The sequence below is a fragment of the Impatiens glandulifera genome, chromosome 3 (assembly GCF_907164915.1).
Source record: "Impatiens glandulifera chromosome 3, dImpGla2.1, whole genome shotgun sequence".
NCBI lineage: Eukaryota > Viridiplantae > Streptophyta > Magnoliopsida > Ericales > Balsaminaceae > Impatiens > Impatiens glandulifera.
In genome coordinates, this window is record NC_061864.1 from 62,604,878 (window position 1) to 62,676,966 (window position 72,089).

General features: G+C 29.0%; 6 protein-coding genes across 9 annotated transcripts in view; 2 read left to right on the forward strand and 4 right to left on the reverse strand.

Moving 5' to 3' along the window:
- Positions 1–1,204: 1,204 nt before the first annotated feature.
- On the forward strand, positions 1,205–3,702 carry LOC124930591. Its single transcript, XM_047470923.1, has 4 exons — positions 1,205–1,220; positions 2,137–2,652; positions 2,717–2,961; positions 3,052–3,702. The coding sequence occupies exons 1-4, from the start codon at positions 1,205–1,207 to the stop codon at positions 3,700–3,702; spliced, it is 1,428 nt and encodes a 475-aa protein (XP_047326879.1).
- An 8,408-nt stretch (positions 3,703–12,110) lies between these two features.
- LOC124928770 (protein BRASSINAZOLE-RESISTANT 1-like) lies at positions 12,111–14,358 on the forward strand. Its single transcript, XM_047469018.1, has 2 exons — positions 12,111–12,537; positions 13,436–14,358. The coding sequence occupies exons 1-2, from the start codon at positions 12,259–12,261 to the stop codon at positions 14,186–14,188; spliced, it is 1,032 nt and encodes a 343-aa protein (XP_047324974.1). The 5' UTR covers positions 12,111–12,258; the 3' UTR covers positions 14,189–14,358.
- A 3,723-nt stretch (positions 14,359–18,081) lies between these two features.
- LOC124930211 (deSI-like protein At4g17486) lies at positions 18,082–21,356 on the reverse strand. Of its 2 annotated transcripts, XM_047470570.1 has the most exons (5): positions 21,073–21,356; positions 20,042–20,047; positions 19,241–19,497; positions 18,559–18,846; positions 18,082–18,468 (listed from the first exon to the last, which is right to left on the reverse strand). In XM_047470570.1, exons 3-5 carry the CDS (start codon positions 19,449–19,451, stop codon positions 18,239–18,241), a joined length of 729 nt encoding a protein of 242 aa, XP_047326526.1. In that variant the 5' UTR covers positions 19,452–19,497; positions 20,042–20,047; positions 21,073–21,356; the 3' UTR covers positions 18,082–18,238. The 2 variants fall into 2 exon arrangements, with proteins under 2 accessions (XP_047326526.1, XP_047326525.1); XM_047470569.1 differs by lacking the exon at positions 20,042–20,047 and having other exon boundaries at positions 21,066–21,356.
- An 18,111-nt stretch (positions 21,357–39,467) lies between these two features.
- LOC124930643 (probable protein phosphatase 2C 55) lies at positions 39,468–45,251 on the reverse strand. Of its 2 annotated transcripts, none has more exons than XM_047470972.1 (6): positions 44,989–45,251; positions 43,713–44,572; positions 42,811–43,135; positions 41,190–41,339; positions 39,981–40,268; positions 39,468–39,745 (listed from the first exon to the last, which is right to left on the reverse strand). In XM_047470972.1, exons 2-6 carry the CDS (start codon positions 44,456–44,458, stop codon positions 39,713–39,715), a joined length of 1,542 nt encoding a protein of 513 aa, XP_047326928.1. In that variant the 5' UTR covers positions 44,459–44,572; positions 44,989–45,251; the 3' UTR covers positions 39,468–39,712. The 2 variants fall into 2 exon arrangements, with proteins under 2 accessions (XP_047326928.1, XP_047326926.1); XM_047470970.1 differs by having other exon boundaries at positions 44,938–45,251.
- Positions 45,252–59,231: 13,980 nt separating this feature from the next.
- LOC124931108 (probable GTP diphosphokinase CRSH, chloroplastic) lies at positions 59,232–63,433 on the reverse strand. Of its 2 annotated transcripts, XM_047471498.1 has the most exons (5): positions 63,272–63,433; positions 62,719–63,167; positions 60,970–61,899; positions 59,698–59,982; positions 59,232–59,463 (listed from the first exon to the last, which is right to left on the reverse strand). In XM_047471498.1, the coding sequence occupies exons 2-5, from the start codon at positions 63,127–63,129 to the stop codon at positions 59,338–59,340; spliced, it is 1,752 nt and encodes a 583-aa protein (XP_047327454.1). In that variant the 5' UTR covers positions 63,130–63,167; positions 63,272–63,433; the 3' UTR covers positions 59,232–59,337. The 2 variants fall into 2 exon arrangements, with proteins under 2 accessions (XP_047327454.1, XP_047327455.1); XM_047471499.1 differs by lacking the exon at positions 63,272–63,433 and having other exon boundaries at positions 62,719–63,235.
- Positions 63,434–71,040: 7,607 nt separating this feature from the next.
- Positions 71,041–72,089, reverse strand: part of LOC124930592 (probable serine/threonine protein kinase IRE4) — a 12,468-nt gene continuing 11,419 nt past the window's right edge. Inside the window, 4 exon segments of the mRNA XM_047470924.1 lie at positions 71,041–71,117; positions 71,120–71,177; positions 71,283–71,302; positions 71,305–71,356. Of these exon segments, the coding sequence (XP_047326880.1) occupies positions 71,041–71,117; positions 71,120–71,177; positions 71,283–71,302; positions 71,305–71,356 (207 nt within the window).

Sequence of the window (72,089 nt, forward strand, 5' to 3'; positions counted from 1 at the left end):
TAGAGTAGACGCCTCATCTCGGCCGTTCATCTAATTAGACGCAATCTGCATTAGACGCCCCCATCTAACATTAGACGTTTTTCATATAATCGGTCTAACTACGCGTATTAATTTTGCACCTGGTGAGATTCGAACCCAGGTCACCTGTATGACAGGTGGACATGCTTACCACTACACCACTTAAGATGTTAATATCTAAATATATATTTATATATTTGATATGACTAACAATTATTGAACTTAGTTTTATCAATTTATTATCAAAAACTATTTCATCAATCATCAAATCAAAATTGTTAATTTATTTTAAATCAATTAAAAATCTCAACCCAACATATACAAACATAAACTCTTCATTCAAACATCTCGACCTTCTTTCAATTTCCCATTTTTGCAAAAAATTACTAATTTCTCAAAAATCTATCTTAACCTAATTATAAATACTCATTTATACATTTTTTTGGAAAAACAACTTAGCATCATTTCATTAAAAAGTCCAAAAGTGGGTGAAGTGGTCAAAATTAAAGATAGACAGTCCCTAACTTTGATTAAAGGATGACAAACAACGATCCTAGTGTTATGATCAGTGTTAACTATTATAGAGAGTATATGGTTAACAGTTTTCAACTTTCAAATCGATGTTAATCCTATGAGGGATTAAGATCTGTTTCTATTATTCACAAATCTTTGCAAGCTCTTGAACGGATTCAAGTGCGAAACTGCTTGCTAGATTTGAAGCGTCAGGAAAACGAATGCAAGGAGTATAAAGGATATAACACACGGAGTTTTATTGATGTTCAGAGATAAAACTATTGGATTTTAGATTTAAATATATATATGTAGAACATATTATTAGATTAAAGTCATGGGCTTAATGATTATGAAATGAATAATTGTAGATACCCGTTTAGTATTTGTTTATTTGGTGACGTGACAAAACAAGTATTAATAATATGGTGGGCCTTCTTATATTGTGGGCTTTAACAATATATGGGCTTCAACTAGGGTTAGGTCCCTGAGACAAGTATTATTTAAGAAACAGGAGAGAGAGATTCAAAGAAGAACTCTCACGCCTTCTCTCTCTCAACTCTCCTCTGTTTTCTTGTCCTTTGATTTCCCCCGTCAATATCAGAGGAGAACGAATAATACTTAGTCTTGGAAGACCTAGCCGTTCCTTTCAAGAACAGATCAATCCGGATCTACAATGGGATCATCTTCAGGTATGTTTCCGCTGCGTTATAATTATAGTCTATATTCATGATTAGGATAATGATAAACATTCTATCAGTTGGTATCAAAGCTATCCTATTTATGAATCGATAATTTTTATAATGATCGTATTTGAATCTGGATAGGTTCATTTATTTATTTATTTATTTTTTTAATTAATAATAAATAAAATATATTATTTTATTTTTATTATCATTACTATTAAACTACAAGATAAATTAAGGAAATAATATTCTCTATTAAGAAAATAAAATAAATAAAGAAGTGATAATATAATATTTTTTATTATTATTGAATAAATAAGAAATTGATAATATAATATTTTTTTATTATCATTAAATAAATAAGGAATTGATAATATAGTATTTATTTTTATCATCATTAATAAAGAATTTATATTATAATAAATAATATTAACGGCTAAGAAATGAATTATTAGAATCTGTTTTATTAAATTAGATAATAATATTAATAATCTAATATTTATTCAATTTAAATAAAATAATTTCATCTTTAGATGTCACCAAAGTGACTTCTATTTCGTAATTGTTTTATTTAAATTCTTAAGGATGATTATATATTTTTTATTTCATGCGTTTATTGATTAACCCAAAGATTGATCAATACTTGGCAGAAATATAAACATACTCGTGGTAATAAATTTGTGACAGTTATAAAGTTTTCATATGGATTATACTTTTATCTAAAGATAAATTTATTAGTTTTACATAATTTATTGTCAAGATTTTATTATTGCAACAAGAGTACCGCTTTTACAATTAAAATTATTATCCAAAGATTTGGTTTTAATGTTGTGTTTGGTATCTTGCGATGGGGTTAACCATAATTTGTTTATTATTTAAATATTTGTAATAATGTGAGTGTTTATATTTTTTTTAACTTCAGGATTTGGTTCTATGATATCTGCTAACTATTCAGTCCCCATTTTATCGGGGGACAACTTTAAGAACTGGAAAGAATCCATTTTGATTCATTTGGGCTGTATGGATCTGGACTTAGCATTAAGGATAGACCAACATGCTCCTCTTACGGATGTAAGCACTACTGATCAAAGGCAGATGTTTGAGAAGTGGGAAAGGTCTAATCGTTTAAGTCTGATGATCATAAAGAAAAGCATTCCAGAAATATTTCGGGGTACGATATCTGATGATATCACTAAGGCTGAAGAATTTCTCATCGAGATAGAAAAACGCTTTACTAAAAGCGATAAGGCGAAAATGAGTACTTTTCTTAAGTCACTCATTACCATGAGGTATCTCGGGAAGGTGAACATAAATGAGTACATCCTTAATATGTCCAATGTCATTTCAAAAACTGAGAGTACTCAAGTTAGACCTTTCAGAGGACATGTTAGTCATATTGGTCCTGCTCTTACTTCCTGCTCAATACGATCAGTTCAAAGTTAGTTATAACTGTCAAAAGGAGAAATGGACTCTTAATGAACTCATTTCTCACTGTGTTGAAGAGGAAGAAAGAATGAAGCACAAAAGGACTGAGGAGATACATATGATTGAAACCTCGAAATATGTCGACGACAATAAAAGAAAGTTTAAGGCCGTGAAGATTGAGACTGCTAAGGCTCCAGTCCCAGCTCCTCAGGCTCGTCCTATGGAGAAATCTTGCTTCTTTTGCAAGAAAACTGGACATGAAAAGAAGGATTGTGCGAGCTATCACAATTGGTGTGTGAAGAAAGGTACTATTCTTACTTTGGTTTGTTCTGAAGTTAATCTAGCTTCAATGCCTCGAAACACTTGGTGGTTAGACTCTGGTTCAACTACTAACATCAGTGTTTCAATGTAGGGTTGCCTAAGCCACCGAAGCCCAATTGATGCTGAAAGACACATTTACTTTGGAAATGGGGAATCGGTCGAAGTGGAAGCAATTGGCAATTTTAAATTGTTGCTAAGTACTGAGCATTTTCTTGAATTAAAAGACACTTTTATTATACCGTCATTTAGACAGAATTTGGTTTCTATTTCTTATTTGGACAAATTCGGTTATTATTGTTCGTTTGGAAACAATGAAGTTACATTGTCTTTGAATTCAAATTTGGTTGGTTTTAGTACTTTTATGTTGAATGACAATTTATACATGCTTGACACTTTAACTTCATATCATGAAACCCTAAATGTGCAAACGAGAGGTACTAAGCGAAAATTAAATAATTCAAGTTTATTATGGCACAAACGTTTAGGTCATATTTCGAAAGATCGAGTTGAAAGACTCATTAAGGATGGAGTCCTTGATTCCATAGATTTTTCGGATATTGAGGTTTGTGTTAACTGCATTAAAGGTAAACAGACCAAAGTGAAGAGGACATGTGCTTATCGAGCTACAGAAGTCTTAGAGTTGATACATACAGACATTTGTGGGCCATTTTCCACACCTTCGTGGAATGGTCAACAATTATTCTTGATATGGCTATCTTTACCTCATAAGGGAAAAATCTGAGGTAATGGACATGTTCAAAGCATTTAAGGTTGAAGTTGTAAATCAACTCAACAAACGCATTAAGATCATCAGATCTGACCGTGGAGGTGAATATTACGGTAGAAATGATGGATCATAAATCAAGCATAAATCTCAATCACACTTTCATTGTTTCACAAGTTTCTTATACTTGTAACAAACAAGTAAATCAATCATCGACCTTTAATTGATCTCTTATCCCTCGGCAAACCAATCAATTTCAATCATCCCAATTCCAATGTTACCTCACGATTCTTTGTTACCTGACACAAATCTCAATCACACTCTTATCCTAATTAGCAAACAAATATTATTGGCCTCGCGATATCCCTCGTCAAATCAACCATCAATTTCAATCATCTCAATTCCAATGCTACCTCACGATCCTCTATTCGAACTTTTGAATCGAGAGTGAAAGATGATCACTTTAACTATTAGACCATTTATGATTGATGGGTTTTATTTATAATTTTGTGTAAGCATATTATTATATATATATATTATTATATATATATATATATATTATATATATATATATATTTTATAGAATTAAAAATAACATTATACTCTTTTTATTAATAAACTAAAACTATATTTTCAATGTAAGTATAAAAAATATTATTTATCCGTTAAATGCTTAGACAAATAATTAAAAAAAATAATTTATTTTTATTTAAAATATTGCAAATTAAGTTTTAAATAGATTGTTATATATATAATATATAATTTTTAAAAATAATCCATATATATAATATAATAATATAAAAATAATTAATATAAATAGAATTATTGATATATATATATATATATATATATATATATATATATATATATATATATATATATATATATATATATTAAAAAAATTATAGAGCAGTTATTATGTTAATATAATTAACTTAATTTTTTATTTTTAGAATTAATTAATTCTTGACTTGTTAATATTTCATTTATTAGTTAAAGATAGAAATAAAAAATAAATAAAATTTTTTATATAATTTTAAACAATGGTATAGAATTATTTATATATATATATATATATATATATATATATAAATAAATAAATAAAAAACTCATTTATATATATATATATATATATATAAATGAGCTTTTTATTTATTTATACTTTTACGACTCACTCACTTAGTCGGTATATACTAATAAAAATAATAAAAGTTACTATAAAAAATTAGTTCATTTAGCCTCTTTTGCCTCTTTTAGTTAACCATTATTAATTTTTATTTTATTTATATATTTATTAATTAAATATTAATATATTTTCTCTCTCACCTTTTTATTAATTAAATCAGTTAAATTTATTTTATTTCTAAATTTTTTATTATTTTTATATTAGTTTTTTTTTCATTTTATTCTTTTTTCTGATTAGTTTTTATTTTCATAATTCTTAAATTCACATTTTTGATAAAAATTTTAACAATTTATTTATGAGTTTTGTGTTTCACTGTAGTATTTTTTTTGAGGATTTTTTTCTTATTTATTTTAATATGAACAAAAATATAATTAATAGTTTTTTATTTAATTTTTGATTTATGACTTATAATAGTAATAAGAAACATTGTTTTCTGTCTTATTTGATTATTAATCTTTTATTATTTGATGAATGAGTTGTTATTATTATTCAATTTTTTATTATTAATTTATTTATTTTTGTGTTGAAGAATTTTTATTTTTAAAAGGATAAGTCATTATTATATTCAACCAACCATTGGGATCAAACAATTTTAAAATAATTAATAATCAATATTAATATAAGAAAAAATATTAAATAAAGAAGAAATATAAAATTAAAATAATTAATGATTAATGCTCTTATATATATTTATATATATATATAAAAGAATAAGAAATATAAAAATTAAAATAATTAATAATGAATACTTTATTTATATATATATATATATTAAAATAATCAATAATAAATAATTATATATAAATAATATTTTTTTTTTATAAAAAAAAGTAAAAGTAGAAGGTTCATTCATTAATAAAAAAGAATGAGAGAAAAAATATATTATTTAATTAATAAATATATAAATTAAAAAATAAAAATTAATTATAGTTTATTAAAAAATGCTAAATGAGACAATTTTTGATATTACATATATTTTAATAAACTTTTATAATAAACTAGTTGTACAAATATATATACGTATAAGTGAGTTTTATTCTAAATAAATTCTATTAATTAATTCTTATTATTCTAATATAATTAAGATTATGATGATACATTTTTATTTATTAATTAGAAAGAAAAAGGAAGGAAAGAATATAAAAAAAGTTATTCATTTTTTTTATTCAAAATGACGTACTATTACTCTCACGTTAAGATACAAATTAACCACGTGTTTCGAACTAATAACTAAAAATCCAATTTTAAGCATATATATATATATAAAAAAAAAAAGCACCCTAATGCCCTGAACTTAGCCTCCTGGACTCCCTCGGATAAATAAACTCACAACGGATCCCTTTTAACCTGTTGGGCTTTGTCTGATCTCAGGCTGGGGCTTTATCTAGGGTCTGGCCCACCTAAAAAATATAAATAAAATCAGTCCACATGAAATAAAACTGATTTTAATTCTTTTTGTAATTTAGAAATACATATTTTATATATATATATATATATATTTTTATATAACATAGATATTTTAGAACCCAAAGTATAAAAATATTTTTTTAAAATTATTAACTCAAAATTTGTAGAAACTGAAACAAATTAAGTAGGTTAAAATGGGTGTAAGTTGAATTGTCAGTTAGGAGATCACTATACATGAACTTTGTTTGATAATTTAAGTATGATTATTATATAATTGAATTTAGGAAGTTAGAACTATTATTGTAATTTGAGAGAACTATTATATTAAGAATGATATTTTTATACTCTTTTGTGAGAACGATTATTCTAATTTGAGACAGCTACTATATTAAGAATGATATTTTTATACTCTTTTGTGAGAATTTGTTTATGTGTATATCAAGTTTAAATTTTACATTATTCAAAAACAAAAATCTATCAACAAATTAAAAAAATATAAAATTAAGAGTCCAAAATTATATGAGAAATAACTGAGAGAGAATTAGGAAGGAATTACGTTGTTAACAAATTTTCTTTCTATTATCTCTTTCCTCCACCTTAATTCTTTTTTCATTACTCGATGTGATGACACGTCATTTCTTCACTATTTTCTCTTTCAAATTTCTTAACCAAATTTATTAACATAAATACAAGGATTTACATGCCTAAATATAAAAAATGCTAATACATGAAGAGTTAATTAATCAAGCCTAAACAAACCCCTTAAGAAAAAAAAGTAAACTCACGATTTTAAAAGTTTATACTGATTGTTTTATTTTTAACCCTATATAATGGCAAATTAAAACCTTACCAAATCTTGTCCCAACTCATGAATTAACTTCAACATGGTCATGTCTTACGGATGGTTTTCCAAAATAATCTTATTCAACTCCTAAATTAACTTAGTTTGTTCCTTCATTCTTAAATTAACCTAGTTTACTGTTCAATTCAGTTTTTTATTATATTTAAAATTCATTACATATATATAAATATATATATTTAAATTATTATTTTTATAAATTTGATATGTTTAAATTATTATTTGTATAAACTAAATTATTTATATTTTGATATATATTTTAAATTTTATTTTTATAAATTTGATTATTTATATTTTCATATATAATTTAAATTATTATTTTTTTTATAATTTTATTATTTATATTTTAATATATATATATATATATTTACATTTCAATTATTATTTATATAGTGTAATAAATATTTCTTTAAATATTAATAAATATTAATAAATTTAAAATATTTTAACCATAACAATATAATAATTAACTATTGATTAAAACGATTAAAATCATTATTTATATAAATTATTGACGATTTTGCTTAGAACAGCGTTGGCTACGTCTCGTATGACCTTTTTGGCCACACCTCCACAAATGAGGGTCCTTCGTGGATTATCCATTTCAGTTCAAATACGCTGACTTTGACTTCGTTAATAATCTATTTCTTGTTTAAAGGAATATTTATTACACTATATAAATAATAATTGAAATGTAAATATATATATATATATATATATATATAAAGATATAAATAATAAAATTTATAAAAAAAAAAATAAACAAATTTAAATTATATATGAAAATATAAATAATCAAATTTATAAAAATAAAATTTAAAATATATATCAAAATATAAATAATTTAGTTCATACAAATAATAATTTAAATATATTAAATTTATAAAAATAATAGTTTATATATATATATATATATATATATATATATATATAAAATGACTTTTAAATTTAATAAATAAAAAAACTGAATTTGAACAGTAAACTAGGTTAGTTTGAGAATAAATAAACAAATTAGGTTAATTTGGAAAGTTGAACAAAAAATAAGGTTACTTTAGAAAATACCCCATGTCCTATCTTCGACATGTACAAGTAAAAGTAAAAAAAAAAAAGTTTAGAGTCTCATTTTCATTTACAACGTTTTAAATTAAAATTGGAATATACTAAATTATTATATTTAAATAATAATAATAAATTAAAAATAAAAATAAAAATCTTTGAATAAGAGTCGTAAGGTTTTCACTACCCGAAAAGATGTAAATCATAAATTCCATTGGTGGTGAATCGACTATCATCAGATAAAGATATATTCCTAATAAATTTTTCTTAATATAATTAATAATAATTATATATATGTATATATATATTATAACATGATAAGATATGCTAGCAAAGATATGGTTGTCATGTCCATGTTTATGTCCTGGAAATCTCATTATTATCTAATGTGAAGATCATCCATCTTGTTATATTTGTAACACTTGAATTGTTAAGAAGATAACTTATAGGCTAAAAACCAACCTAAAGAATAGAAGAATGAGAAGAAAACAATCATGAGAGATTGTGATGATTAAATTTTCTGATCTGTCAATATAGTTAATTGGATGTGGCCCATTTCATGATATGGTGCATGCATACAGTCACAGACAACCTCCACCCTCTCACCCTTTGGCTTGTTTTCTTGGCCAATAGCCACCATTCTTTTATTTTTCATATCATCTATTCTAATTCTTAATAAGATATTTATTCCCTTTTATTTAATTTAAAAAAAATGTTTGTTTTATTTGAATATTAAACCGGTCCCGAAATTAGAGTGAGAGTGGAATTGAACCTAATGTATAAAAAACAATTTAGAGAGAGTGTGGTAAGAGTCGGTTTAAAAGACCAAAATGTCACGAGTTCGATTTAATCAGGAATCGCTTTAAGTTTTAAGCGGGGACCATGATTGTGGGGTGTCATGCTAGTTTTAAAAAAAAAATAATGTAAGAAAATTTTCTAAAAAATATATACATAATCCGCCTCTAATTGGATGTCATCGAATAGGTCTAATTATGTTTTCTTTTGTATTTCATTATTATTTGTTAATAGTTTCTTGTTGTTATTGTAGACTAATTAATTTAGACTTATTTTTGCTATAACTTCAATTGTATTTGATTTTATTTCTGTACGAATTTGTGAAAGAATAACAATATCTCAGTTCCTTTTATAAAAACCTTGATCAATTTGGGCATTTTATTACCATCAGTTTCAATTTTTATTAAAAATGTCAAATTAGTGATAGACCATCTTTAAAATTAGTTGATTTATTTAAAAAAATGATAAAAATTTGAAATGACCCTAAACCCTAAATACAAAAAATGCTTGAAGATCTTGGCTAAATGTTGGATTTCAAAATATAGCATCTAATTAATAATTTTTTTGAAATCCGACATATTTTGGATCTCCCTTGTGCTGTCATCTTCTCGGCTCAACGATTATTTCCATTTTATTTTTATTTTTATTTTCATTTACAATATGAAAAAAATTAAATAATTGTTGTTTCCAAACTCATTATAACCATAGTATAATTGGCTTTAACAATATTTTCAAATAACTTAAATATATTGTTTATGAAGAATGTATCAATTCAGGTACTCGGTTGATAAGCTTGTTTGGTGTAAGTTTAGGTTAAATAATTGTTCATAACATAAATATTTTAATAATAATATTTGTATGTAAACAAAAATATATTTTAACTTTTTTTTTAATTTAAAAAAATTAAAGGTTATTATCCATATTTCAAATTATGGTGTTTTTAATAGAATCGAAACTCGGGATCTTCAAAAATCTTAGGACACAGTGGATTAAATATATTTTTAACTAAAATAGTTTATATATATAAATAGTCTAACTTAAATATCTATATTTATTTAAAATAAATAAGAAAAAGTGAATACAAGTGTTTGGGATGAAACATGCAAACACACGTCTCTGTGTTCGGCTAACTATCTAAATATATAAATAAAAGTCAAAAACAAGAATTTTCAGACCAGAACCGTCACCCTATATTTAAAATGTTTATCTTTTCAACAAAAGGAGATTATTTTAAAAAAATAATTCAAATCTTCTTGAAAGGAAATGACATCACTCTTATCTTCGGGGTGAAATAGAGTAAGCCGAACAAACCAATCAAATGGTATAGGAAAAATCTTAAAAAAAATATTATAAGCAACAATAAATTTTGTCCTTGATGCTCCAAATTAAGTTCCAAATATGTGTAATATCTCGATCATAAGTTAAAGAATCAACCCGCTTACCTTTCAATAAAAAAAAATAAAAGTAAAAAATGACCAGCAAACATCAAATAAAAAACCAAGTAACAATTAAAAAAAAAAACAAATAAACACAATGTTTTTTCTATATAAGCAAATATTCTTATATTCCTTTTACTTTGTATTTTTTATATATTCTAAATTTATAACATTACTTAAAAAAAAAAATTCTAAAGTCCATTTATACTATTAACATTTTAAATTTCAAATAACAAACAAATACATAACTAATAAATTTAAGAAAGTGGCGTTAAAGAATTAAACCGCATATCTTTCAACAACAAATAACAAAATAACAAGTAAATACGCAATTTACTCTTCCATTAACAAATTCGTTTTATATAATTTTATATTTTTTTTTTATCAATTCATAAATCTAAAATATTACTAAAAAAAATTAAAGGTCTTAAATTTGATTTATACTAATAATGTCTTAAATTTAAAATAACTAACAAAAAATAACTAATAAATTTAATAGTATCCTTAAAGAATCATACTGCATACCTTAGACCATCTCCAACTGATCAGCAAAATCCATCGCATACTTATTTTTATCCTCCAACCGAACAGCAAACCAAAACCCAAAATGCGTTCCTTCATTTTCTCTCTCCAAAAACCCCATATATGCGTTTATACGTTATACTGTTCATGAACGCATAATTTAATCAAATTTTTGTAACAGGTCCTTCAAGTTTATTAACATTTTAATTTTATACTTCAAGTCTATTAACATTTTAATTTTGATATTTAACTTTCTATATTATTTATTCAGTCCTTTAACTTTAATTTAAATACATTTTTAATTTTATTTTTATATAAAATTAAGAAATACAAAATACATTACAGTTTATCATATATAATTTTTTTTTAATTTGTGTATTATAAATTTTGAATTTTTAATAAATTTTTATAATTAATTTATAATTAAATTTAAAATAATGGGGATGATATTAAAAAATTGTGATATAATTTATAAAATTATAAAATATATGGAGTGATATTAAAAAGTTATAAAAGTTGATATAAAAATTATATTATAAGAATATTCTTTTAGGTTTGAGAATGAGTTTTTCGGTTGGAGAAGAATTACGGTTTAATGTGATATTTACACCAAAAATAACAAGTAAACACGCATTTTCTTCCTCCACTAACAAATATTCTTATATTCCTTTTACATTTAATTTTGTATTTTATTTATTTATTCATAAATCTATACCTACAAAATAACAAATAAAGAACTAATTAATAAATTTAAGAAAATATCAATTAAAGTATCAAAGCATACCTTACAATAATTTTTTTTTCTTTAAAATAACATATAAAGAATTAATAAATTTTAGTGAGTATTGTAAAGAATTAAACCTCTTATCATAATAAAAAAAAATTAACAATATTAGTTTATTAAATAAAAAATTGTGGGGTGTAATGATTGTCTTACTTTATTAAAAAATTTAAAAAAAATTGTATTTTTTTTTATTAGTTTATAATTTAAAAAAAAAACTATTAATAATGAAAACATATAAATGAAATGGGTATAAAAACAAGTAGTAAATAAACAAACTCCTAGTCAGTCAGATCTGTCTGTCTGAAAAACTTAATGTGGGACCCACACCAACACACTCTCACTTATATTATTTATTTCTTTTCTCACATTTATTATGATTACATTTTCAATTTCTCTCTCTATAAAGAAAAGAGAAAAAAAAGAAAAAGACTTGTGCACTTCCCACGCAGGGGAGGCAAACTCCTCGTGAGTGTCTCCATTTTCAATCAGTTTTATAAATACCCACTTGATCAAATAATCAAATCAAATCATGGATGACACCGAGATGATTTGGGAAGACGGATCGTCGGAGGCGGTTGCCGGCGGCGGCGGCGGAGGAGGGGGAAGAAGAAAGCCGTCGTGGAGAGAAAGAGAGAATAATAAGAGAAGAGAAAGGAGAAGAAGAGCTATAGCTGCAAAGATATATTCTGGTCTTAGAGCTCAAGCTAATTTCAATCTTCCTAAACATTGTGATAATAATGAAGTTCTTAAAGCTCTTTGTAAACAAGCTGGTTGGATTGTTGAATCTGATGGCACAACTTATAGACAGGTAAGGTTTCTTCATCTCTTTCTTCTTATTTCAACCTAGATCTACAGATCTCATCAATTTTTAACTATTTTCATTATTTGATTTTGAATTCTTGGAAAGAAGAAAATCAAATTATTATTTTTAACAGATTAATAGCTTCTTTGTTTGATCTGGGTTAAACACCTTATTTAATAATATATTCTTAAAAAATTCTAAGAAACCCATATCAAACTAGCTTTTAAATAGATTTGGAATTAAAAAAAAAATTAAGTTTATTATTGTTAGTGGGTCTTAATCGGTGTCAATTTTTTTTTTTTAATAATTGTTGATATTTTTTTTGGTTAGTTGTTTTTTAAAAATATTAATATATAATAATTAGATATTTTTTTACTTAATTGAGTAATATAATTAATGAGAAAAATAAAATAATGTTTAGGATAGTTGAATTTGATTATAGGCACTTGTTAGAGTATTAAAAGTGATTGATTTGAATTATGTAAGTTAAATAAAATTGAGTTTTAATAAATTTTTTTATTAATTTAATAAAAATATTTAATTAATGATTTAAATGAAGTAAAATATTAAGAGGGTGTTCATTTTTATTTTATTTTAATAAACTTGATTTATTGAAGAAATGTTTATGGGTGTGAGTATTTTTATTTTATTTTTAAATAGAAGATATTTTTAGTATATTAGTTAATTAATTAAAATAATGATAGTCAATTAAATTTTGTTTTTGTTTGATTATGGTTGAATGATGATGAGATATTTTGATTATTTTATATACTATATAATTTTTATTTTTATTTCAATTTTACCAAAATCATGATAAGAAAAAGGATAATTTTCAGGGTTTGCAATAATTTTTTTTTTTTTTTCACTTTAACCAAAAACATGATAAGAAAAGGATAATTTTCAGGGTTGCAAACCACCACCACCGGCGATTGAAATGGGAGGATATTCAGCAAACATGACACCATCATCATCCCAATTTCCAAGTCCACATTCATCATCATTTCCAAGTCCAATTCCATCATACCAACCAAGTCCATCATCATCATCTTTCCCAAGTCCATCTCGTCAAGATCCAAACCCACAACCACCACCACAATCATCCACCACCACCATGTTCGCCTTCCTCCGCAACTCAATTCCATCATCTCTCCCCCCACTTCGCATCTCAAACAGTTGTCCCGTTACACCACCACCATCATCTCCAACTCACCGACAACAACAACAAACCAGACAAAAACTACTCGATTGGGATTCAATCGCCAAACAATCATTTAACTACCCATTCTCTGCCGTTTCTGCCCCCGCAAGTCCTACTCGTTGTCGCCGGTTCTTCACTCCGGCAACCATTATTCCAGAATGCGATGAATCTGATACATCTACTGTTGAATCAGGACAATGGATGAGTTTTCAGAGTTTTGGACAGGTGGGTATGGTTCCTAATTCACCTACTTTTAATCTCATCAGGCCTGCTCATGTTGTTCCTACACAACCCATTTTTCCGGCGACGGCGGCGACGGCGGTTGTGGATAAGGGTAAAGGGATTGAATTTGAGTTTGAGGGTATTACTGTGAAGGCGCCATGGGAAGGGGAAAAGATTCATGATGTTGGAATGGATGATTTGGAGCTCACTTTGGGAAATGGGAAAGGCAGAATTTAATTCAGTACAGGGTTTTTAATTTTTATAAATAAATTATTATTTTTATTATTATTATTATTATTTTGGCCTGAATTGTTGAATGCTTTTGGTATAAAGCTGATGGATTTAAAAAAAAAGTTTGGTAACTTGTTACTTTATATAAATAAATATATTATAGAGTTTGTTTAGATGATGATGATGATTTGTTTTTATCACATGTAGATATTATTATTATTTTTATTTTTGGGACTTAGGAGCTTTCAATATTTTATTATTTTTAGTATTTTGTTTATTTTTATTTGGTATAAGATATTGTGAGAGAAATAAATGAAAATAAAATTTTATATTATGTTATAGACAAAAATTTATCAACATTATTTTCAGAAATATGATTGGTTTTGATTTTTGACCTTAAGCTAGTACATTGTAATGATGGAGTGTTGTTTGATACTTTAACCTGTATTTATTTTTAAAATATTGAGTTTTTTTTTTTTAATATTGAAAGAAAGAAAAAGAATTATTTGAATTAAAAATAGTCATATTTTATTATTTTTCAAGTATGAGTTTTAATGTTTTAGTTGGTGATTATAAAATATGTAAATAAGGTCTTAAAATTTTGTTAATTTTAAATATTGAAGTCATTTTTTATTTAATTTTTTCCGTCATGACATTTTACTTCAAAAAAAAACTTTTTCATTGTAACATTTTATCACTTAAAATTTTTGTTTTTTGAATTATAGGATTTTTTTATTTATTAATATTATGATTATTTTTGTGTGACTATAACATCCTCTAGATATGTTTTTTTATTTAAATCAAAATAACCTTATATTTTTATTTTTTATTTTTATTAAAACTGTTAGTTAGATATTATTATAATTGTGTTGATTATAACCTTTTATTTTTGTCAGGTAGCTCTTATCACTTTGGGAAATGGGATAAGTTAATTGTCATTTGAGAATTTATAATTAAACATTTTTATTGCTCATTTAATTCGGAAAATATTTGGCTATTGTAATTTGTGAATGATAAATGGTTTGAGTAAATGATTTGACTTTATTTTTGTAGTTTTTTTAAATATTAAATTATTTTTATCATTTTTTTAATTATCAAATTATGTAATTCATTAATTAAAATAATAAAATAATTTTATTTTATTTTTATAAATTAAAATTTTAAATATAAAAAATATTATATTAACTAGTTACAAATTCAGATAAGTTAATTTCTTTTTATAAAACATGATTTCTTTCTTTATAAAAAACCATTTAATAACCTACTTAAATTAATTATAAATATATTAAAAAATAATATTGTGTCTTTCATATATCTTTAACATAAAAATAAAATTCCCAAAATTAACCAAAAGAATGATAATAAAATAATTATAAAAAAATAGGATAGAGCATGAATATGAATAGTAAGTTCACTCAAATCATGAGCCCACTCATTATTATCCTTACTTTTTTTTTAATTAAATTATTAACTAAATTATATTATTTATTTATTTTAAATACTTATTTTTTATTATATATTTTTACTTGTTTTTATTGTAAATAATTTATTTCTTCATTATTAAAAAAGAAAAAATAATTAAAAAATAACACTTAAATGATTATAAAAAACAAGGTACTATAAGGTCAATTTAAGGGTTATTTGACAGTTTTTGGGATTTATTTAATATTTTATCTTTCAATCTCGTCCATTTAAAAATAGAATTATCATTAAATTTTTAAAAACTATTTTTTTATTAAAAATATAATAAAATGAGAGAGATAAGATTATGTTGAATTTTGTTTGGCTGAAAGCATGTAGATGAGCAGTTAGAGCATGCTTTGCTGTCTTGATGGATTATTACTTAAACCTTATCCGACAACCTCTCGTACTACCTTCTCTATATTCCATTTTGTATCTTTACAATCAGACAAATAACATTATTATTAACACAACCAAAACCCCTATTATACATGCTGTTTAACCCAAAAAAAAAAAAAGAATTATTATGAACATTTCGAAAACGACCTTTTATTTAATATATAAACGGTAACTCTTAATTGGTATTAATACCCTAAAAGAGGAATTATATACAAAGAGAACTTACAAAGGTATGGTAGCTTATCGATTCTTCATCAAAAGGTAATATTGTCGAAGTCTAACATTGATAAATATGGTTATTGGATATGTTTTTGATAGTATTTTGATGCTGAAATATATAAATAATTTTGGGATTAACTATCTACTTTAATGTTTAACCATGATTGTTTTCTAGCACTTAGTTAAACATTCAAATCATATCTCTCAAGCTAAGAAACGACAATAATATTTGCGCTCAAGAGATGAGCTTATTAAATTGCAGAAAATATTGACGCTCCACCTGCATTAATGTTTTCTATCTTAGACGTTTTATGTGATAATCGAACTCGTATTTTTGTTCAAATAAAAACAAATTGAGCTGCAATTATCTCATTTAATTAACAATTTAATAGGTTTAGTCAATTACGGGGACTTCAAGATATGACTTAAAAGTTGAAATTAAAGACATTATTGATATTAGGATATAATGACTTCAAAATATCTCAATCCATGTTTAAGTGTACCACATTGATTAAACCTATTCAAAACTATATTGGTTGAATATTTTCTTTTTTGAATTAAAAATAATAATAAAATCCTCACATGTATGCAAAGAAGCACAACCAGCTCATTGTTTAGGTCAAACCACTTAGACTAGCCCAACAGATTTCAAAATCTAACACAAAATCAAACACCTATTTTAATTAATCTTAAGGCACATTTAGTATAGATCTAACCAAAAAAAAATATTTCTTTTCTCAATCTCACGAAGAATATCGATTATTCAGTCTTAAACTCCTAATTTCAGGGTTTCTTTCAAATCAGTTACTTTAGGGTCGTTGTTTGTCATCTTTTAATTAAAGATAGAGACGGTATAATTTGATTCTGACTATTTCTTCAACTTTTAGGCTTTTTAATGAAGTAACTTTAAACTGTTTTTTTTTTTAAATTATTATTTATATATAATTAAGTATAATTATTAAAAAAAATATTTATAATTAAGTATAAAAGTAATAATTAAAAATTAATCTTGGAAAAATAAAAAAAAATAAATAAGATCTTGTTCATCTTTAAAAAAAAAAAAATTTATATCTTTTAAGTTATGAACCATTATTAAATTGTTTATCATAAATTATGTTTTATCTTAATTTAAAGACCGACTCAAATAATATAATCACAAGTTGTCCATAATCATTATTTAATCGCAAATTGTCCTTACTCATTATTTAGTAGTATTTTTTCATGAGTTTTTCATAATCAATAATACATTGACGAAATAAATTAAAAACAAAATATAATTTAGAGTAAAAATAATATAATTTAACACTAAAAATAATTGTCTAAAATATAATAAATCAAATATAATTTTTAGCATTTGTAATTTATTTATTTCACAATTTGTTCAACAGTGTTTCTCCTAGTAATAAATTTATATATTTTGTCCTTTTGATTTATTAATTCTATGAGTTATTATATTCAAAATATAATATATCATATATTTTATTATTTAATTTATTTATTCTCACTTATATTATTCTAAAAAATATATCAACTAAATAGAAAAATAAACCATTTTGAATTATGTTTGGTCGAGTTGCTGCAAATTTTAGTTACCTCCTTAAAATTATATTCATTTCAAATTAAGTAATGCATGTAAATTCTAAGACAAGATCATAGTTCAAAATTTCAAAAAAAACAACAATTTGATTTGACACATACATTAGACATTAATAAAATCATCTCAATTTAAGTGAAAAAAAAGTAATATCTAAGTTGGAAAGAATACCATTATAAATAACCCCTTTTCAAATAAAATACCTTTTTCTTTTGACAAACTTACAAAATTAATTTTTACACAAGTGCAAAGTATGACAGAATATCAAATATATATGTTACATAGACCATACACTAATAATTTTACACAAATTTAAATACATTCTCAATACCAACAAACGTTTAGTGATAAAAAGAAAATCATCTTCTCAAATACATGCCTTCTTACACTGCAACTTTTCTCAACTCCCATGGAGGCAGGCAGCCTTTTAGGGGTGATTGAAGCAAAATCGACGAATTAGATAACTGCTTTTGTCTAGATGAAATAGACGATAAGCAATGAAATGACGTTCTTAGCCTCGTCTTCTCACTGTCGTCGCATTCTTGGTAACCAGGATCACGTTCCACAGCAGATATCTTTAGACTTTCGGGCAGCATGCAATTGAACATCGAGCCTAACAACAACAAAATAACAAGAATAATCTTAATGAATTCAGATTTATTGTAAAATTCCGAAAAGAAATAAAGGATAACGAAAAATTTACCTAGTTTAGCTAGGCGATTTACCCACTTTGGTATTGATTTTCCAGTCAACATGTAGCAAATATCATTGCAAAAATGGTTGCAATTCTTGGCAATCAAATGATACATGTCACCGTTATAGTTGGAAGAGTACATCTCCATGAATTCCCTTACTTGAACAGCGTCCCAATCTGTAGTTCCAACAAATATAGACCTTCTAAACTTGAATCCCGGGCATTGTCGAGGTTCAACCTCAAATACGCCACTAGAAGAAAATTCGTGTGCTCCGTATGCATATTCTACTCCATGAACTGGAATGAAACCCGAAAAAGTAATTGAACTATATCAGCGCATTTGACCTTTAATAGGTGTTTATGAGTATGATTTGTTGAATTGTAGAGAAAAATTGTAAGGGTTTGCTTATGATATGTACATGTTTTTGTCGATGTACTTAACCGAATAACTCTTGGAATATCTTTGTTTTTCTAGAAGAAAAGAAAAACAACTATAACCTTACTTCAAAAGGCTATAAACATGCCCCCAATAAACACTTTATGTGTCAACTAAGTTCTGTTTTGAATCGTGATCTCTGAAATAAACACTTTGTTAATGTATGTCAATATCATCTTTGACAACCATTTTCTATATTCAAATCGAAACACTGTCAATGTTTGAAAACTGGCATGTGGAAGAATGTAAATTTACCTTCAACACCGGAGTGAAATATGCCAAGGCCAGCCCAATAAACATAGCCATTCATCGTTGTCAAGTCGTAGACATTGAGATACACCGGAGTCTTTCCAGGACCGTAATTACATGGTTTTACTTTGGAAAACATACAAAAGCGTGTAGCTGATTTTTCTTTCGGGTGCAAAGGCAGCTTTGGCTTCCAACAATTCTTTGATACAAACTTCATCTTGCATAAATTGAATAGATCTAGCAACAAGTTTACTCTTAACTCACTGCAAACATGAGGTTGGAATGAAAATTATAAGAATCAAAATAATAAATCCACAATAGGAGATATAAGAATTAGTTCAGGTTCAATGGTCTGTCTTTAAACTCAGTTAAAAACAATTTTAACTGAAAAGACATTGCCCCACTTCAACTTAAGGCGTTTTAAGTGAGAATCAAACTCGTAACTTTTGATATTTTATACACCGACTCTTGTCACTTGAACTAATTCTAACTTCGTATACAAAATCTTGAACCTAATGAAATGTAGTGGCTACTTAGTCATTAGTTTAATTAGTTACTTTTTAAATAATTGAAAATTGCCTGCAAGAGATTAAGTTAATAAATTAAATTGAAGTAAGTTGACTTTGGGTAAGAGGAGACTAAGCCAGCCAACCAGAAAACCCATTCTGAAAAATAAAGTAAGAGTAGACTAACTCCCACATATGGTCCAAACTGAAAATGGAAGCCACTACTAAAGCCAGCAACTTTCATTTAAAATATACAAAATTGCCATGTCAAATTTGTTATTCTAACAATCAAGATCTGCACCACTTTTATAGAGATCTTTTAAATGTTAAAATTTATATTAATAAAGTCTCCAAAATAGTTTTCTTTTAGTACAAACAACAAGAAAGGTAAAAGAAATTGGAAAAAAGAAGAAGAAAATGTGGATGGAGAGAAAAAACTATCTCATAGAAATGAAAATCAGATAACTTAAAGGAAAAAGTATTGGAAAAAAAGGAACTGCAGTTAAACTAATATCCCGCAAATACACTTAACCATTTAACCAGCGCAGAACTTGCCGCCTGACGTGTTTTTTGTTACTGCTAAGCTAGAAGAGAGGATTGGAAAGAGTATTCTTTCATGTTCGATTCCTACTTAAATGTTTAACTTCAAAAAATAGAGAGCTCTAACAAACTATCCTAAGAAGATCTCAATCATCCTCAGAAGAACCTAGAATGAATAAAATTGAGAAATCTAGTTACTACTCTTCTTCTCATACCCAAATTGGGCTTCTCAATCATAGCATTGAATTATACAATTTTTTACTTTCAAGCTTTGTTTTATAATCTTTCTTCTATTTTGTTTCAAATAGGCATTTTACCCACTTCTCATTAAACTGTATTTTGTCACAATCACAATTCCATTGAAAAATTCATGATCCAGTGACAAACATACCAAATAACAAAACAGTATGATTTCTCAAAAACCTAAAAGTCAAAACTATGCCCAAACAACAAGGTACATGTAATTGGAAAAGACAATTAGAACAACCCAAAATCAATTTTCCATTTTCCCAATTCCCTCTTTGTTTCCACAAGAGTAAGAAGAAAGAGGAGAACAGCCCAATCAAAGAATCTAAGATCTCACTAATGTTAGATCTCATTGAAGTTGTTTGCAGTCAGAAATTACAAGATAATGAACACATGGAACAAGAAAACGGTCTAAAATAAGAAAGGAAACTAAAAAAGAAGACAAATCTCCAGGTTTCAGAACAGAAAACAGACTTTAATCAAAGAACAGAAAGAAAAAACACAAACCCAGATAAGAATGATGAGATATAGGAACTCACTAGGCATAGGAGCAGATTGAGGAGGAGGAGGAAGAAGGGGTCCTTCGGAGGATGCAAAAGAAGACTGTATATTGTTCTGTTCTGTTTGAGCAGAAAGAAAGACAAATTTCTGGTTAATTTTCTGACCAAACTGCTAATCAAAAGACCACGGTCGCGTACACTGTTTCAGCTCAGAGACCGGACATTAATGCATGAGAGAGAGATTGAAGAAGAAGAAGGATAATACCCACATTTTGAAAGGCAGGGAGGGAGGAGTAAAGGACGAACTTCTCTCTCTTTCTCTTTCTCTTTCTCTCTCACGGTGTGTGTTGTCGTCTTTATATGGTAAATTTAAGAGATTCTCTCTCAGAAATTGTGTATCAAAGATCAAAGGACCATTCCAATTCCCGCTAATCAGTCTTCTGTGGTACTACCCGTGGTGGGCTACATCAATGTTCAATCTTTTTTTTTCAGAAATTCAGATTATTATTAGCAAAATCAAAACTTAAAAGTTTGTTTGAGCTTAAAAAAAAATTAACTTGAATAAAGTAAAAAAAAATTATTATGGATAAAACAGTTGAATTTTAACTATTTTTAAAATAAAAAATAATAGTAAATTAAATTAAAAATTTTGGTAATAATATCACATCATACCATAAAAAGAAAAAATATAAAAAATAAAAATTTTGGGTAGAATTAATCTCACCTCAGCCCTAATGTAAATATGTCTGTAATGTTTCTATTGGTGTTTGTATTTTTGTTTGATACGTCATAATATTTAGTTGGATCGAATTTATAATTCAAATAATACTATTAAACTTTAATGAGTTATCGGTTAATGGGTATCTGTTGTTCATATTTCATATCTTTCGATTGAGTTTGTGTTCACTCATTTTTAACAACAAAATGTTCACTCATTTTCACTCATTTTTAACAACAAAAAAGATTATATGGTTGTATCTATAGTTATTTTCTATTTTTATGGAAACAAGTAATTGAAATTGATTTAAATTTACATGTCATTTGTATTAGTTTCTTATTATTTTGATCATTTGTATTTATGTTTTTAATATGGTTTAATTTGGAACAGTTTCCCAAACTAACCTTTTTATTTATTTATTCCCAAACTAACATAATTTAGTTAGGTTCAAACTCAGTTATATATATATATATATATATATATATATATATATATATATATATATATTTATATTATTATTTATATAAACTAAATTATTTATATTTTGATATATATTTTAAATTATTATTTTTATAAATTTAATTATTTATATTTTGATATATAATTTAATTTTTTTTTATAAATTTAATTATTTATATTTTAATATAAATATTTAATGGTTCATTAACTTAAGACATATTTTTATGAATACAACAAAATAAAAATTGATAAAATTTTTATTGTGAAATTATATGATAATGAAAAGTTATCAAAATTATTTTAATAAAAGATAACCCAATAAATATAAATAATAATTTGAATGAAAAGTTGTCAAAATTATTTTAATAAAAGACAACCAAATAAATATAAATAATAATTTGAATAGTAAAAAAAAAATTTTATGGGGATGAAAATTATACTATATATATATATATATGTAAATATATATATATAATAAATTTAAAATGTAAATATATATATATATATATATATTAAAATATAAATAATTAAATTTATAAAAAAATAATTTAAATTATATATCAAAATATAAATAATCAAATTTATAAAAATAATAATTTAAAATATATCAAAATATAAATAATTTAGTTTATATAAATAGTAATTTAAATATATATATATATATATATATAATAAATTTAAAATATAAAAAAAAATAAAAAATAAAAAACTGAGTTTGAATAGTAAACTATGTTAGTTTGGGAATAAATGAACAAACTAGGTTAGTTTGGGAAAGTGGACGCCAAACAAGGTTAGTTTGTTAGTTTGATTTGTTCTCTTTTATCATTTATCATGAAAGTTCAAATGAGTTTATCCTTAGAATTATCGTTTTTTCTTAATATAAATGTTGGATCTTCTCAACTATAATTTTATTTTTATAAATTTATTATATTGTTTAACATCTAAAGTCTCGTTAAGTTGTTTTAAATTTTGTAGATATTATTTTCTATTATTTTGTAGATACATTCAAAATATATAAATAAATAAATAAAAGATTAAATCTTAAACCACATTCTCTCACACATTAACCAACAAACTTAATTTTTTTTTTAATTATTATATTTATTCGATATAACATAAAATATATATATATATATTTTGAAATAAAAAACAAGATTTTTTTTTTCCAGTTAAAATACCTCAAACTCGAGGACAACTGCCTATTATATCATGTGGTCACGTAAACTGACAAACAAAATAAGTTCGTTAAAATTTTGAATTATCCTTTAACGTCTTACTATTCTAAAGATGATTAATATAAACTCTTACAATTTTAAATTTACAATAATAAAATTTTACGAGTTTATAAATATTTTTGATTTTACGATTATATCATCTTACATAAAAAACAAATCTATATTTATAAATTAAGTTTATTTATTTATTTTTTAAAATAAATTAATTAATATAATTATGTAAATATAATTTTTTATAGTGTTATTTTACTAATTATTAATTTTATATTTAAATATAAATTTTAAATAATAGTTAATGTATATAAATAAATAATAATAATATATAACTAATATTTTTTTAAATTAAATTCTTATGATTTTTAAAGTTTATTTTACGAATTTATTACTGATCAATAATTTTAAGTAAATTCTTAATTTAACTGTTTTAAAACATCCAACTTAAATATGGATCAACCTCAAAGGAAACAAATGTCAAATATATGTACCGACTTCATTTTTTCTTTACTTTTTACTATCAATCTGGCCGGCATTTTTTCTTTACTTTTTACTATCAATCAGGCCGGCCTGGCCCAACACCGAGCTCGGACATTCCACTCCCAAGGGTATCCCATTTATTAAAATACAAAAGATATTTTTAATATTTTTTAAATATAAATAGATTTAGCCTAATAATTTAGAAGGTAAACTGGTCATGAGTTTTAACATCACCAAAACCTTTTTTTAATTATTTTTTTAGCTGTCAAAATTCACGTTTTTGTAAGGCTGTAGCAGCCCAAAACTCGGGATTGCCACTGCTACCACTGAACAAAAAAAATTACATGGAGTTAAGAATTAGTTTAGCAATGGTTGCACAACACAATTATAGAAATAGATAATAGAGAATAAAAATAGTAAATATTATGAAAAAGTAAGTAGAATGATATTAATGAGTTAATTAAATGAGATATATGGTTATTAATATATAAAGAAAACTTTGAAAACAAATCAATATAAAATCAATTTACATCAAATGTTTAAAGTTTTAAAACTTTTTTTGTCATCATTTAAGGTTAAAATCCTTTAACAACTTGTCTAAACAAATAATTATCATCTTTAAGTTGTCTTAATACTTTAAATAATTCTAAATTGTAACCTTCAAGTTGTCATATAAGTTCAATCCCTCCTAAGTAATTAAGGGATTATATATTAATTTTAAAAATATTATGAATTTCTTGTGAAAAAACAAATATTTTTATTATTAATTAGGTAACTATAAACAAAATGAATTTTAAAAAATTATGAGAAATTCACTCATGACAATAAGTTACCACTACCACTGAATGATGAGTTTTCAGTACCCAAATTTGAACTCTAAATTCAAACATATGAATATAGGAGTAGGCTAAAACAATACAATGGAAAATAATTAAATTATTTATTGATGTAAAAAAAAAAGTTTTTTTTTAATATATATATATATATATATATATATATATATATATATATATATATCACATTACAAGAGCTCGTATGTTGGTTATTTGGGATACAAATTAAAAAATTAATTTTAAAAAACATTATTTACTTAATTACCCTTAAATAATATTACAATAAAATTATAAAATATTTAAATAATGAAATATTTTGGTATTTTATATATTTAAAAAGACAATTTGATTAATAAAAAGAAGTAGGTGATATGTTTGGGTTTTGAAGATTACATCTCATATTACAAATGAAGATTAGCTATGTTGTTGTATGGAAAAAACTATTAAAAAAATAATAATTAAAAGAATGTTGTTAAATAAATGAAAACAAACTCTTCCAAATTACTAATAGCCATAGAAGGTATAATAATGGGTCGGGAAGTGCATCTAAAGGCCGTTAATGTACTACAATTTTATCTAGATTTCGAAAAATTTTACTTACAAAATACAAATAATAATATATTTAATTGTGTTTACTAATGTTCCGGAGAATCAGGTCTAATCTTATTCCCGGTCAACTACATAGATCACACCAAAAAAAATTGTTTCAAACGAATCATAACCTGACAAATTATAATTGTAATTCTTAAATGAGGTCATCCAAACAAATAAAACAACATCTAGAACTTACTTATTACTTCTTCGTCTCATTCAAAGTTTTACGCTTTCCATTTTGGACGTCCCACTCAAAACTTGTCTTTCTAAAAATGAAAAGCATGGTCCCTACTTGCTTATTACAACTATTCACACTTTTTACTTATATTACACCATATTTTAATCAATTGACACAGACTAATCCTACACAACTCTATTAACCCACCCCATTTATACCCTGTAACTCGCCCACTTAATTAAAATTTTCTAAATTCTTCCATTATGAACCCTAATCATATTATCTACCTTTCTCTATCTCTCCTCGTTGTCTCTCTCTTCTCACAATAGTCGACCCTCCACCTCTTGCCTCTCTATCCGATTATGTCCTTCCCATTTTTCGATTTTCCAGATAGAAATGAGCCGGAATCGGTAGATTTTTTGAAGGATTCATGGGTCCCTGAATCGATACCGAATTTTTGGGAGTCAGATTCGACTTTAAAGGGTTCGAAAGCTTATTTTCACCGTCAACGGACTCCATGATGGCAGAAACGTTGCCGTTGGAGGCCGGGAAGAAGAATAATGAGACGACGACTGAAATGGAGAGGAGAGTTGGGTTTTGGGCTATGCTTGCTATTCTCTACCCTCAAGCGATGACACTTTCTGAATTCCAACAGGTGCTATTATTTTTATTTTTGGCGATGCATGTTAATAGATTTATGGTTACTTAAATTTGACTGAAATTGTACAAATTAAAGCATTTAGTCACCACATATTGAAATGTTAGGAGACTTAGCCTTTAAATACTCTATTATGATCATTTTTTGATAGTTGGAACCCTTACTTACATCAGAAGTTAAGCCATGTTTACTGCATTAACAAACTCCCTACTATGGAGATGTTTAATATTAGTAAACATACAAAAAATGACATAAATATCTCTATCTTCATCAACAAAAACTGACATATTCTTCCCGCCAACACAAAAACTAACATATGTCACCTTCAATACTCTCCTTCTAGTTGATTCATCTAGATTATTATCTATCAACTTTGTTGGGTGTGAATGCGATTGAAGTTTGGCTCAGTCCTCTTGTTTATCGATTCCGTTGCACCACTATCTCACACAAAGGAGGCAACCCTCTCACTAGCATCCAAACACCACAAAGGAATTTGACCTCTCCCTCCCACCAAGAGAGTAGTATCTATTTATATTATTAGGTCAAGCCCAATAAGCGGGTTACTAGAGATTGGGCTACAATGTTGGGCCAACCAATACCCAACAATCTCCACCTTTGGCCCAAAACAGTGCAAAACATAATCACGGAATCGCAAGACACATCATCGCCAATTTATTACCACTGAGGCAACAAAGAGAATACCCAAGGTAAACTCGTATCACAAAGACCAGGGGCAAAGGCACAAAGCATGCGGAAATCACAAAGATCAGACGCAAGAGCACAAAGCATGGGAAAATCACAAAGATCTAATGCAAGAGCACAAAGCATGCGAAAATCACAAAGATCAAACGCAAGAGCACAAAGCATGCAAAATTCACAAAGATCAAACGCAAAAGCACAAAGATCTAACGCAAGAGCACAAAGCATGAGAAAATCACAAAGATCAAATGCAAGAGCACAAAACATGCGAAAATCACAAAGATCAAACGCAAGAGCACAAAGCATGGGAAAATCACAAAGATTGAAGGCAAGATCACAAAGCATTCCATTCCCATAAAAGACGAACATCAAAGAGTTTTCCCTAAGTCAAAATTTAAAATCTGTTGACACGAAATAAATTTTTCAGCAGGTAGACACTTAGTACCCATATCAACAGGATTAAATTCTGAAGGAATTTTCTCTAACTTAACAATGCCTTTTTCAACAATATCCCGAATGTAATGAAACCTAACATCAATATGTTTAGTTCTATCATGAAAAATAAGATTTTTACATAGTTGAATAGCAGATTGACTATCAGAAAACACAACCACATTTTTGTCAAGAAAACCAATTTCATACAAAACAGCCCTAAGCCAAATTGCTTCCTTAAAGGCTTTAGTGGCAGCTACATACTCAGATTCTGTAGTAGATAAAGCAACAATGGGTTGAAGTTAAGACTTCCAACTTATGCAAGAGCCACACAAAGTAAACACATAGGAAGTAGTAGACTTTCTATTATCCCTATCATTAGCATAATTGGAATCTACATAACCAACCAACTTTGTACCTACAGAACACTTAGAGAAAGTCAAGCCAACATCAACAGTGGTTTTAGATATCTCAAAAGCCATTTCAAAGAATTCCAATGAGGAATACCAGGGTTAGACATAAATCTACTCAAACAACTAACTGTATATGCAATATCAGGCCTAGTACTAACCATGAGATACATAACAGACCCAATTGCATTGGAATAAGGCACATTCTTCATTTCAGTTATTTCAGTTTCAGTCTTAGGAGACTGATCATTACTTAACACAAAGTGGGAAGCAAGAGGCACATTCACAGATTTAGCATCAGACATAGAAAATTTACTCAAAATTTTAGCAATATATGCACTTTGATTCAACACAAGAGAAAATTTTGTTCTATCTCTAATGATATTCATGCCCAAAATCTTCTTAGCATCACCTAAATCTTTCATGTCAAAATTTTCACAAAGCGATTTTTGCACATGCATAACAGACTTCAGATATGGGCTAACAATCAACATGTCATCCACATACAATAAAAGAAATACATGCACAAAGTCTATATTCTTGAAGTAAAGGCAATGATCAGAAGAACTTCTTTTAAACATCAAAGATTGCATGCACTTATCAAACTTGATATTCCATTGCCTAGGAGATTGTTTTAAACCATACAAGACTTTTTTTAACAAACAAACATGATCAGGCAACTGGGGGTCAACAAACCCCTCAGGTTGATGCATATAAATATTCTTATCAAGTTCACCATGTAAGAAAGCAGTAGTAACATCCATTTGCTTCAATTCCCAATCAAAGTGAGCAACTAAAGCAAGCATAATTCTAACAGTAGTGAATTTGACAACAGGAGCGAAAATTTCAGCATAATCTATTCCCTCCTTTTGAGTAAATCCCTTGGCTACTAACCTAGCATTGAATCTAACTTTTTTAGACTCTTGTTTCACCTTATACAACCACTTGCAATCCACTAAGGAGCAATTATGAGGTTTAGGAACAAGTTTCCAAGTATCATTGATTTTTAGGGAATTCATCTCATTATTCATAGCAACAATCCATTCAGTAGAAAACTTAGACCTCAAAGCTTCTTTGTAAGAGTTAGGCTCATTACAGTCTAGGGATTCAAACATGTTAAAAGCAAATTCAGACATATTGCAATCATTCAAATTATCATCCCTAAATCTAGAAGGCATTATAACAGTTCTTCTACTTCTATCCCTAACAAATTGATAGTCATGCAAATCATCAGACAAATCATTTGAATCAGACAAAACATTTGAATCATGCAAATCATCAATATCATGCACATTATCATGCTCCACCTCATTTGGAGCATTCACATTATGTTCAACAGGTTGATCAAAAACTACAGGCACATGCTCCACCTTATTAGGAGCATCATTAACAGGAGTGGGGGACATAGACAAGAAAGGAAAATCATTCTCATTAAAAACAACATCTCTACTTATCACAATCCTAAGCCCAGGTTCACTCCTATCCCAAAGCCTATAACCTTTTACCCCTTCAGGGTAGCCTAAGAACACACATTTCTTGGACTTAGGCTCCAACTTGTCAACCTTCTGATGCACATAGCCAACACAACCAAAAACTTTCAAGTTGCTCAAATCAAGAGGTTTACCTGAAAACACAGATTCAGGACATTTCCCTCCTAAGGGAACACTAAGGGACCTATTTATTAAATAAGCAGCAGTATGCAAAGCATCCCCCAAAACTTCTTAGACAAACCAGATGACGCTAACATAGCTCTCACCCTCTCTAGAAGTGTCTTGTTCATCCTCTCAGCAACACCATTCTATTGTGGTGTGTACGGTACAGACCTATGTCTTTTAATACCCAGGTAACACATAAATCATTCATCTGTTTATTACAGAATTCAAGACCATTATCTGTTCTAAGAGTTTTGATTATCTTACCTGTTTGATTCTCAATCAAAATCTTCCACTCTTTAAACTTTTCAAAAACATCAGACTTATGTTTTAAAAGTAACACCCAAACTTTCCTAGAATAATCATCAATGATGGACAGAAAATATTAGTTCCCTCCATGTGTAACAACACTAGAAGGACCCCACACACCAGCATGTAAATATTCAAGGATATCAGTACACTTAGACAAATTTGGGTAAGAGGAGATGGGAAAACTCACCTTATGTTGTTTTCCTAGCACACATGATTCACAGAAGGGGATGGGGGACAATTTATCACTACCAAAGTGACCACCTTTATGCAAAATTTCTAGACCTTTGTTACTCATGTGACCTAATCTATTATGCCAAAGAACAGATTTATCACCAATCACAGAGTTCACAGAGTCACAAGCAGTCTCAGCATGACACACATACAGATTGTTCATCTTTTTAGCAGTAAAGATAACAAAAGACCCACGTAAAATTTTCATAACACATTTCCCCCACTTTCTCTCCAAACCATCATTCTCAAAAGATGCACAAGACAGAAAATTATAACGCAAATCAGGAACATGCCTCACATTCTTCAAAGTAAACACAGAGTCACAAGAGAACCTTAGGCATACATCACCTATTCCTAACACTTTGCAATTTTTCGAATTTGCCATAGACACAAAACCATGTTCAATCTCTTTATAGTTGGAAAACAGATCTCTAAATGGAGTCACATGAAAAGTACAACCAGAGTCAACTAGCCAATCAGATTTGCACAAAGAATCAAATAACACAGAGTTTAAGCTAGCATAATCACATAGATTATTAATCATAAAAATATCACCCATATTGCCCTCACAAACAGCCACATTAGCATTTTCAGTATGCTGATTTCTTTTAGGCTTAGGACAGTCCTTGATAAAATGACCAGACTCATGACAATTATAAAACTTTTTAGCACTAGACCTAGACTTAGATATGCTTTTACTAGCAGGATGAGATTTCTTACCAGAACTCTCATTACTGACATTCTTTTGGGCATTCGACCTACCCTGAGATCTACCCCTCACATGCATGACTTCCCTAAAATCAGTTTTTCCGTCAAACGAAACCATACCATATTGATTAACACCAGACATGCTATCAAACAAATTAAAAGCAATCAACAATCAATTGGCAGAATTTAATAGGAGGGTTCAAACTATGATACCTTGTGAAACTTAAAGAAAGTTTCGACTTACCCACCCCGCTCGGGGATTTGCTGCTTCGTTTTCTCAGCAGCGACACGACAGCGGCACGGTAGCGGCACGACAGTGACACGGCAGCGGCACATCAGCGGCACGACAGCGGCACGGCAGCGGCACGGTAGAGACACAGTAACAGCACGACGGCGACTTTGATTCTCAACGGTCGCGACAAACGCGACACCGACAACGGTTGAACAAGACAACAACGACTTGTTCTCCAGAGGCAGCAGCGATAAGAGGATTAAAGAAGGAACAAAGGACAAATCTGCGCTTACTGGTGAAGATAACTTATATCCTCCAACCCAATCTCAAACTCCAATTACAAACCTTAAATCCTAGCTCTGATACCATTGTTGGGAGTGAATGCGATTGAAGTTTGGCTCAGTCCTCTTGTTTATCGATTCCGTTGCACCACTATCTCACACAAAGGAGGCAACCCTCTCACTAGCATCCAAATACCACAAAGAAATTTGACCTCTCCCTCCCACCAAGAGAGTAGTATCTATTTATATTATTAGGTCAAGCCCAATAAGCGGGTTACTAGAGATTGGACTACAATGTTGGGCCAACCAATACCCAACAAACTTCATTTAATTCCACCAAATAGTCTATACTCTCATTCACTAAGTACTTATCTACTACTAGAACATGTGGTAAAGTGTCTGCCTTGAGTTGAACTTCTTTTTTCATATGTGGGGTCTTGTAGTTGTTATGCCCTTTTGCCTTGAGTATTTCCACCATGCATTCTTATAGGCTTAGAAAAACAAAGTTCAATTTTATGTGTCATAAATCCTCAAAACTTGATCCTACTGCTCTTAGCAATGCACCAACTGTAACTGTATATGATGATGTCTTAACATGTAATGATTGTAATGCTCTAAACCATCTTAAATCATTAATGTTAGTGTATGGCCTGTTTGGTGGTTGAAATTCAAGATGAATGTTAAACCCATCATTACTTGCAACATGTCTAAATTCTGGATCATTATTTACTATGTGAGGTCTAACATTGTCTTATTGAACTTACTTGCAAAATTTGATCATTTAACCTTTATTGTTGGGATAACATGTAATAATATCACCAAATGAGACTGTTATCATTACAATCTTATTTTGGAGACTTGTTATAACTATTTTATGATGACATTTAATGTCTGAGAGGGTTTAAATTTGTTACCTTGTTGATCAAACATTGTTTTGTGATCTCTCTAGTGACTGATTCTAGTGCTTTTATTTTCATTGTAACTGTTGGAATGTCTTTTAATTTTCTTTGAGTTGGTACATATTGTATGAATGGAAATATCTCAATCTTATCATCAAACAAACACTCACCATTAATCCCATATACGGTCCTTGCCACTACACAAAGGAACATAACCTTAGTTATGAACATTTCTGCTTTGACAAGTCCTATATGGTTCTTCTTCCCTAGGGACAAGATAATATCTCTCATTGGTTCTTGTAAGATTGAACCACTTCTCATCAATATCTCTCACTGTTGTCTTCCATATAGCACTGATTGTTTGACGACTGTAACCGAACTTTTTTACTGTCTCTGTGAGCTTTCTTTTAGGTGGTGCACCATTAATGTAACTCTCAAGAATATACTGTGTAACGGAATTTCTTTAACCACCAAAACAATGTCAAATAAAAAACCTAACAATGTAATATTTTGTGTTAGCGGGAATAATATGTTAGTTTTTGTGTTGAAAGGAAGAATATGTCAGTTTTTGATGATGAAGATAGAGATATTTAGGTCAATTTTTGTATGTTTACTACTACTAAACATCTCCACAGTAGGGAGTTTGTTTATGCAGTAAACATGACATAACTTTTGATGTAATTAAGGGTTCCAACTATTAAAAAATGATCATCATAGAGTATTTGATGCCTAAGTTGTTGGTGCGGAAAAATATTATAACTAAGAAAATAGGATTTTATTGATAGAATTCTTTAAGTAGCTACAGCTCACTTAATTTTGAGATATAAAAACTAATGAGAAACTCTCAATTTAAAGGATAAAATAGAACAATCTAGAACTCAAAGTAAATGCAATTCATGACATTAAATAATGCATCTCTTGAGCTTCATCTTCCTCTCACGATCGATCTTCAACTCTTGAGATTCATCATCACATTTAATGTTTTCCAAGATTATTAATTATTTATTATTTTTAACACCCCCTCTTAATTAGTAATCTTGAGTTTCTTCTTGAATTTGTCGAACTTGTCAATCGTGACGGCTTTGGTCATGATATCTGCTGGCTGATCCTCTGTCTTGATAAACTTCATGGAAATTACTTCTTGAGTAACCAAATCTCGAATAAAATGATATCGTAGTTCAATATGTTTGGACCGAGCATGAAAAACATGATTCTTTGTCATTGCAATAGCTGACATATTGTCACAATGAATAATTGTCCGCTCACATTGCTCAAACATCATATCCTTTAAAATTCTTTGAAGCCAAACAGCTTCACAAGCTACATCGGTACATGCTATATACTCTACTTCGGCTGATGACAATGCCACAGGTTTCTGCTTTCTTGAACTCCATGATATTACATTTGATCCAAGACAAAAGATATAACCGGAGGTACTTTTTCGATCATCAATCGAGCCTGCCCAATCACTATATGTATAACCAACCAGCTTACATTCACTTTTCTTTTTGAATTCAATGCCTTGAGTTTTTGTGCCTTTAAGATATCTAAGGATTCTTTTTGCGGCTGCAAAATGAATTTGACTTGGCTCATTCAAAAATCTAGAAAGCAAGCTTACCGAATGTGTGATATCCGGTCTCGTGTTGAGATAGATTAATGAACCAATCAACTTTCTATAACTAGTTGAGTCATCTTTCTCACCGTCGTCGTTAACTTGAAATTTTTCATTCAACGCCATAGGAGTGGAGAGGGGCTTGCATTGAGTCATATTGAATTTCTTGAGCAGATCTTCAATATATTTTTCTTGAGATAGAAAGATTCTTCCTGGACTTTGCTTAACTTATATACCAAGAAAATATTTCATGAGTCCCAAGTCTGTCATCTCAAAATCTTTCATCATTTGATTCTTGAAGTCTCCCACCAAAGCTTTGTTTGTTCCAAAATAGATGAGATCATCTACATATAAACATACAATCAAGAAATCTTTATCAATAGTCTTCACATAGAGAGATGATTCACTTGTACTTCGATTAAAGCCTTTCTTGATGAAATAGCTATTGATTTTGTTGTTCCACGCTCGGGGTGCCTGCTTTAACCCATACAATGCCTTTTTTAGTCGATAAACTTTCTTCTCTTCTTCTTTGATCTCAAAACCTCCGGGCTGCTCAACATACACCTCTTCTTAAATTTCTCCATTTAGAAAAGCTGATTTTACATCAAGTTGAAATATATTTACCTCCAACTGAGCTGCAATGGCTACACAAGTACGGATTGTCTCCATTCTTGCAACAGGAGCATAAGTTTCTGAGAAGTCAACTCCTGGTTGTTGAGAATAACCCTTTGCGACAAGTCGAGCTTTATGTTTTTGAATCAAACCATCCTCACTATACTTTACTTTGTAGACCCATTTTAAACCAATAGTTTTCTTTCCATCTGGCAAGTCCACAAGTTCCCATGTTGAATTTTTCTCAATTGTAGATAACTCGTTCATCATTGCTTTTTTCCAATATTCTTTTTGAGAAGCTTCTTGGAATAATTGTGGCTCACAAGAAAATAATCCAAACTCAATTTCATCATAAATGTCTTGAACCATTCGGGTCTTTCTTGGAGGACTATCTGAATTAGGTTCTGAGTCTTGTGCAGAAGGTTGAGATGAGCTAGCTTGGGATGTACTAGCTTGGGATGCAATTGGATCATTAAATGGTTGTGATCCCAAGTCTTCAACTTCTTTCCCCTTCCAATTCCAAGTAGCTTTTTCATCGAAAACAATATCTCGAGATACAATAATTTTGTTGGTCAATGGATTCATCAATCGATATCCCTTGGATTCATCACTGTAGCCAATGAACACAAGTTTTTGGCCTTTCTCTTCAAATTTCTCCCGACTTTGAGATGGGATTAGAGCATAAGCAATACTCCCAAATATTTTTAAAATGATCAATGACGGGCTTTTTATCATACCAAGCTTCAAATGGAATCTTATTTCTGACCGCTTTGGTTGGTGATCGATTGAGAATATATATAGCTGTGTGAACAGCTTCGGCCCAATATAGATTTGGAATTCCCTTTCCTTTCAGCATGCTTCTCGCCATCTCTACAATCGTACGGTTTTTTCGTTCAGCTACGCCGTTTTGTTGCGGAGATCTACTGACAGTTAATTGTCTTTTGATACCATTATCTTTGCAATATTCCGTAAAGGAATTTGAGAGATATTCTCCTCCACGATCAGTTCTCAAGCATTTCATTATATGACTACTTTCCTTTTCAACTAGAGACTTGAATCGTAAGAAAATAGAAAATGCTTCGGACTTTTGATTAAGGAAATAAATCCACATCATTCTTGTATAGTTATCAACATAGAGAATGAAATACCTCTTATTTCCAGGAGTAGGAGTTTGCATCGGGCCACATATATCAGAATGGACAAGTTCAAGTGGTCCTTTTGCTCGCCATGTAGTTTTGGGAAATGGGAGCTTGTGCATCTTTCCATAAATATAACATTCACATATATCATTCATCACTTGAATAGAAGGAAGTCCAACCACCATGTTTTTCTCTTTTAGCAGCTGAAGTCCCCGTTGATTTAGATGACCATATCGAAGATGCCAAAGTTTAGACAAATCTTCATTTTCCACTTTTAAAGCACAATCACTTTTTAATGGAAACGTGAGAGAAAAAGTCTTATCTTTCATTTCGACAGTTGCCACAACCACATTCTTCTTTTTGTCAAATATTTTGCAACTTCCATCATCAAAATATACCGAGAAGTCTTTCTTAATAAGTTGTCCAATACTAAGAAGATTATATGAAATATTAGGGACATAAAGAACATCCGTGATAAGCTTTTTGTTACCTCCTGAAGTTGGAACAGCAATGGTTCCTTTTCCTTTCGCATCTTGATAAGAACCATCTCCAAGAACAACGGTTGAAGTAATGTCTGAGTTGAGCTCCACAAACATATCTTTATTGCTGGTCATATGGTTGCTAGCACCGCTATCAAGATACCATCGACTGTTTGACTTCTCTTCACCATTCAGAGAAACAAACATAACGTCATAATCTTCTTTCACAAATTTTGCATCATCTTCTTTCTTCTCCTGATTTTGATATCGACAATCCCTTTGAGAATGATTAGGGATTTTGCATCTTTTGCATTTGAAATAACAATCTTTTGACTCATGATTTGTTTTCTTGCAAATGATACAGAAATAAGAATCACCAGATTGTTGTGGTGCTTTGCCTTTCCAACCGAATGCCTTTTCATTTTTCTTACCAAATTTGTTGTGATGACTTCTTGAAAACGCTTCTGGTACTTGCTTGGATTTGAAGGCTTGATCAGTTGATGGAGTACAAGAACGATTAATTCTTTGCTCATGTGCTAGAAGAGATCCAGTCAACTCATATATTGTCATTTTGGACAAATCTTTTGATTCTTCAATCGCAGCAGCAACATGATCGAACTTTTGAGGAAGGCTTCGAAGAACCTTTTCAACAACCTTTTTGTCTTTGATTTCATCTCCGCTGCTTTTTATTTGATTGACAATAGTAGAAACACGAGAAGAAAAATCTTGTACCTTTTCTCGATCCTCCATCTTTAGATTGTCAAAATCTTTCCATAGGGCTTGGAGTTTTAATGCGATCGTTTTCTCCGTACCTTGAAATTCCTGTTTCAATATCACCCAAGCATCTTGAGCCTTTTTTACTCCAAAAATACGAGGGAATATGGTTTTCCCAACTCCTTGTTGAATATATCGCAAAGCTAATGCATCTCGTTTTTTGAGATCCTTTTCAAATTTCGCATATCCTTCGTCGTCTTCATCGGGCACATCGAGTTCTTCTTCATCTATCATATCCCAAAGACCTAGGGATATGAAAAATATTTCCATTTGGCTGCTCCAGAATTCATAGAATTCACCTTCAAAGATAGGAACTTGACTTGGAGAGTATGAGAATAGAGTAGATGCCATTTCAAGATTGAAACGTAACCTTGCTCTGATACCAAATTTGTTGGTGCGGAAAAATATTATAACTAAGAAAATAGGATTTTATTGATAGAATTCTTTAAGTAGCTACAGCTCACTTAATTTTGAGATATAAAAACTAATGAGAAACTCTCAATTTAAAGGATAAAATAGAACAATCTAGAACTCAAAGTAAATGCAATTCATGACATTAAATAATGCATCTCTTGAGCTTCATCTTCCTCTCACGATCGATCTTCAACTCTTGAGATTCATCATCACATTTAATGTTTTCCAAGATTATTAATTATTTATTATTTTTAACATAAGTCTCCTAACATTTCAATATGTGGTGACTAAATGCTTTAATTTGTACAATTTCAGTCAAATTTAAGTAACCATAGATCTATTAACATGCATCGTCAAAAAATAAATAAAAACAATAGCACCTGTTGGAATTTAGGAAGTGTAATCGCAAGAGGGCAGAGAATAGCAAGCATAACTCAAAACTCGACTCTCCTCTCCATTTCAGCCGATGTCTCGTTATTCGTCTTCCCGGCCTCCGACGACAACATTTCGACCATCAAGGAGTCCATTGACGATGGAAATAAAATTTTGAACCCTTCTGAAGTCGAATCCGATCACACTTACTCCCAAAAATCCGGCATCGATTCAGGGACCCATGAATCTTTAAAAAAACTACCGATTTCGACTCATTTCTATCTAGAGAATCGGAAAATGGGAAGGACATAATTAGATAGAGAGGCAAGAGATGGAGGGTCAACTATTGTGAGAAGAGAGTGACAACAACGAGAGATATAGAGAGGTAGAGAATAAGATTATGGTTTCATAATGGAAGAATCTAAAATTTTTTAATTGAGTGAGCGGATTACAGGGTATAAATAGGACGGATTAATAGAGTTGTGTATGATTAGTGTGTTAGTTGAGTGACATATAGTGTAATATAAGTAAAAAAGAGATAGTGGTAAAAAATAATTAGGGACCATTTTTTCATTTTTTGAAAGGTTAGTTTTGAGTGGGACGCTCAAAATGGCAAAATGTAAAGATTTGAATGGAACAAAGAGAGTATTATTCTCTCATATTTATCATAGTACTCAAATCATTATTCAAAATATTAAAATACTTTTTATTTTAAATTATTAGTTTTATTCTATTTTAAATTATTAGTTTTATTTTATTATTGTATAAATAACCTTTAAGTATTTAAAAAAATTAATTCTTCAAAATAATCATAAAATGATTAGAGTTAATTATACTGGCAAATAAAATTGTAAAATTATAGTTTTTACTTATTTTACTATTTTTAATATATGCAAATAGAGTAAATAGGTCATAGAAGAGGTCCAACTGCACGCAATTAAAGGTGTCATAGGCATCTTGTGTAACATCAGCTTTTATCAGTTTTTCAGTGTGTGTGTGTGAGAGAGAATAGTCTTTTTCAGCTGCCAACAAGACAGGTAGATTGCCATGCTTGATGAGAAAATTAATTCAAAGATGCTGGAAATAATTACAATTCTTCAACCAAACATTATTACATCTCTATTTCTCATACTAATTTCGGGACACACCCCTTTTTGTAATTAAAATATATGAGATTTTTGGTTATATGTATCATCTAGATCAATGAGTGTAATGTTTAAAAATTCTTTCGGGTTCGATTTTTCACTAAAAACACCCTAAGTTAAAATATGACTTAAGTTGGAGCAGAAGACATCACAGTGAAGTCGCATTATATTCCTAAACTCAAAAGAAAGAAGAAAAAAAAACTATTTGTAAACTAAGTATATAAGAATATACTTTTTCCATTTGAACTTTATTGGGTTAATTACCAATATCACTCCAATGTGATAATAATGATGAGATTCATATTTCTAACTACCCAGCTTTTTTTGTTACAAATGAACCAAGAGAATCTCATCATAGATTGTTGCAGGATAAGAAATCAATTTTAAACCAGGTTTTATTAATTCAAAACATGTTACAAATTGCAGATATTATGATCAAAAAGCTCTTATTAAAAGAATCATCTATTGAAAAAAAGATTAAATTTGCAAGATTAACAAAGTAAAATTTCATAAAAGTCTTTAAAAGCTTTAACTAATAAAGGGGAGGGCTATTCAAGCAAAGTGTCTATGAAAGGTTTGAGTGTCTAAAGCAAAAACCTATGATTGTGAAAGTCTTTAACAATAACTATAAATCCATGATTACCTACCTCAACTTAATTGCATAATAACTATTTTTAACCAAAGGTTTGCGCACACAACAACTAACCATAATGATCTCGGTTTAATCTAATACTTTCATTGAAAACTGATGATATGATCTCATGATAATAAACCCTTAATCCAAGACTCTTGGCAGTTAAACTAACAAGATACTTATCTAAGAGTTCAATCTTTGTTATAGTAAGACAATGGCAATATATAAAATCAAATTAAATCAAAGAGAGGCTTTAAAAAGGCAAAGAATTCCCAACAATCAGAAAGCAAAGCATTAGCAGTTACACCAGTGTAAATAACTGTATCCTGTAATACCAAAATGACAGTATTTTTTGTTTCATAACTTTTTTTCACACAATATCAATTAAACAAATCTAACAATATTTACAAGACCATAAACCTAACTAATATATCCGAAACTACCATGTACATCATATATTGATCTTGAAATAGAGAAGAGGCGTAATAATAGTATGTTACCTAGCTGGAGGAGCCAGATGTTGGAGCCTTCTCCTGCAATTCAAACAAGTAAAAAAAAAAACTCAATTAAAGTGTAAACTTATAAAAAATCATCCTATAATAACCAAGAAATTGCAATAGAAAAGAAAAGGGTATTGGGAATCTAGTATCCTTGTGCATGAAGATAATCAATTCAGTCATAATTTTTTTTTAAAAGCGTTACTCGGATTGGTTCAATTCAAGTCTTCATCTATCGGGTAATGTTGTTGAGGTGAAGACATCTACTTACATTGTCACTGGCAATGTAGGAAACAACGACAGTTATGTCATCAAGCTTGCCACCATAATAGCGAAAGCCAGCATCTTGGGCAGCTGTAGAGAATGGAGTTTGTCGGTTTTTATCTTGTGCACGTTGCCTAGCCAATGCTGCAATCTTTTGGGCTGAGACTTGTGGACCTAAGCCAGCTCTAATTGCATGAACTACAACGGCAGTTACTTCATTGTTGTATAGATTGTCAAAGAGACCATCAGTACCTGCAATTATAACATCTCCTGGTGCAACAGGAATCGTAAAAACCTGAAACAAGCCAAACACCACTTACAATCTTTCAAAGCATAATAATAACTAAATAATATTTCACAATTCAAGAATCAGACTAATTGGTATGGATAATAACTCAATATTCACTGCCTTTACTTAAACCCAATGATGATTAGGTGAATTTTGGAGAAGGGCTTATGGTTTATCTTTCTTTTATGCTTTTTCTTTACATTAGGATTTTTTACAGGGATTTTGTTTAGTCAATAGTAACTTTTAAAGCATAAATAGTACAATAAAAAATCAACAAGGCTATGTTTCGTTCGTGTGGAGTTGGAATTTGAATTGGGAGTCCAATTCTAATCATACATACACATCCAAACATAGCCTAATAATTGCTAGTGTTTGAAAGAACATAAGGGCGGATATGGAAATCTATTGTGATCTGCTGCAAACCTGAACAATAGCTATGTTTGGTTGATGTTGAATTGGATTTGGGGTCATTCCAATTTGTTGTTTTGTTTGATTATAGTCTAAGAAATTACAATTACAATGAAATAAATTGTATATGATTTTTTAATCTTCAATTTCACCCTTCTCACTTAAGAATTGCAATTCCTATTTATTATATTTTTCTGTTGGTACATCCCATCAAAGATATAGTTTATCAGGAGATGTGTCTGATCGACATAGTTTCAGTGTCATTACATATGGTTAGTCGGTCCACCTGGCCACGTATCGGCTAACACTTTTTCGATGTTGGTATGGTCCGAAAAGGCCACGGTCCAACATGCTAACAATTTTTTCAAAGTCGGTACGGTCCGATAAAGTATTTATTAATTTTTCAAATTTTATATATTAATATTATTGAATGAATAAAAGATAAATGTAATGAAATGAAATAAAAGAAGATTAAATAAATTTTCTAAATGATGATGAAATAAGATACAACAAACTGACCTGACCAGAGCTAGGCAGATCACCGCTGTTTCCACTCTCTAACTGATACGTAAAATTGAAATCATGCTGCTGAACTGGAGACCGGAATACAGTGCAACCATCTCTAACCACTATGAAACCACTGTCACCCAAGTTAATGGCACAGAGACCCTATTATAAAGCAAATGAAAATGTAAGATCATTTATATCATGTTAAAACAATCTTATGATCTAATTATCTCTCAATAGAAATCTTTAAAAAACTTCATGCTTCCTATGATAGTAGATCGCCATATAAGAGTTTTGAATTTTATTTCTATCAAGGAAACTGGCTGAAATTTGATTTTCTAGTTTTCACTCAAATATAATATGTCTAGGCAAAAGTGTTTAATCCAGTCAAGTATGGGTTTAGCAAAATTGCTTAGGGTATCCATCCACCAATAATAAGTATACCAAACTACACCAATTCTAACCCCCCAGAAACAATAAAGAGAGACCTCTGACACAACCATGACTTAAATAAAGTGGAAGATTCGGAGCAAAATAAATTACTGAAAAGATTTGATAACTTCTAGAACCAACATACCTTTATTTATCGGGCTATTTTGTTATAGATTTTTTTATGAATATCATGATCCGGAAGAATATATATTTCTTATACTTTCAAAGTAACTCGAATTATGGATTATAATCCACAAAAATAATTTATAATATGATAATAATCTAGAATAGCCTCTCAATACCAAATGAAACAAAAAATTACACTATAATTTGGATAATGATCTAAAAAAACTTGTATACAATATGAAGCAACAAATCACACTGTAATCTGGAATTCTGGATCATGAGATCATATAAAAAAACACTTTCAATTTTAACTTGGGCGATTTTTCAGCGGAATCGTGATTGTGACAAAGATTGTGATAAAATACCAGGTTTTCATATATCTTGAATAGGCTCATCATGTTTAGCCATCATTTTATTTAATTGCTTAAACAATTGTAGAACTACAATATGTGTGGGTTTAGAAGATTGGATAAGAACCTGTTCCATGTAACTCTAGACTATGATCGAAAAAATAATCTATAACATGATAATAATCAAGAATATATCTCTATACCCAAATGAAACAAAAAAAGGACTATAGTTTGGATAATGATCTAAGAAACAATTTGTATATCAAATGAAGCAATTGTGACAAAATACCAGTTTTAAAAAAAAAAATCAAATAGGCTTATCATGTTAGGCCATCATTTTATTTAATTACTACAAACAATTTTAAATAATATGGGTGGGTTTAGAAGATTAGATATGAACCTGTTCCAAGAACTGCACAGGCTCACACAACAAAAATCACCTCTTATCAAAGAATTAAACAATGACAAGAGGTAGTTAGGCTGTAAATTATCTGGCACAATAATGTAAATTATCACAACACAAATAATGAGAAATGCGCATGTTATCATCTAGCGCACATCTAGTAACCCCTCCCGCCATTACTTCATTTTGATTTCTTTTTAACCAAGGTTTTTCAAGGGAAATGAACCTAAGACCTAAACCTCTTAGTTCAAGACTTACCACATCTGCCACTCCTTTCATAAGCAAGCATGATGGTAGAAATGGTAGTTAGGCTGTAAATTACCTGTTCTGTAAGTGCTATAATGCAAGCAGTTGATGATCCCTTTGCTTTTGTGCTAGCATGAGCCTTCTCCAAAACCCTGGCAGTATCTATAGAACCCTTAGGCTCTTCTCTAATTGCATCAACAGAATGAGACATCAATTCTCGGGCAAATAGACCTGCATCAACACCATGATCAGCCCACCCACCAACTCCATCAGCTACACCAATTGCTTGTTCAACAGAACAAATAAAATGTGCATCCTCTCCACCAGTTTCTTCTTTATCAGGATGAGGCAGGTAACATGAGCCTGAAATTAGTTTCAAGGTTCTTCCTGCTAGGTGATTCCTGCAATTAAGTTCCAGAAGCATTATATTCCTAAGCCCATCTTTGAATTAAAAAGTAGCTGAGAAAATAAATTACAAGCCCTTGTATCCAATCACTTCGTTAATCATATCATTCAACCAAAATATTTAAGTACCCTTATTTTATTTTTTACAAGATTTGAATATTAAGTACAAAGGAATTTTAGTCATTTGACCCAAATTACCCCAAATAATCTAAACTACTCTCTTACTTTATTTTTTTATAACATATTAAAAATAAAAAATATATTAGTCATTTAACCCAAATAATTCCTTATCCTATCAGCATTCAAATCATCAACTAAAATACAAGATTACCATCACTTTATTTAGTTATACATTTTAAAATTTTAATTCAAAGGACATTTTAGTTATTTAATCCAAATAACCCTAAATAATCCATTTTCATCAAACAAGTAAAAAAAAGCTACGTCAATCAAGGTCCTTATTTTCTCTAGAAAAATGTCCTAATCAGTATAGAATACAAATTGAGCATTCTATCAAAAAACATAGTCCAGCATCACAAAAATTTATACGGGTTTAAGAGACAAACAACATACTGTTCAGAGGATGTTGCAGGATTTGTAAGCTGCTCTCTATTAGAGATATCAAAAGACACATTTTGAGCTGTCCCAGTGGATGAGCAAGCAGGCGCTGAAGTGTGGAATCCTGAATTCATTTCAAATCCCAATCCTAGAAGAGAATTGTCATGTCTTCTCATCGAATTGTATATGAAAAAACCATAGACAAAGAAGCTATTGGGTTGTTCCTTATTTCGCAAACTCATGCTGGCTTTCCTACAATTACTGGAAACTGCATTGTTGCGAAAAGGAGTTGTACTGTTATTCAAAGAGACTGCAAGACATCCAAGCTTTGAAGTCCAGTTGTATAAAGAGCAATCACCAGAAACAGATTTCGAACCACACACAGCCATTGTTGTCATTTGAGAGTTTTCAGATAATAAACGGTCAATGTGGTATCCACAGACCTGTAATGAAGGGCCAGACACCGACGGAATAGAAAATGTACGGGAGATTGCTCCAACAATTGTAATATTCCTTCTCCTATTTACCAAATGAAAATTCGATTGTGCAGCAAAAACAGCTCCAGGTGGTAGAAGCACATGTAGATCACTAAAAGCTGAAAAAGGTATCGTGTGAAGCAACTTCTGGTTACCAAACAATAGTTTTCCTTGTCCAACAAGAAAACCCACAGTTTCTTTGAGGCTGCTTTCTTGACCTCCAGTCGTTCTTTGTATTCCCCGCTTAAAAGCAGCAGTCAGATTAGAGAAATGTGAGGGTGGCATCTTATGCACTCAAATAAAGCAATCTTGTAAGGGCCAGCTTAATTGATAATCTCATCACTCTAAGAACCCGTATAATCTAAAGTTGAAAACCTCCACTATACAACTTGTAACAACCTGAAATATAATAGAAAAGATGATAACCTTATTACTCAACAAAATACATCAACAAGGAAGCTTCCCACAAATGAAAATAAACATAAAGAAACACCACATGGGAGAGTTGTAATATTTCAGGATTAAACTTGCATGTCTAATCAGTAGCTATTCCAAAACCAGCATCTGCATCTTCCCCAATGAAAATCCGACAACAAAAACGAAAAAAAAGCATACAAACAAATATGATTCGATTGTTAATCAAAATCAACCAAGAAGAACTAGGCCCTAGAAAATCCTACAAGTTTAACCTTTCCATTCTCTATTGGCTATAATTTTTTTTATAGCTAAATCAGATCATTCAAATTGGAATTCCAGAAACCAACCCGGAAATATTTGGCTTAGAAGCTGTGAAATTTGAGTCGATCCTCTTATACCCTTTATAATTTACCGATCGTAGCTAGCGTTGGCGGCGAACTCTTTGGTCATTAGGTTGGATCCGTGAAACACGAGGCTCCTCTCTCCTCCTTCTTCTTCTTCTTCTCCCTCTGTATATACCCTTCCTTCCTTCCTTCCTGCAAGACTGAGAAGTCAGAACTCAGAATCGATCTCTATCTAAAAGGACAATTTAGATTCTTCCCAATCCAGATTCTTCGCTATGAACATGGCCGAAAACCCTAGAAACCCTCAACAATTTTTAAAGGATGGACAGAATTACTGGACAAATTGACTACTATCATGAGAACGCTATATTTTTATTTGACAATAATACCCCTGATTATTGCACATTCAACGGTTTATGCTTTGGAATTTGTCAGATCCTTATGGGTAATTATGTCAAATGGTTACAATTCAAGAATCTATTGACTTTTTTTTTTATTTTTTATTTTTAAGATAATGTCTATATCTGTCCTTAAATTCTCACCTTTTTTTTCTTATCTAACCTTTATAGAATGAATTCATTTTAAATTTGAGCATTTTTAAATGGATAACTTTTTTTCCACTTATGTCAAAGTTAATTGTAAAATAAAATTAAAAAATACTTCAAATTTGGATCACATTTTATTTTTTAATTTAAGAAGTTAGAAATAATTATGAAGGTTATAATGCTCCCTTTGAACCTAACTAAAAGACGTGTGTAAGCATCGAAATTTAACTTACCATAACGTAACTAAGAATTAATTATTATGATAATTAAACTCTAATTAAAGAAATTATTTAAAATTCCAATAAAAAAATTGAGGATAAAATATTATATTTATTTTACCCAAAATAGACTAAAAAAGAGGGTGAAAATATTTAATTGTGATTTAATAATGAATTATGTTGAATTTATGATTTAAAACAATTAAATAAAATTCCTAAATATAGCAAACAAATTAAAATATAATCATAATAAATTGTTATTATGATTCTAAAAATATTTTTTATGAAATTTTTGTTGAAGAAGTGGATTTAAAAAGGATTAAAAACCGATTTTGAATAACCTTTTAAATAAAAATAAAATTGACTAATCATGTGTAGCAGAAATTTTGTTAAATCTTTATAGCAGGATCCTGGATCATCAGATGAGCGTCTAGATCTCATCTAACAGCCCAGACGCTCCCACGCAGTCGGATGTAGCGGAGCCACGCGTGCGCGCCCGCATTGGATCAACAAACGGGATTAACTAACCCTGTTAGTCAAGCCGTTGACCGCCAACGGAACACAAGACGTTGTTAGATGAAACGTTTTTGTTTCAGCTGTCTTCTTCGATGGGACGCAGGCCTCGCCGAAACGCGACCTCACCGACGTGTGATCTTTTAGAAGCTCTAACTTCCTCCACAAGCGATCAAATCTTTTGATTTTTCGGCCACGTGCTCCTCTCATCAGCGCCTACTATAGTCCTATATCTAGAAGCCTTATCCTGCCCTAGATAAGGCTGCTAGCTGTCGGATAGAGTTTTAGGGATAAACTCGTCGGAGGTTAAAATCGTCTCAAATTATCCCTCCTCAATCGACCTTTCCCTACTATAAATACTCCCTTATGGTCTGTAGACCAAATCATCAAACAATTACACAACACCCCCTAAAAGAAGATTTGAAGATTCCAGTCAAGTCGGGTTTTTGTCAAAACCTCCTCCAGTGATCCAAGCTTCAATCCAGACTTCTAAATAGCCTCCAACACATCCAATGAGTGTTCTCCAGTTGTTGTTATAAATTCAGAAGCCTTGAAATTCAGTTTGTAAATGAAAATTTTGTTTTTTTTCAAATTTTCTTGTTTTATCGGATTTGATATGTTCTAAGCTTTGATTATGTGATTTATTTGTTAAATGTCATTATATATATCAGGTATGAACTTTTTGTTGAAAAAAAATCGATCAAATCAACCTGAATAATTTTTTTTGAAAATTAAAGTTTGAAAACTGATATTTTAAAATCTTTGTATTCTTGGTTTAAATTTGGATTTTTTGTTCCAGATAGTTGATACTTGATATCCATGTTTGTTAACATGTTTGAATGATTTCTAAGCAATTGTAATCATGTTTTGATTATGTTTAATCAAACTGAAATTTTAAAAATAAACTTGAAAATTAAATTTTTGAAATTCTGTGTTGTTGCTTTTAATCAGGATTTTTTGATCTAATTAGTTGTTATACATGTTTGTTAACATGTTGGGATGAGTTCCTAGTAATTGTTTCATCACTTTGATCATGTTTGATCAAATCTTGTTTTTGAATTTTTTTGGATTTTGATTCAATCTTCAAAAACTGTTTTAATGATGCTATGATGTTCTTGTTTTGGTTTAGATCAACTGTATTCATCATTTCAAAGCTAATGGAACAAAAATAAGACCTTGAAACTGCCTAATTTAAAAGATCCCAAAATTTGACCTATAAATGGTGTTTTAAAATTTATATTTGTAAAGACTTCAAAATCGTGATTTATATTAAGGCTTTTGTTTTCATGATCATATGAACTTATTGTAGTTTACGGATCATGATTTCATGATCCCAATCAAAAGTTATGGACTTCTGAAATTTTGGACCAAAATAAGAACATGCGGTCCTAATGTTTTAGCCTAGGACCGAGAAAACAAACCCAGGACCGAGATCTCCAAGACCGAGAATCCCAAGATCGAGTTTTCTGACCCAAGACTGGTGTTCTTCAACTAGAACCGAGAATTCCATGACCGAGTTTTCTGACCTAGGACAGGTGTTCTTCAGCTAGGACCGAGGACTAGGACCGGTGTTCTTGAGAAAGGACCGAACCCCGCGACTGATGGTTTTAGCCTAGGACCGTGGAGCCCGACCGATGGTTTTAACCTAGGACCGTGGAGCCCGACCGAGTTTTTTTGACTTAGGACCAAGTTCTCCCCTTAGCATAAGATCGATAATTCTAACCTAGGACCGAGCCTTACTTTGACCAAATTAAGAACTTGAACCATTTTTCAAATAATCTCGAAATGTCAGAAAATGATATTTTTATATTTTTGAGATATTTCATAAACCAATGTTTTAGATAAGGACCTGTTTCTAACATTCTCCTATGATATTTTAAAGTTTTGTTAAATCTGAACTCAACATGTAAACACATCCTTAAATAATTTTGTACAACTATTTAAAGTATATCCTTACTTAGGACCCCTAAACTATTAGTTAAAGATAAGGAATGTTATAATTGGATTTATAAAAGCCAGATTTTGTTTATTTTAGAAGAATTTTTTAAAACCGTCATTAGGCGGGCGCGGAGGACATAGCGCGAAAGCCCTTTCTCCAGTGTAAACAGACAACGAACTACCTTTTTTTCAGAAACATTAATATAAATACGTTTGTACACGTATCATTTTATTAATTTTCATAAAATCTTTGGCGACTCTGATTTTCAAATAAATAAGCTTTAAATTGATTATGTTTAATTAATTTAAATCGGGTTAAGGTTAAATTGTTATTTAGCCTCCTAAATTATTTAAAATTTGAACAAAATATTAATTATTTTTACATAATTAATTTCTTACCGTTTTAGGTATTTTCAAAATCTTTTAAAAACTAAATGTTTTATTTTAAAAGATGTCTGACACGTAAACTAAGGTTGAAACACATCGAACCTCGAGTCATCCCGTGATATGACATTTTCTCCCATATTACCACGTGTCTCTTGACACGTGTTAGGCTATGGGACCAGGAAATGGAGATACTCACTCCGGGATGTTACAATGTGGTAAATGATTATCGAACTTTTTGACATTTGATCTTTTAGACACCGATTTGTCTTTTAAACTATTTTAGTGAGTTCGAATTCAAAGTAAAAATATCTAAGAGAAGGAAATACGATTTGACGAATGATAGATGTATGAATAAGGAAATACGTTATGATAAACATATATAGTATCAGTTGTAATAACAAAATAAGAAAATGACTACTCTTTTTTTATTATCATTTGTTAATATTTAAAATTTATTTTGAAACTTAATCACATTTATTGAGACGTGTCACAATTATAGTATAATGGGATACTTGGATTGAAATTGTTAGAAATTCGACTAAAAGACATCAGGTTATAATTTAAATGTTTTGTGCATGGTTCATTTAGTTTGGACGAATTTGTGAACTTTTAACTTGATTGTATAAGTTTTATTAGTTTTATAATTTTGATCATTTTGTCTAAGGTTAATTCCTATATATGACATTTTGATTATCCAAAAGACAACATAATTGTTATGTTAGAATAATTATGTTAAATAATTTTATATTAGATAAAAACAATAATATAATCATCTCTCATAAAATGATACTTTGTAATCATTTTTATACTTGTTCTAATATTAAACTAACTAGCATTTATTCCGTGTATTTACACGAGAAATAATATAAAAAATTGTGAAAAAATATTATTATAAAAATGATAGTATTTTTAATTTTATTTTTAACCGTTTCAAATTTATGAGCGGATCAACCCACAATTCGATCCAAATATCTATTTACTCTCACATTGCAGAACGATTTTTAAAACAATTGATACATTTTAATTCCTCAACTCAATTAGTTTGACCTCTAAAGTCCATTTCTTTCTCATACTACGAGTGGAAGGGAAAATGTAAAGACTACTATTAAAGTAGCACATACGAGACTTATTATATCCATATGAATTATGTCCCCTGTCTCTATAAATATGACGTAATTCTTTTATTATTGCTCGCTAATAATAGTGAAATCTATAGCGCAGAGTCACAAAGTGAATTATGACTAATTAAAAACTATTGATGAATCACCGCGTTCATAAAATTTGGTGTTGAATTTAAAATATAAAGTGTTATTAGCCTAGTTGGTTAAAAGATTGTACTTGTTTGGTTAGGTTGCAAATACCTATAACATTTTTAATTTTATTTTTAACCGTTTTAAGTTTATGGGCGAGTCAACCCATAATCTGACACAAGTATCAATTTACCCTCATATATATTCAAATTAACCATAACTCTCGACTCGGTAATCTAGACACTTTAAAAATTAAGCATCATTATATATATAGATTATGTTTGCTTATTTATTTATATTAGTTTTTTTTTTATAGGAGTGATGATGTAGATAAATTGAAAATTATCTTTGTGGCAAAAATGTGGGTATTGGCAAACAAATAAAACAGCCAAATTCAAAAGGTAAGGAGTTAGATCAAACAGAAATACATAATTTAAGGGCTGATTTTATAATTTCAAATTTCTCTCATATATATATATATATATATATATATATATATAAAACATATATTTAAAACAAATATAAATTTATTTAATAGTTTTTTTATTAGTAAATAAGTTTTAAATAATAATTAATTTTATAAATTTTCCTTATTATACAGTTGTTTAATCAAATATATTTACTATTAATAAGTTAATTTTCAATCTACATTGTCTTAAGAATGACATTCTTAAACATTCAATTACGTTTTTTGGCATGATTTTAGGCCCTGACTCACCCTTTGTGGATAAACACTACGATCTTCAAGGATACATTCTTAAACATTCGATTACATCTTTCGTCATGATCTTAGGCCATGACTTACTCTCCGTGGATGAACACTTGGGTTTTCACGCTAATGTTTGTGTTACTTAAGCTAACATTCTCGTTCCGTTCGATTACGCATATTATCATGATTTTAGGCCTTGACTCGCCCCTCGGTCTTAAATGATACATTCTTAAACATTCGAACATTCGATTAAGTCTTTTGGCATAATTTTAGGTATTGACTCACCCTGACTCACCCTTCGTAGATGAACCCTTTGGTTTTTATACCATTGTTTGCGTTACTTAAACCGATATTCTCAATTACGCTTCATCTACCACTGTTAGTGTGAGTGTTTCCCACCTATACTATTATAGATTATCTTTCCAGCCAAATTAGCACCCACATATAATACTCACTTTTAAAGGATTCAAACCTTGGTATTAAGTATGAATTGTAAATACTTTAATCGCTAAGAAAAATGGTATGTTGAAATAACTTTATAATTTTATTATAAGTATATAAGTTGTAAATAAGATTTTGAATAATAATATAATATAATATAATATAATATAATATAATATATATTTATTGAAAATTATCTATGCGGGAAAAAATGTGTGCATTGGCAAACAAAACAGTATGAATCTATGTTTAAAAATAGCCAAATTCAAAATGTAAGGAGTTAGATCAACAAAAAGGCATAATTTAAGGGCTGATTTTATAATTTCAAATTTCTTTCACATACATATAGTTGAAACATATCGGGAAATTTGACGAAATGACCCTAATGATTTACTTATTTGCATCCGTGGTCACTCGATAATTTTTATTGCTCTAGTGACAACTTTATTTTTTTTGAACGAAAATACCCTTATCGTGTAACGCGGAGAGAATAGGGTTTTATATAAATACTCTAATTTTTTCATTTTGTTATTTTTCTTTTTCTTTCTTCTCTCTCTACTCTACATTCTCTCTCGCGACGGCGACGGCGGAACCCTAAACGAACACATCATACAGATCGACGACCAAAATTCGTTCTAATATCATTTGTTCATCCTACTAATCGATTTATGTTCTTATTTCGTTCATCTTCAAACCCTAAACCCTAAACCATGATGTTGTTCTTAATGTTCATCTTGTTGATATTTTGTTCATCTTGTTCATATTGGTTGATCAAATTCATTCTTCATATTGATAATATTGATATTTGCATATTGATGTTTAGGGAAGATTCATGTTCACGATGGAATGTCCCTTCGCGATGGGGCCAAATTTAGTGGTTGATGCTATGAATCGGTTGTTCATCTTTTCAATGATGATATTTGCAGATGATGCTCTAAATCGGTTACGTTTTAAGGAACATTTGTGTGATCTCGCGAAGCGGAACGATCGTCATGTGAAGACCCATCGCGTTACGCAAAGAGGCACAGTGGTCACGCGAAGCGGCATCGAGTTACGCGAAGGTCCATCGCGTTACACGAAGCGGCACGGTGGTCACGCGAAGCGGCACAGTCGTTACGTGAAGGGCATGCGTACGTGCTATGGTGGAGTTGTACTTAGATTTGTGTAAAACACTAAATTTGATTCCTTTTGTTTTTCAGCTTAATGAAGATGTTTTATTTGATTAAAGAATCTATCATATGCTCATATTCAGTCATATTTGTTTGTCTTGCCTTATCAGTTAAGTTCCTAACTATGGTTGAGACTTTTTGCTAAGGTGTACTTAGTATTTAAGAACTTTAATTTGGATAGGTTTAGGGTTATGCTGAATATTATGAACAAACATTATATTCTCAACTCTATCAATCTTTTCTCTATTATGTTTTCGTCTCTGTCTATAGGTGTAAATCTCAATCGATTTGAGATTAATTTCAAATAAACTCATTTTCGAATTAAGAATCTATAACTTATAGTAATTACGGTTATTTGAAAACAACAAGGCCTTATAAATTGCTCAAAAAATAGTTGTCACAAAGAACCAAATTTAAGATAATCCAACAATTATATAATCATCAACTAAAACCAGTGAAAAAGATACAACACGTGTATTATTAATCACCTTAAACAGTTGTCTTTCTAGACAATCTTAAAACATCAAAAGATGCAAAGAACATTGAACAACGAAAACATTCAATAAAATCCGAGTTATAAGGTAAAACAAAACGCTCAAGGGTTCGCGTGACCACCGTGTCGCTTCGCATAACGTGATGGGCCATCGCGTGACCACCGTGCCGCTTTGTGTGACTATCGTGCATCTTCGCGTGATGAATGTTTCGCTTCGCGTAACATAATGGGCCTTCACGTAACGACCGTGCAACTTCGCATAACGCGACGGGCCTTCGCGTAACGCGATGCCGCTTCACGTGACGACCGTGCCACTTCGCGTGACCTCTGTGCCGCTTCGCGAGATCACACGAATTTTTCCTAAAACAGAACCGATTCAGAGCATTATCTGCAAATATCATCATCGAAAAAATGAATAACCGATTCATAGCATCAACCAACAAATCTGGCCCCATCGCGAAGGGACATTCCATCGTAAACATGAATCTTCCCTAAACATCAATATGCAAATACCAATATTATCAATATGAAGAATGAATTTGATCAACCAATATGAACAAGATGAACAAAATATCAACAAGATTAATATTAAGAACAACATCATGGTTTAGGGTTTAAGGTTTGAAGATGAACGAAATAAGAACATAAATCGATTAGTAGGATGAACAATAAGATGAACAAATGATATTATAACGGATTTTGGTCGTCGATCTGTGTGATGTGTTCGTTTAGGGTTCCTCCATCGTCGTGGCCGGTCGCCGTCACGAGAGAGAGAACATGGAGTAGAGAGAGAAGAGAGAGAAAGAAAAATAACGAAATGAAAAAAAATTAAAGTATTTATATAAAAATCTATTCCCTTTGCGTTACGTGAAGGACCTTTGCGTTACGCGAAGGACCTTCGCGTTACGCGATAAGGGTATTTTCGTTCAAAAAAAATTAAAGTGGTCATCAGAGAAATAAAAATTATTGGGTGACCACAAATACAAATAAGTGAATCATTAGAATCATTTCGTCAAATTTCCCACCGTATCTATGTAGAATTTATCTCAAATCTCACATATATTCTGTTGTTTAATGCTTTTGAATTATTTAAAAGTAATATATTTATTTTGAAAATAAACTTGTATATAGTTTTTTTATAGTGACATGAATATTGGTTCTATTTAAAAACATTTTTAATTAAATATATAATTTTATTAATAAAAAAATTTTAATAGATTTTTTAAGTTTATATATTTTATTTGTAAATTTAATTTTATCTCAAATTTATTCTCACATTATTTGTATAATATATTTCTTACTATTTTAATAATTTTTATATAGATGAAAACAATGCTCTTAAATGAGGCTTTTCCAGTAAATTCAAGAGTTACATGTTGTTTATCAATTTTTTCTATATGTTAATCGTTAATCAGTTATATCAGTTTGTTCTTATTTGTTTCTAATTATTATTGAATGAGATTATGTTTGAAGTCATCTTAACCTAACATTTACATTTGAACATTTGATTGTCTTATTAAAAATTGTTATTATTATTAATTTATTACAATATTATTTTAATTTAATAATTTTAAATTTGTAACTTTTATTTTATAAAATGTAAATTTATATATTAGTTAACTGTTTTACAATTTTCATTATCTTAAATTATTATCAAATATAATTTTATAAAAATAATACTTATTTAAATTTAAAAACACCCTTAAACATATTAATATCTTTTTATAATATAATTTATAAAATAAATAATTTACAATCAAATATTTGTAATATGATATTTTAATTTATAATTAAATTTATATATATTATTTTGAAAATTTTAATATATTTGTTTAAAGATTTTTTTTTAATAAAATATTTTTAAATATTAATATATTTAAAACAAATACTTATTTATTTAATAGTTTTTTATTAATAAATAAGTTTTAAGTAATAATTAATTTTATAAATTTTCCTTATTATTCAGTTGTTTAATAAAATATATTTATTATTAATAATTTAATATTATAAATATATATTATTATTTATGTATTTAGTTTTAAATATTATTTTTAAATATTAATATTAAAAATTAAATTTAATATTTTTAATATTATTTAAAAAAATCTATTCTAAAAGTATTTTATATGAAAAACTAATATAATATTATTTTATACTCCATTTAATTTATTTATTTTTATAATTTAATAAATTATATTTTAAATTTATGTAAAATAAAATTATATTTTTAATTATTTCATCTATTTTAAAAAAAATTAAAAAATATATATTATATATCTAAACTTCTACAATTGAAATAAAATAAATTTTTTTTGTATATAAAACTATAAAGGATAAACAAAAAGTTTAAAATAAATAAATAAAATTTAATTTTTTTAATTTAATTTTATTAAATTAATTTTATCATGTTTTAAAGTTTATTTATTATTTTATTCTTTTATAAGTTTATAAAAGAAATGAATTAATTTTGAATTTGAATTGTAAATATGTCTAAGAATTGTTTGATAAGAATCCTTTAATAAAAATAATTACGGCATAATAAAAAATTCTAAAAATTTATTTTAGAAAAAGAAAATATATTTCTTAATTTATAATTTTAAAATGAATATATATATTTTTCAAAATATTATTATTTATTAATTTAATTATATAAAATATAAATTTTATATTTAAATTAAATTATATTATATTAAAATTTATTTTCAGTTTTTTTATAAAATAAATCATTTTAATAATATTTGTTTATTAATTTAATTTGTTTTTTTTTAATTTAATAATTTTAATATTATGATATTTTTTATTAATATATATATATATATATATATATTTTTGAATTTACTAAAATATTTTAATGAAAATATATTTGGAAAAATATTATTTTTAGTATTTAAAATATATAAAAAAAACATTTTTATAAATATTTTATAATTAATATATTATATTATATTATATTATATTTATATTCTTATAATTAATCATTTATAAAAAATATATAATTGTTATATAATTATATTAATATTTATATAAAAAATATTAAATCGTAGATATTATTTCAATATACTTTATAAAAATAATATTTTATATTAAGAATAATTGGTATATACACAAATATTAATTAAAAATAATTATTATTATAATTAAAATAAATAAATAACTAATTATTTTTTTTTATTAAAAATAATTTTTACTTAAATTACTTTTTTTTAATTTAATTACAAATTATTTTTTAAACTTTATTTTTATTATTCTTTGATATAAATATATTATAAAAGTTTAAATTTTAAAATTATGTTTTATTATATTTTTACAAATTAAATTAATATATATTTTTGTAGGTTTTAATTTTATTTATAAAATGTTTTAAATTCAATTTATTTTTATACGAGTTAAATAAACTTAATTAAAATATTTTTATTATAAATTGGGAAAATGTTTATGCTAATTGAAAATGATAAAAGGAAGATAATGATAAAAAAGTAAATAAATACTTAGTATAGGAAGTTAACTCATACACTTGAAAATGTTAAATTTTTAAAAATAAAAATATTATACAAATTTTTTTAAACTTTAACGTAACAATATAAAACAAAATATTAACCCACTAAATTAAAATAAAATAATAAGAATTTATATTTAATATTTAAAATACATTTTAATGAACTTTTAACATTGTTAAAATGATAAGTTCAACATTTTAATCCATTTATATATAATAAACTGTTATATTAATGTTATAAGTTCAAGAAATGTTTTTCATTAAAAAAAAATTATTATTTAATAATAATATATATGTATAATTTATTGAAAGCTAATTAATTAGCAAACTTCAAAAATAATATATAAAATGCTGTTTTTTTATTCTATTTTAATTTTTTTAATAAATAATTATATATATATATATATTAATATTAATAATTATATTTATATTTATACTAGTTATATTATATATATAACAACTTATTTATATTATATATATAACAACTTATTTAAGCTTAATTCACCCATTATTTAAATAAAAATAAATTATTATAATTATTTTTTTCATAATTATTATATACATTATTATTTTATTTTATTTTTAATTTAAATTTTTAAGCTTTTATATATATATTTTTCACTTGAATATTTTTATAATAAATAATATTCTATTTGTTTTATAAAATAGAAAAATATATATAGCAAAATTTTGACAGCGGTTTAATTAAGTATTTCATTCATTTGAGTTTTTCATTTTCTTTTGTTTGCTGTAATTCGTAACTTCTATTGTAATAATATTATAATATTTTTACTACAATTTTTTAGAGGTTGGTTTATGAAATGGTTTAATCTCCACTAGAGAAATCATTCCTCTATCTCCTCAACATAGAAGACTAAATAATTCTTCTATTTCCTCTTCTTACTAATCTGGGATTAATTCACTTTTTTAAGTTTTGATTTTAATTTGAAAAATTAATGGGTGATTTGAGCCCAAACATTGGATTATATATCTAGTAGAGTAGATGTTAGCAAAAAAATCTAAGAATCTTGATCTTTCAATGATTTTTCTAGTATGAAAAGATTTATAATCTATATAACATATTAACTATTTTCAAAAATTATATATTATAAATATATATAACCATCTATTCAAAATTTAATTTATAATATATTTAAATAAAAGTTTATTTTTAATTATTTATTTCCCTTTTATATTTGACATAAAAAACAAATTAGGAAAGTAATGTATATGTTATTAATGCGGTTATTTAATCGGTTGAAAGGAAGATAAATAATTGATCATGATAACATTATGCACATGTATATAACAATTATTCGGTGTGTCATTCGAATAATACACACCGAATAATTGGACCATCCAAAAATAGCCAATTTTTTTTTATAGGATTTATGATTAATATTTGATTACTATAAAAGAATATCTACAAAAGAATATCGTTTGTAAGTTAATATTTATTATCCAAAGACTAAATGTTGCGTTAGGTATACTTACAATTATTTTGAATTGATGTGATTATTAAAATTTTATAAGTATTGTTCATTTATTTAGTTATCTAATTAAGTTAGGTTAAAACTATTAAAAGGGACAATATTACTATAGAATAAATATATCATACATACAAAAAAATATATATATATATATATATATATACTTAATTAACTTTTTAAATTATTTTATATATTCCTCTTATATGATAAAATTTTAAAGTGTATATAGATTTTTTTTTAAGAATTATACCTATAAAAAGGTTAAAATTGTTAAAAGTTATTATTATAGAATAGAGATATCATAAAAAATATAACTTAATTTACTTTTTTTTTTATATATATATTCCATTCAAATTAATCTTAAGATAATTTTAATCTCAAACTTATATACTAAATAAAATCAACTTATAACTATTATTTTTAATTTATTTCAATCCTTAACTTATTTTTAATCGTCAATTGAACTCAATTTGGTCCAAATCAATCTAGCCAAAATTCATATTTTTAATGTATTTTGTATTTTTATTTTAAAAACAGCTAGTTTAATTAATTTCTATTTATTTAGTTTTGTTAAGAATTATTTATTAATTTCAGTTTTAAAAAATGTTTGGTTGTTTGTTTTTTAATATTTTATTATCAATTATTATTTTTAACTGTTTTTTTATTTTAGTTTTTGAATTGCTTTAGTTTTTTTTATTTAGTTTTTTTAAAATGTCTTTGTTGTTTTTCTTTTTTTAATTTTCATTTTCTAATATCAATTAATTTATTTCACTTTTTCTTTGATCGTTTTCACTTTTTTTTAATTACAGATTTATTTATTTTTAAATTTATTTAGTTTGTCTTTTAAAATATATTATTTTATAAAAAGAATCTGATATATTTTCTTTCTTATGTTTATTGTATCTTTCATTTTTAATAGTGACTCATGTTATGCTATATCATTTTGTTTAAACTACCTATTATCATATTGAATTGAATTTATTTTATAAAAAACTAAAAGTTAATTGAATATTATTTTGATGAAAAATAATGTTAGTGAAAGAAAAAAATAAATATATCTTACCTGAATTAAAATAAAAAAAATTAAAAGTGCTAATGAAAAAATCAAAATGAAATTATTTTTTTAAAAGAATGTAACTTAATAAAAATAAAATCAATTCAAAAACTAATAAAAAACTGTTAAAACAAATTAATTGTAATTAAAAAAACTTAAAAACAAATAACAAAAAAATGAAATTAATAAAATAAAAAATAAGTTAATAAAACTAAAAATAAGACTGGTTACAAATTACATTAAAAAATTGAATTTAAACTAATTTGACATCACATGTAAGTTTAGTTTCAAATTGACTCTATAAGTTAAAAATCCAAATATATAAAGATTATAATTTGATTTCATATCCTCTGTCAAAATTATCTTCAAAATCAAGAAAAATAAATTGATAAAAATTAAAACTAGTAACAAATCTTAACATAAATAGTTTTAGATAGGTACTAATTTTGACAAAAAAAAAAACCCTTATAAGATACTGCTAAACTTTGACATTTGTCCCATTCAGGAATTATAAAAGTATTTATAAGAATTATTTTTACATAACACCCTTCTTCATGTAACTTATTAATTGTTCAAAAGTTTTTAGTATATATCTGTATATTATGTACTCTACAATATATCTTTTCCAAGACCCATAAACATAATAACTTCTATAAATAGAAATACACAAAAGGATGATCAATTCACAAACAAGTCTTAGTTAGGAAGACTGACCCGACTCTGTTTCTATATTAGAATTTGAGCAATTATCAGGCAATTGAAGCTTCACTTCCAACGCATTCTTGTACTCGTCGTCTCTTTCCTCGATGTTTCTCATCAACCCGACCTTCAAGATAGAAACCAAATGAAAAAACTAAGTTTTAAAAACAACATAATTGAAGTAAGCATCCATTGGGGGAGTGTGTCATTGACCCTATATGGAAACCAAAGAAAGAACTAGGTTTAAAATTCCAGATTATAGTGTGATTTGTGTTGCTTGATAACAGAACACCGCATTGTTATCAAATCTGAAAACGGGGTTTGAAGAGAAAAATAAAAAAGCTCTCTCAAGGCATTTTACCTGCTTTTGGAATTTGTCAAATTCATCAGAACTCAAAGACCCATCTCGGTTTGAATCAAGGAGTTTCATCAGTTCGCGGGCATCTTCTCCTTGGGCACCAAGTTCTTCCATGACATCCTTAAGCTCCTCTAAGCTGATTTTACCATCTCCATTCTTGTCAAGAAGTGAGAACACTCGATCTCTACATTCAATCTCAATGCTCTTATCTTTTGAGGAAGGGAGATCTTTAAGCCGTAAAGCTGCTAGTTCTGCTGTAGCCATCATAATTGCCTTTAGTCGCTTAGCCTGTCTCGAAGAACAACATAATCCTTTTACTGAGAGCAGATTGATACAGATTCCATTATTACCAAACTTTCCAGAATCAAATCAACATTTTCCCATCAAAGCCGTCATCTTTTCATATAATAACTTTACTACAATATCCTTTAGAGTGTGTTTGGTTAGAGATGAATTATGTTGTCTGTTTTTCAAGGACTTAAAAGGAGGCAATTAATTTAGAATTCTTAATCACATTCCCTGCTCCCCATTTATTCCAACCAATCACCCTCTCGGCCTCTCCCTCGGGTGTTCCATGCAGTCTAATTCCTCTTCCAGCAGCTAAAATTCTAATAATAAGTTTAAAATTAAAAAAAAAAACAGATATGATTCTAATATTAAGGCTGAGTTTGAACGAGGAGAATTGGAATTAGAATTAGAATTGGAGATATAATTCTAATTTCAATTCTTTAAGAATTGTAATTTAATTCCTGTTGGAAAAATCCTAGAATCGTGTAGAAGTTATAAGAGGATGAGATAATAGAATACAAGAAGTGATGAGAAATGAATAGCATAAGCCCTTATATGAGAAGCTTTGTGAAGCCTCCATATCTGATAGATTAACTATTACATATAATGGCCTCTGGTCTTAAAGAATAATAACTCATGATTCTTAGGAGATTTGTTTGTTTTACTTACTTAATTTGAGTGGATTTCAAACTAAAAAATATATACTTGTTTTCATTCCATAAGAATTCAAATTTTGAATCTAATTCCAATGTCAATTCACCTCTAACCAAACACACACCCTTAAATCAAACAAATTTTTTAGATATAGGAATAGAATTATAATTCAATGTCAATTCTTATAGAATTGGAGTTATAATTTCATTCCCAATTCCAGTTCTAATTATAATTGCCCTCGTCCAAACACACTCTTATATTTGTTTTCTGATCAAGCGAAACAAACACATCTGCATATTCTTGGACCTATAAGAAAAATAACATAGGCATTACCTCTTCTGGATCAGTAAGACCACTCTTGTATAATGAATGGGATGATGCACCACCAGCCGCTTGCACATCCATCTCCATTGTTCGGATTTGAATTTCCATTAGCAGTGTACTACCACTATCACTCGCATCAACTGCCATGTGCAAGCTCTTATACCCATTTGCTTTCGGATGAGAAATGTAGTCTTTTAACCTATTAGGAATCTCTTTCCACAAAGAACAAATAATCTCACGTGCCCTATAACATGCTTTTATACCCATCTCAGAAATATTCAAACCATCAACAGGTGTCAAAATAATTCTCAATCCTAGTATATCATTTATCTCTTCAGGCTTCCGCCCATCCTTCAATAACTTTTTCATTGTACTATATCGACTTTTATAACGGCCTGTGACAAAGATATCATCAACCATACTCAACAACAATGGATCTGATCTCAAAGAATGCAATAAATGATCCTTGTATATATCCAACAGTGGTTTGTTTCCAGCTTCATGGCTACTTAACCATGTATCCAAATAAAGATATGAATAAGGAAACAAATATCTGAATGAGAGATCTTCCAATTCAAGAGATAATAAGTTAGCCCCCACAGCATGAGATAAAGGGGCGTGTATTTTCATGACTTCAAGAGATAATATTTGTTGTTTGTACCTTGGAAGATGGTCCAAATGTCTCATAGCGTCAAGTTTTAGAGCTAAGTCGAGAATTATAGCACGAACATCATAGTATGTAAGACAGAATTTCCGAAGTGCAGCAGAAGTTTCATCATCCAAATCATCTACTTTGGATGGAATGTTCTTCACACGGAAGCTTTCGAGCAGAAGATGAGCTGTACCACTACCTATGCGTCCTCTTACTTCATTGATAGATACATGACCAGCTTCAAGAACTTCTCTAAGTATACTGGCTGAAATAACTTCTGCATCCATCTAAAGAAAAACTAATCAGATTTCAGAAGAATTTACATGTAGTTTCAAATCGAGATTTCAATAAGAAAATAAACATCCTCACTCCTTAGGCTACATTTGGAGAAATCATAGAATTACAATTCCAAAATGGCAAAGTGCGAAGGGTGAAATTGAAACTTACAAAATCATATACACTCAATTCCACTGGAACTCTTCCAATTTCTTATTTTAAGACATCAACCAAACAAAGAATTTGAAATTCACCAATTCCATTTTTTCCTTAACCAAACATAGCCAGTTCTAAACTGAACGATTGGCTGATCAGGTTTTCATGCTTAATTCGGGTATCATATGAGTCGTGCATTGTGAGTCTTTTGTGACCTCTTTGAGCCACTTGATGGGTTATGTTGATCACTCTTTCAACATGGGATATAGGAATGGTGGCACTCACCGATGTTTCTTATTTATAGTTTAGCTAATCATAACCTCCATCTGTCCTATTCTCCAGGCTGTATTCCCCTCCTCTTTTCCCTTTTTGCTTCTTTAGCTGTTTTTTATTTGTAGGAAATAGTTTTCAAAACAACTTTATTAGTACAGACTTTGACTATTCGAAACAAAAAAGGTCCACAATTAAACCCCAATTATTATTAATGTTAGACAAGGTTCAGTGTATGTTCCTTTGTTTATGTGATAACTCACTTTTATTAATAATGCCACTTTCAACTTCATCCTTTTTGACAAATCAAGCTCCTTCATATGTCACTTTTGCACATAGCTGAAACTGAATGAAACAATAAAAGATGTAAAACAATTCTTACAGCAAAAAAGACATGAAGTCACCTGAAGATCAGCCAAAATGACTGCAACAGACAAAGCCCGGGACAGTGGAGAGCGACCATCTATAGCAACCGGAAGAGCTAGCAATATTGGGATCGATAGCTTTAAAGACTTAAACAGAATATGTGATGAACTCGTCGAAAATGCTTCCAACTTCATTCTCTCAGCCAAATCATTAAAAGCCCCAACCAATTCTACAACCATCTTTCCCCCAGGTTGTTCAAGGGGAACAGCTGATGATGGGGCAAGAGAACACATTCTGATGCCTGAAGCTACAAGCCTACGGCATTGGTTATGGCGTAGTAGTACCGAACTAGGATGAATATAAGGTATGTTGAAGCTTGTGCTTTTCAAAATCATGACAAGAGATGAGTTTCGTGACAGAGAACAATCTTGAATATAGACGATACCCATTTCCAAAACTAAGCAGCAATCCTCAAACCATCAAATAACTTTAAAAAAAAGTTAAATCATTGTCCATATTAAGATCGAAACATGAAGAATACAAACAATTTCATGAACAGAATTACAATCAGTAGTTAATATACCAGTGTACCTGAAGCTTTGGGAAGATGAAACATGGAGATTTGACTTCGAAAGAAGTATAATTATAATTGAACCATGAATAAAGGCGAATTCTTTAATATCTGATTAAGAATGAAGAGAAATGGAGAAGCCATATCTCCAAGGAAGAAGAGTGGTTTAGTAGAGAAGAACTGTAAAGGTCGTCTCTTTCAGATTTTTTTCAATTTGAAGGAAGGAATGACTATTATGTCCTTGAATGAATGAACGAAATAACAAAATTAAATTATTATTTTATTACAATTAATTTAAATTTTGTAAAATTTAAGAGACTTATTTATAGTTTTATTTATATTTGGTATAAAATTAAAGATAGTTTTAGATACTAATTTTGATAAATTAAATTTGCAGAATTAGTTTATTTTATTTTTGAAAAGAAAAATGGATTTATTAATGGGTAGAGTTTGTTGGGTTGAGTCATTTAAATATATTTTGATTTATTTAAAAATATTTGAGTTGGGATAATTGTAAAGAGTTGGGTATTTTTTGATAAATGATTTAAAGATAATGATAAATATTATATATATATAAATATTATATATATATATATATAAAAGTATTTTGATTAATGATTTGATTTATTAATTAATGGGAGCTTAAATGTTATAATATTTTGTCATTTAAATTTTTAAATTTTTAAATTTTTATTTTTAGAGTCATCAATATGAAATATGGATGGCTAGTCACTCAAAATCGCTTATCAATTCAAAAACGTGCGTACAATCGACACGATCGGCACAATCGACACGATCAACATGATCGACACGATTAACATGATCGATATAATCGGCACGAACGACACGATATCGACTCTAATAACTATGTCGTTTATTCATCTGCAAAGCTTGGTTGGAAGGTTAAGATTTCTAGTTTACCTTTTCTGTAGTAGTTAGGGTTTCTAGTGTACCCTCTCCTGTTATTTCTCTGTTTTGTTATTGTGTTCTGCTATTCATCAAAATGGGAAGAAAGAAAAGCAATAAGAATAAGGAAGTCAGATAATTTGTGATGGAAGGTTTAATAGAGGTAGTTGAAAAAGAAATCGATAGAATTGCTGAAGAAATTATCCATGAAAAACAGGAATGCAGCAAAGGTAAAGAATCAATTACTGATATTAATTCTGAAGAAAATGCAGTAGGAAAACAGGAAGAAAATGAAGGAATATGGAAGGTTGGGTATAATGAAAGAGCTAACCTCTTTGGACTTAAAAATCAAATCACAAAGCTACTAATGCATGCAAAGAAATGAGAGATTGTGTAAACAAAAGCCTTTATGGCTTAAAACAATCTTAAGGCAGTGGAATAAAGAGTTTTCAAAACGCACATCACAATCGACGACACGATCGACACGAACGGCACAATCGACACGAACGACACGATCGTCACGAACGACACAATTCGCAAAAATGGCACGATTGACATAGCCACAAAATCCCCTATTTCGTAAGCGCTACTAGGGTTTCAATCGTACAGTTCGCGCTTCGTTGTATTCGCCGCGGCACGAGCGACACAGTCAATACCGCACAATTGAAGTTAAGATTGGCACAAACGACACGATCGACAGTGTCGCGGAAACCTCGGTTGGATCATTCACAAGCGCCGTTAGGGTTTCAACCGTTCTAATCGCGCATCGCGATAAACGTTGTTGTTTGAATCCGTCTGTTTTTGCCATTTCAAATCAGGAAACATGAAAGTTTCTGCAATAGAGAATCTTTCTTCTTTGTCAACCTTTGACTCAAGCCTGATCAATTATCTTAAACAGGCACCTGAGGTATCAAATTCCTGCTCCATTCACCCAATGAAAGTCCAGGATGCAGATAACCAACAAGAAGGAAATATGGACACATACCCCATTACGTCTCATAAAAACAAAGACACTCTAGCTAAAGAAGGAAAAGATGGCACTCCTGAATTCGTGAGGAAGAACATAAATGTCAACTCTGGAAAAGCTCCAAGTATGCCTTCTTCCACTATAGCATTCGATAATTCTATTAAGATGAATGTCAACGGAGATAAGAGCAAAAATGAAATACATATTGATTGCCCAAATAAACAAACTTTTTCAAATGAATTTGTTGCTGATTCTTTTGAGAATCAGAATCAATCCGATAAAACTGGTAAGTCACAAAAGAAAAAATGAAAGCAAAATAAAACAGAGGCGACCAGCAAGAAGAAGGAAATTACAGAGGAACAAAAGGAAAATAATGTTGGTCTGGAAGAAATCAGGATTAGAAACAAATGTTAGAATAATACAGTAAACAAGAAAGCATGGGAAACAGGGGAAACCGAAGAGAAGGCAAAAGGCAAATGGAGGGTTGGTTATAATGAGAGGGAAAATCTCAAAGGACTGAGAAACCAAATTTTAAGGATGTTGGTGCAAGCTAAGAATGGAGAAATGATTTTACCAAAGAAAGGGCTTGGTAAATCACTATTCAGGTAAACCTGCACTACCTCCAAGATTGGAACCTTCTAAAAAAAGAGGAGTATGACATTATTGTTAGTTGATCCGTCAACACAATGAAAGAGTTGGCAAAATTTACCAAGACAAATGTTTATACTCTGAAGAAGAACCCAAATTGTCAGGTTGATCAAGTCTGGAAGAAAAATCCAGACACAAAGCAGGGTCAAAACTTAGCAAAAGAAAGTGATAATAAAATCCCAAAAAATGGACAAATTTTTCTAGGTGCGTTCAAAGCAAAGGTGGAAAAATCTCGAAAATCCTTTGAGTTCAAGCTACCATCAGACGTGGAAGAAAAATGCGTTTGATCATGGAAACAGGTGATAGTGGGTAATTATATTAGGAAAGGATTTGCCACTTTTGATGCAACCAAGGAAGAACTCATGAAGAAATGAGGAAAAGAAGGTCTAATGAAGGTCACCTCTAATAGTCACAACATGTATTTCATGAAATTCAATCAAGAGGCTAATCTTGAAAAATTTTAGAGTTGGGACATACACACGTGGGGGAAAGAATGCATGAAGCTCGAAAAATGGAAAGAGGGTACGAGCTATGACAGTATTCCAAAAGAAACAGTGCAAATTTGGTTCAAGTTGCGAAATATCCCTCCCCACATGTACAACGCGGAAGCCTTAAGCCATTTCGCTAGCCTTCTAGGAAACCAACTATACGTGGACAAAATCACTAAGGAAAACGAAAATCTCACATATGCTAGGATGAACATTGAAGTTCAACCCAGAAGCGTTCTCCCCAACGAAATTATAGTGGTGGATCGAAAAGGAAATGCAAGATGGGCATACACTATGAATGGCGACCGTACAGATGCGTGAACTGCAATACCTTTAAATATTCTATAATGAGATGCCCTAAATTAATGGCCAACCAGAAAGCAAACCAGGAACAATAAATGCAGAATGGAAAAGCCAATCAACAAAAGGTTCCTAGTACAAATGAAACAGTTGTGCAAAAACAAGCAGCAAAAAAAAAGCAATGCCAAAGAGAAAGATGTTCAGAATTCGGGTGAAAGAACAAAATGAAATCAAACTCAAGAAGAGAGAAGTAAGAAAGGAAAAGAAATTGATGAAACAGGGGATTCTGAAGAAGATAAACCTAAATGTAAGGAAGAGGAAGATGCAGAAGATGAAAGCAAAGATACAACAGAGGAGAATGAAACTAAGGTTGTTGATCCTCAAACACGAAAAACTAAAGCAGAGAAAAGTAGTGACAAAAACCTTAAATTCCTGAAAAAGAATACATTTTACTATGTTAGTACGAGTTCATATAGAGGAAGATTAAACAATAAGAGCAGAAAGACATCATCATCTCATTCAATTCAATCTCCCTTCATGAAGAACGCGAGAAGATTAGGACGTGGAAGAAGACAATATGGTCAAAATGCGGATATGGAGACAATATAGGTTGTGATATCTAGATTGTAGTCTTTATTCATTCTAATCTGTGTTTTGTAATTTGATTTGACTGCCACCATTCAGAAACTTTTGGGTCTTTTGTTTGTCATCTTACAATCAAAACTAGGGTTTGTCTAGTTTTGATTATTGACCCTCCCACTTTTGGGCTTTTTAATGAAATTGTGTTAAACCGTTTTCCCCCCAAAAAAATGAGAGATTGTTCTCAACAAAGAGAAAATACAGCAAACAACCATCCAATTGAATATACATTATCTTCAAGATTGGAACCTACTGAAGAAGGAAGAATATGAAAAGATAGTAAATTGGTCAGTGGAAATAATGAGGGAGCTAATGAAGTCCCCAAAATCAAAGACCTATACTATCAGGAGCAATTCCAATTGGAAGGTAAATGAAGTCTGGAAAAAGAATGCAGAAAAGAAAGCAGAAGATCATGCATACAAAGGTCAAATCTACTTAGGTGAGTTTAAAACAAAAGTTGAGATTCTTAACTCTCTTTTTAAATTTAAATTGTCCACTGAAGTGGATGAGAAATGCGTCAAAGAATGAGAAAGTATAGTTGTTGGGAATTACATAGGAAAGAACCATGTATCTTTTCCAAAAACTAAGGAATCACTAATAAAACAATGGGAGCAGAAAGGACTGGAGAAGGTTTCTGCAAACATCTATGATCTCTATTTTCTACAATTCAAAAAAGAAACGAACTTGAATGATATTCTGAAAATTGGGCATACTTATTTTGGATCTAACTGTATGAAGTTGGAGAGATGGGCTGAAGAATTGAGCATTCTAAGCAAGCCAAATGAAACAGCCCAAATATGGTTCAAACTTAGAAACATCCCAACACACATGTATAATGCAGAAGCTTTAAGTCACTTTGTTAGTCTATTGGGGAAACCATTATATATGGACCCAATTACAGAGAGAGGAGAGCACATTACTTTTGCTAGAATAAGCATTGAAGTGCATCATCAAAGTACACTACCAAAGAACATGATAGTTGTTGATAGGAATGAAAAGCCCACAGTCATGGAAATTTCATATGAATGGAGGTCAAACAGGTGTACTTTCTGCAATACTTTCCAACATTTTAGTACTAAATGTGCAAAAGCAATTGAGGAAGAACGGAAAATCATGAAAGCACGGGAAGCAAAAAAACAGAAAAATGAAACGGAAGAATCAAGAATGAAAGAGCATATTGTGGAAGTTAAGGATAGTGATAAAAAAGACAAAAATGAGGAAAATGAAAAAGAAGAAAGCAAGAAGAATTCTGAGAAAAGGGAAAGCAGCGAAAGAAAGAAAGTAAAGGGAATCAATGTGAAGAGGAAAATAAAATTTTCTGTAATGCAAAGGATTATGATGAAAATGGAAGATGAACATCAAGTTGTTGAGGAAACTCAAGAAAAAACACCCAGAATTTCAAAGATGAAATAGAGAATTCTAAAGTCGATAAAGAAGATTCCAAAACCGATGTGGAGTCTGAAGCCGAAGCTGAAGATAATAAAGACAAAAATATAGAAATTCAAGTTGAAGATAACAAAGATAAAAACCTGAAAATCTTAGAAATAATTTTTTTTATCAAATCAGAACGGGCTCGTACAAAGAGAGAATTCAAAATGAGAATCAACAATACTCATCATCCTCTTCAATACAATCTCCTTTTATCGTTAGAGGAAGAAGAAGAGGAAGAGGAAGAGGAAGAGGAAGAGGAAGAGGAAGAGGAAGGGGAAGGGGAAGGGGAAGGGGAAGGGAAAGAGGAAGGAGAAGAATCCATCTCAATGAAAATAGATGACATGTAAAAATCTCAGACTGAGATAGTTATGTCAGAATGTAGTCTTTTTTATTTGTAATCTCTGTTTTTTAGAATATATGAATGTTACTAATCAGTTTTTTTAAGGTCTTTTGATTGTCATCTTTAATCATAATTAGGGTTTGTCTAACTTTGATTTCTAACCCTCCCATTTTTGAGATTTTAATGAAATGATTTTAACCGTTTAAAAAAAATGAAATATTCCCTCATATTATCACAAGTCTAACAATAATAATATTATAAACAATTGAGATAATATAAAAATAGAATTTTGATAAAAATAAAATTGAACGATAATCTATCTGTCTACCTTGAGGAGTCCTCGTCTTATAGATTTTTCATGAATATCTTAATCTATAAAGTAGGATGCATTTTCATTAATTTCAAAACATATCTTCAATTCTGAAAGATTTTTGGAATAAAAGACATACAAAAATAATTTTGTTTTCCTCGCTTAAACAAGTGATTTTTAATTGTACTTTTTTTCTTTCTTTTCGTCTAGTTGTCTTAAATAGACTCTTCGATTTGCAGCATTTGTCTTTAATTTTTTCTGCCTTACTTTTTTTTATGGTATATATATATATATAAAGAAATTAAAAGTATTATGTTTGTTTTTTTAAAATTCTCATTAAAAACATTTTGTCAATAGTGCATAGTTAGTGTTAGATTATTAAGAAATTCTCTTATGAAGAAATATTATATGTTCTTGTTATATCAATGCTACCCTTTTGACATCTCAATTCTTTTACATTTAGCATAAATCATCTTCAATAGAATGGTCTAGGAAACAAAGTAAAGAGAGTTATTAATTAATTTTAACTTCTTAGTTGTCTCCTCAACTCATTTTCTATATTCCTTTTTTTTTTTTTTAAGATGTTTTAGGAGTGAGCAAAATATACCTTGAAATCAAGAATGGAAAAGACCCAATTAGCCAACTAGAATGAAAGTTGAGCAAACCAACTTGTTATGAATCTTCAAGTTTTCTGTCAAACCTAAGCCAACTCATTTAATAGCTAGAGCCAACTCATTTAATATTCGACTCGAGTTCGAATCATGCTAGTATTGATTCGATAACTTGTAGAGTTTTTTCGAGCTAAATAATATATAATATATTATTTTTATTTATTTTTAATGTCAAACTTAAAAACAAAAATATAATAATAATATCACAAGTAAAATCAATCACATCTTTATCCGGACATCATCACTCACACATATCTACTGCATGTTCAAAGCTAATAATTTCCTTGTCAGTTATCTTTGTTTATAACCATTTTTTTTAAATGATATACCCTGCTCGTATCGCCTTGTATAAAAAAAATTTAGAGTTCTTTGTTTTAGTTCGAGCTCAAACTTGAAAATTTAATGTTAACACAAGTTTTTCAATTTGAGTTCGAGTTTGTTGGTAAAATTGTTGAATCGAGTTCGAGCTCAAATTTTTAAATTTACAAACTCGTTTGAGATAAGCCGAACCAATAGAAAGTGAATCAAGCTGAACTCGAGCTTAGACTGGCTTGAACTCGGCTATTTCAAGTCTTAGTTCATAGCTAGTTAAATATAAATAAACTAGTAATTACAAATATAATTTTTTCACTTTAGATGGTATTATTTTATTGCTGAATCTGAAAGAGCATAATCTCCTTTTAAAACCTTTCCAATTCTGTATGAAGTTGAATGAAATTCAACTATGTCCATCCCCTTAAGCCCCACATTCGGAAGAATCTAGCTATAAACATATATATGTATATAATATATACTTTCACCTGCATTATTTATTACAACTCTCTCTATCCAGGTGGGGAAATTTTGCAGGACTTGGTATCTTCTGTACACATTCATGTGCAAAAATTGAGTGCCCAGAAATGGATATGTTCTTTTGAATCACTAGTAGTCTCTCTACTGCTATTAGTTATCCAATATCTGAAAAACGAAAAAAAAAGGATTTCAACATGATTACGGATTTTAGATATTTTTTTATCTGGAGAAGGCTAGCATAAACACTCCGGTGGTATGACCTTCCATGGCTTTAAATGAGAATTGAATTTGAGACCATTAATATCTTAGATCAAAGTTTTTAGCCAAAAAAGGGGGGAGAGACATCGTACCCTTGCTCGGGGAGGAGCATTTGATGGATCTTTCCAGTTCTGTAAGAGGACATCTCTGTTGATGGATGCTAATTGTGATAAGTTCTGTGAAAACAACATAAGCAAAAGTAATTATCTAGAAACCAATCATTTACACATGTAGAAAGGATATGGATAAACCGTTTGTTAGAAACCTACAAAATGAATTACCTTGAAAGAAAAGTTTATCATGAGAGATCAATTGAAGAACCAAATTGCTCAAGATCACCACAGTCATCCATCTTCTGAATAATACAATTAAATATCTGGATCAGCTTACATTAACACTCTAAAATGTGTTTCATTGCCTATAGCAAAAAAGTTTTAGAAAAAAAAAGGAACAAAGAAAATAATGATTGTCATTTAAAACACACAACTTTTTTCCTCACATTTAATTAAAAAAAGAAGTAACCATTTCCAGATTATGCTCCAAAAGATCAGCATTTTGTAACAGTAGTAGTATAGTAATTATTAGTAATATAGTGGTAATTTGATAATTAGTAGTTTATACATAGTAGAGGATGGTATTATTTGGAGTAATAAATGAAATAGTATTGAAACTGGATTATCACTTCTAAAAGACTTGGGCTATTCTGTCTCGTATACAATTCTTTTACAAATTTTAGATCTCTAGGCTCGCATGTAATGCATTTTCTCAGCAATATCTAATTGGTGTGTTTGCCAATATGAAAAATATTTTTCAAATTTACCAACAGTAAGAAATGCCTCAATACACTTAAGATCTTTTCACTTTTAGGGGAAGATTCCAATTTGAAAGGAAACATTAAATAGTTTGTATATTCTCTCTAAGATCTGAGACAAATTATCTTGGGAAGAATTAGGATGTTCCAGGCAGGTGAAAATGTTCATTTCCCGAACACTTAGTCATCCAGAAACTAGTCTATGTAAGGTTGCCTTTGATAACATAATTTATCACTTAATTAATGATTAAGTGTTTATTAAAATAATTTATTATTT

Excerpts from the sequence above, each read along its gene's own strand:
- LOC124930591 (XM_047470923.1), top strand. Across the intron at positions 2,653-2,716 it reads CTCAATACGATCAGTTCAAA|AGGAAGAAAGAATGAAGCAC; the intron begins GTTAGTTATAAC and ends ACTGTGTTGAAG. Across the intron at positions 2,962-3,051 it reads AAGGTACTATTCTTACTTTG|GGTTGCCTAAGCCACCGAAG; the intron begins GTTTGTTCTGAA and ends GTTTCAATGTAG.
- LOC124928770 (XM_047469018.1), top strand. The coding sequence starts at position 12,259 with ATGGATGACACCGAGATGATTTGGGAAGACGGATCGTCGGAGGCGGTT. Across the intron at positions 12,538-13,435 it reads ATGGCACAACTTATAGACAG|GGTTGCAAACCACCACCACC; the intron begins GTAAGGTTTCTT and ends GATAATTTTCAG.
- LOC124930211 (XM_047470570.1), bottom strand. The coding sequence starts at position 19,451 with ATGAAGTTTGTATCAAAGAATTGTTGGAAGCCAAAGCTGCCTTTGCAC. Across the intron at positions 18,847-19,240 it reads ATTTCACTCCGGTGTTGAAG|TTCATGGAGTAGAATATGCA; the intron begins GTAAATTTACAT and ends GTTTCATTCCAG. Across the intron at positions 18,469-18,558 it reads AAATCGCCTAGCTAAACTAG|GCTCGATGTTCAATTGCATG; the intron begins GTAAATTTTTCG and ends TGTTGTTGTTAG.
- LOC124930643 (XM_047470972.1), bottom strand. The coding sequence starts at position 44,458 with ATGCCACCCTCACATTTCTCTAATCTGACTGCTGCTTTTAAGCGGGGA. Across the intron at positions 41,340-42,810 it reads TTATAGCACTTACAGAACAG|GGTCTCTGTGCCATTAACTT; the intron begins GTAATTTACAGC and ends GCTTTATAATAG. Across the intron at positions 39,746-39,980 it reads CCTACATTGCCAGTGACAAT|GAGAAGGCTCCAACATCTGG; the intron begins GTAAGTAGATGT and ends TTTGAATTGCAG.
- LOC124931108 (XM_047471498.1), bottom strand. The coding sequence starts at position 63,129 with ATGGGTATCGTCTATATTCAAGATTGTTCTCTGTCACGAAACTCATCT. Across the intron at positions 59,983-60,969 it reads GTCTTACTGATCCAGAAGAG|GCTAAGCGACTAAAGGCAAT; the intron begins GTAATGCCTATG and ends TCTTCGAGACAG. Across the intron at positions 59,464-59,697 it reads TTGACAAATTCCAAAAGCAG|GTCGGGTTGATGAGAAACAT; the intron begins GTAAAATGCCTT and ends TCTATCTTGAAG.